The sequence below is a fragment of the Lepus europaeus genome, chromosome 19 (genome assembly GCF_033115175.1).
Source record: "Lepus europaeus isolate LE1 chromosome 19, mLepTim1.pri, whole genome shotgun sequence".
Classification (NCBI taxonomy): Eukaryota; Metazoa; Chordata; class Mammalia; order Lagomorpha; family Leporidae; genus Lepus; species Lepus europaeus.
In genome coordinates this window covers 1,271,579-1,332,526 of record NC_084845.1, presented here as the reverse complement: position 1 = coordinate 1,332,526, position 60,948 = coordinate 1,271,579, and the positions used below count along the sequence as shown (strand labels likewise).

General features: G+C 44.7%; 4 protein-coding genes and 1 non-coding gene across 11 annotated transcripts; 3 read left to right on the top strand and 2 right to left on the bottom strand.

The window, feature by feature from the left end:
• Positions 1-500: 500 nt before the first annotated feature.
• Positions 501-14,518, bottom strand: LOC133748517 (zinc finger protein 418-like). Of its 3 annotated transcripts, XM_062177362.1 has the most exons (4): positions 14,241-14,518; positions 13,382-13,420; positions 10,614-10,740; positions 501-4,966 (listed from the first exon to the last, which is right to left on the bottom strand). In XM_062177362.1, the coding sequence occupies exons 1-4, from the start codon at positions 14,271-14,273 to the stop codon at positions 3,054-3,056; spliced, it is 2,112 nt and encodes a 703-aa protein (XP_062033346.1). In that variant the 5' UTR covers positions 14,274-14,518; the 3' UTR covers positions 501-3,053. The 3 variants fall into 3 exon arrangements, with proteins under 3 accessions (XP_062033346.1, XP_062033347.1, XP_062033348.1); XM_062177363.1 differs by lacking the exon at positions 13,382-13,420; XM_062177364.1 differs by lacking the exons at positions 10,614-10,740; positions 13,382-13,420.
• Positions 14,519-20,027: 5,509 nt separating this feature from the next.
• On the bottom strand, positions 20,028-20,150 carry LOC133748920 (U6atac minor spliceosomal RNA). The gene has a single exon (XR_009864526.1). It is a non-coding gene; the product is annotated as a U6atac minor spliceosomal RNA (small nuclear RNA).
• Positions 20,151-27,258: 7,108 nt separating this feature from the next.
• LOC133748642 (vomeronasal type-1 receptor 1-like) lies at positions 27,259-32,985 on the top strand. The gene is made up of 4 exons (XM_062177574.1): positions 27,259-28,188; positions 31,325-31,430; positions 32,343-32,848; positions 32,893-32,985. Exons 1-4 carry the CDS (start codon positions 27,259-27,261, stop codon positions 32,983-32,985), a joined length of 1,635 nt encoding a protein of 544 aa, XP_062033558.1.
• ZNF416 (zinc finger protein 416) lies at positions 32,949-40,677 on the top strand. Of its 2 annotated transcripts, none has more exons than XM_062177384.1 (4): positions 32,949-33,134; positions 33,694-33,732; positions 36,546-36,672; positions 38,471-40,677. In XM_062177384.1, the coding sequence occupies exons 1-4, from the start codon at positions 33,036-33,038 to the stop codon at positions 40,051-40,053; spliced, it is 1,848 nt and encodes a 615-aa protein (XP_062033368.1). In that variant the 5' UTR covers positions 32,949-33,035; the 3' UTR covers positions 40,054-40,677. The 2 variants fall into 2 exon arrangements, with proteins under 2 accessions (XP_062033368.1, XP_062033369.1); XM_062177385.1 differs by lacking the exon at positions 32,949-33,134 and adding an exon at positions 33,483-33,537.
• A 4,773-nt stretch (positions 40,678-45,450) lies between these two features.
• ZIK1 (zinc finger protein interacting with K protein 1) lies at positions 45,451-53,815 on the top strand. 4 transcript variants are annotated; one of them, XM_062177387.1, is made up of 4 exons: positions 45,451-45,833; positions 46,414-46,452; positions 48,659-48,785; positions 50,925-53,815. In XM_062177387.1, the coding sequence occupies exons 1-4, from the start codon at positions 45,801-45,803 to the stop codon at positions 52,181-52,183; spliced, it is 1,458 nt and encodes a 485-aa protein (XP_062033371.1). In that variant the 5' UTR covers positions 45,451-45,800; the 3' UTR covers positions 52,184-53,815. The 4 variants fall into 4 exon arrangements, with proteins under 4 accessions (XP_062033371.1, XP_062033370.1, XP_062033372.1 ...); XM_062177386.1 differs by having other exon boundaries at positions 48,656-48,785; XM_062177388.1 differs by having other exon boundaries at positions 45,452-45,833; positions 48,701-48,785.
• Positions 53,816-60,948: the final 7,133 nt, after the last annotated feature.

The window sequence follows — 60,948 nt, the reverse complement described above, 5'->3', positions numbered from 1 at the left end:
CCCAACTTTATGTTCACTGAAATTATTTTGGCAACTTAGAAATGACCACAGTGGGAATGTTTACACCAGAGATGCTAACAAACACCAAAACCAAGGTGTGTTTATTTTTTGAATGGCTAAAGAACAGGATGTAGTATATGTTAGTGCAGACTAACCTTTACATAAAATTATAGGGTCTGGCCGGCGCTGTGGCTTAACAGGCTAATCCTCCGCCTTGTGGCGCCGGCACACCGGGTTCTAGTCCTGGTTGGGGCGCCGGATTCTATCCCGGTTGCCCCTCTTCCAGGCCAGCTCTCTGCTATGGCCCGGGAAGGCAATGGAGGATGGCCCAAGTCTTTGGGCCCTGCACCCGCATGGGAGACCAGGAGAAGCACCTGGCTCCTGGCTTCAGATCAGCGAGATGCGCCGGCTGCAGCGGCCATTGGAGGGTGAACCAACGGCAAAAAGGAAGACCTTTCTCTCTGTCTCTCTCTCACTATCCACTCTGCCTGTCAAAAAAAAAAAAAATTATAGGGTCTAGGCACTATGAATATCACAATAGTAAAGCAAATAACTCTTCTAGGATTCAATTATTCCATTTAGCAAGTAAGTGACTCACATGGTGGAAGAATATAGTTGCAACATGTGTTGTTGAACATATTTTTAATGAAAATATTAACCAATTAAAATAGACCAGTAGTAGTAGAAATGTTATGAAAATATTATAAAGGTAGCAAATAAACAGGTGAAAAATGCTCAATATAATGAAACATCAGAGAAACACAACCAAAACCACAGTGAGATGACATTACACATTCAACAGTTAAAATTAGAAAGTCAGACTACCAGGTACGGACACTGCCATTGAGACTTCAATGGACACAAGTTTAGATCAGAATTTTGCATTTCTTAAAAAGTGAGACATTCAACTAAAGTATCAGCCATGGAGAAATGAAATATGTTTCCATATAAAGAACTGTATGCCGATGTTCACTGCAGCTTTTTTTGTAACAGCACAATACTGGCAATTATGCAACTGTCTACTAATAGATGAATGGATAAACAGCTGCACATCCATTGAACAGAATACTACTTAGCAACGAAAAGAATGAAGTATTTACATATGCAACAATAAGCTTTAAATACCGGTCAGGCATGAATATATATCAGAAAAAAGTACACACATTTATGACTCAATTCATATAAAGTTCTAAAGAATGCAAAATGACACCTGCAGGCCTGAGGAAGGCAGAGTGACTGTAACATGTTCACTGAGATTATGATCAGTTCATGAGTTTATATGCATAAAACTTAAAATTGCATAACTTAAATGCATATACATTATTGCACATCAATTATATAAATTTTAAATGGTTTATTTATTTATTTCTTTGAAAGGCAGAATGAGAGATCTTCCATCCACTGGTTCAGTCCCTGAAACCAGGGGCCTGAAACTCCTTATGAGAATCCAACATGGTTGGCAGGAGTCCAAGTACTCGAGTTATATCATCCACTGCTTTCCCAGGTACATTAGCAGAACTGGCCTGGGAGTGGAGCAGCTGGGACTCAAACTGGAACTCTAATACGAGATTCTGGCATCACAAGTGGCTATTTAACAAGCTGCAGCACAACACTGGCTACGGACAATAAATTTTTTAAGGTGCAAAATAAAAATTCTAGATGCCCCACTTTGTGAAAACCAGGTCTGGCACCCATAGTCACAGTTACCTCCCCCCTCACACCTGGGAAAAGGCAATCCCAAAGCAGTGCAATACTGGGGAGCAATAAAGGCTGCTTTGATCAGAGACAACAGACACACCTGATGGACAAAAATAAGTCACTGAATCCCTATAGGAATCTCTTTATCTCATCTTTTTGCCTGTATAGCATTTAGACTTCAGATGTACATTCCAAAAGACAATGGGAATTCACCAAGCCTTAATATTTTCTGTCAATGAGCTCAACCATAGGACAAACACAGATTTGGGGGCGTGGTGACTGCTCACAGCCATGGTCACTGGGATTTAGTGTACACTGCTATAGGAAGCACACACCATTTGTTTGACCGCTAGCTCCTAAATTCTCTGTTCACTGCATCTTGTATTTTTCTTTCGATGGCACGCACCTGGCTCCATATTCTAAACACTGTTGCCAGCATCAGGGCATGTGGCTCTTTATAAAACCTGGTGAAAAGCTTCTCCTCAACAATGCTGGGCATTATGTGTGAATAATGGAACAAATCAGGTTATTTCAAGTAATACTGAACTGACCCCTCTTTAGGGTGGCCTAAAGTCTTAAAAAAGGAAAAAAAAAAAAAAAGAGGCATTGAGGACAAAAAAAATCAGACCATAAAGCCCTGCCCTGCTTCCCTGGGTAGTAATGTAAACAAATCACAACAGAACAGACTACTCTGTCATTAATGTGCCCCTACTAAGGCATACAACGTGGGGACCCCATAAAAGCTGCCCAACCTTTCATACAGAGCCCAGTTCTTAATTCCACCTATCCAAAGCTGGTAACAGAGCTCCCTGGTAGAAGATGAGGAGAAAAAAAGATTTTATTAGTACACAAATTAGAGCAACGCTACATAAGAAGTTACCATTCAGTGATTTGGGGTCTGTAAACATCACCTGACCACCTGGGCCCCTGAATCTCCATGAAGGCAAGCCTTCCCATGAGCCTCAACCTGAACTCACATAAGGCCCTCTCAGCCAGCATGCAGACCCGTGGCACCACTCCAAGGGCTCTGGCTACTCAAGATTTCCTCCAAGACATGGGAGAGAACAGACATCTGCCTTGCCTCAGCACATCAGGGTGACCGACACACGCTATGCAAGACACTACAGGGGAGATGGCTTCTGGTAAAGGCCCCAGTCAGCCTAGAGTGTGTGCAGAGTTGTTCCTGTAAGCCCCTGGGACTCAGGAGGAATTTCACCTTTCTGGATCCCTGCAAGTATGAGGTTCATCTTCAGGCCAACGGATTCCACATAAAGGCTCTCTCCATGTCATTACAGTAAACAGAGAACATGTTTCCTGTAGCTCTAAGGCCTTTCACAAGTGTGGACTTCCTGGTGCTAAATGACATTAGGCTTGGGGTTGAGGGATTTCCCACATCTCCTGCCTTCACGAGGCCTCCCCATGGTGTGACATTTTTGGTGCTGAAAAAAGCTGGAGCGTTGGCTAAAGGACTTCCCACACTTGCTGCATTCATAGGGCCTTTCTCCAGTGTGAACTACCTGATGTTGAATGAGGACAGACTTTTGCCGGAAGGATTTTCCACACTGGTCACACTCATACGGTCTTTCTCCAGTGTGAATTCTACAGTGCTGGATAAGGCTGGTGCTCCGACTAAAAGACTTCCCACATTCACCACAATTGTAAGGCTTTTCTCCAGTGTGAACTCTCTGGTGCTTTATGAAAGCAGCTCTTCGGCTAAAGGATTTCCCACACTGGTCACACTCAAAAGGCCTTGCTCTGGTGTGAATTCTCTGGTGTTCAACTAGGCTGTAGCTTTGCCTAAAGAATTTCCCACACTCACCACACTCATAAGGCCTTTCTCCTGTGTGAGTTCTCTGGTGTCGATCAAGTTTGGATTTGTAGCCAAAGGCTTTCCCACATTCTCCACACTCGTAAGGCCTTTCTCCAGTGTGAACCCTCTGGTGTCTAATGAGGGTGGCTCTTTGGCTGAAGGCTTTTCCACACTGGCCACATTCATAAATTTTTGTTGTAGTGTGAATTCTACGGTGTTCAATAAGGCTGAAGTTTTGTCTAAAGAATTTACCACATTCTGTACACTCATAAGGCCTTTCTCCAGTGTGAATTCTCTGGTGTCTAATGAGGGTGGCTCTTTGACTAAAGGCTTTGCCACATTCTGTGCACTCATAAGGCCTTTCTCCAGTGTGAATTCTGTAGTGTTCAATAAGGTTGGAGCTTTGACTAAAGGATTTTCCACATACCCCACACTTATATGGCCTTTCTCCAGTGTGAACTCTCTGGTGTATAATTAGAGTGGCTTTTTGACTGAAGGATTTCTCACACTGGCCACAGGCGTAAGGCCTTGCTGTAGTGTGAATTCTCTGGTGTTCAACGAGGCTGAAGCTCTGTCTAAAGAATTTCCCACACTCAACACATGCATAAGGCCTTTCTCCTGTGTGAGTTCTCTGGTGCCGAACAAGGTTGGATTTGCACCCAAAGGCCTTCCCACATTCCCTGCACTCATAAGGCCTTTCCCCACTGTGAGTTCTGCAGTGCTCAATAAGGTTGGAGCTTTGACTAAAAGACTTATCACATTTGTCACATTTATATGGCTTTTCTCCAGTATGAACTCTCCGGTGTATGATAAGGGTAGCTTTTTGGCTAAAAGATTTTCCACATTCACTGCACTCATAAGGTCTTCCTCCATTGCGGGCTCTCTGGAATGGAACAAGTGAGTATTTGTCACGGAAGGCAGTTCCACATTTGCTTGACTCATAAGTGCTTTCTCCAGAACATACTCTTGGACGCTGAACAGCAGTATGTCTCTGGTCGGAAGCTTTTCTGCACTCATCTGACTGGTGATGACTATCTCCACAGTGAAAGGTCTCCCTACAATCAGTGGTCTTGTTTGGCTTTTCCACTTTGGGAATGGCTTGGGAGTGAAGAAGGCCCCACTTGGTGAGGAAGTCCTTTCTAATCTTTCTACAAAAGGAGGGCTTCTCTGACAAATGGTATATGAAGTTCTTCAGAAGGGAGGCTCTATCCACATGTCTTCTGAGTGAATCCTTCGCACTACAATGCTTTTGGTCCTGGCGAAGGTGTGCATATATTCTAGAAGAGTTCGGTCTCTGCCCAGGTAGATCAGCTAGGTGCAAAACATCTTTCAGGATTGGGACACACATTTCACAAGGGTGAGGCTTCTGGGTAGACAGACTTTTCTTTAAAGTCCTAACTTGTGACATTCCTTTTGCAGAAATACTCTGTTCTTCATCCTCAGTTCCATGCCAACACACTGAAAGAAGAGAAATATTGATGAGAAGCATGCTATTTACGGTGGGAGAGTCTTGGCCATGTTTGAAAAATTCTTTGTACGGTATGATGTTTTGACACCTACAAAAGACGTGGCTGGGGGTGGGTGTTTGGAGATCAGCTAAAGACACCCCTTGGGGCACCTGCTTCCCATATTGGGGTACCTGGGTTTGGGTCCTAGCTTCACTCCTAATGCATGCACTAGGGGGGCGGCCATCAAGAGCCCATATTGCAAACCATGTCCTTGTTGCTTGTACCCTGCAGGCAGTATTCCTCTGCCCTAACCATCCTGTGGCTGGGTAAGGCCAGTCCCCCCTTCCCAAGGCCCACTGAAATTATTCTCACCAGCTAGTCCTGAGCTGTTTATCCAGCACTGCCTTTCCCACAGAAATCCCAATGAAAGGTGTAGCCCAGTGTTTTCCCCTTGCTCTTGTTTCTGCCCCTCATCTACCAGGTGCTTCTCTATGTTACCCTATGTGACATGGTGTGTCCCCTTCTCTTAGATGTGTAACTAATAAATTTTTCTTTCAGCGGCATTTAACTGTCAGTGGCTTTTGGGTATGTCTACAAATTACAGTCCCACAGATACTGCATAAAACTGATGCAATGAGCAGATTTACTCAGTGTTGCACAGCAGGAACATACTCTGGACTACTCTGTGCCTACCACTTGATTGCACCACCCAACACAGTCTCTGAGAAATTACTGCTAGGAGTAGGGGCTGGCTCATACCACTTTGGACTGGGTCCTTCTTTTCCTGCTTTGCTCTCTAACTTAAGTTGTAGATTGCCCGCAGGTCTTAGCACAGGGGAGGTACAATGTATGCCTGTTCTACTTCTGGGTAAGAGCTGTATGCCTCCAACCTGTCTCTAGGCCATGGTATTTCTGGGTACCTATGCTAAGAGTTGGACGGCTTTCTGGTGTTGATCCAGAAAGCTAGACTTTTACATGAAAATCTTCAAAAGAAATAGTGAAAATTTTCCCTCTCTAGAATTGAACTGACCATGGATGAGGCTTTTTTTTTTTTCTTAAAAAAGATATTTATTTATTTATTTGAAAGGCAGATAGACACAGAGGGAAATCTTCCATCTGTTGGCTCAACCCTCAATGGTCATAATAGCTGGTGCTGGAACAGGCTGCAGGCTGAAGCCAGGAACTCCAACTGGGTCTCTCATCTGGGTAGCAGGAACCCAAGTCTCTGAGCCATCATCCCGTGCATTCCCAGGCATACTCGCAGGGAGCTGTGTCAGCAGCCAAGCAGCCAGGTCACAAACTGGCATTCTGATATGGGATGCAGACATCCAAAGCAGTGGCTTAACTTGCTGCACCACAGCACCCACCCTGCAACAGTCTCCTTGCTCTCTGAATAGGCTGATGTCCTAGACTTCATGTAGCACACTTAAGATGGGTAGGCTCACAAAGCTTCCAATCAAGCTAGCCACCAGGGCTATTAACTTCCAGTCTCTTCATTTTTCAGTTCCCAGAATATATAACCAGGGCTAAAGAGAGAGAGAGAGAGACACTGCCCCAAATTCTCAGTTCAGGGATAGGTCTGATCCACTGAATAGTTGGCGCTCACTTGGCAAAGGGCACCATGGAGGGTTGTAGGCTGGACACTGAGCTCCAGGTAGCACATCCCATTGACTTTGCAACATTCTCTGACAGCCTGGGCAAATAAGGTCCTGAATTTATATCCAACCTAGAAACAAGACTGAATGCTTGGGACATTGTACTCCCAGGACAATCTGCTGGCTTGGTTCTAAATGAACCAGAGGCCAACCCCCATTTACTACCCACCAAGTGCAGGGCACCCTTCCCATGGAAAGTCATGTGACCCAATAAATACAAATGTTTCCAAGGTAAACCTCTTTGTTGCTGCTAGCCTTGGTTAATGCTTGTCTCCCACCTGGAAGCACATAAGGAATCCCATTCTTGGAAAATTGTGGCTCAATGTTTAATAAAGAAAAAGGAGAAAGGACATTTGTCCCAGCTCTTCCTAAGACACTGGAGAAAGGTCTTCAACTTATTAGACTTATTAGAGATCACCTGATTAATATATTTGGGGAAATTTAAGTGCTGCTGACATGCTAACAGTCTCCTTCTTCAAATCAAATTTTTCTCAAAACAGATAATTTAAAAACAAAGCTGAGACCACCGCTATTCTCTAGGATGTAGGCACAATCAGGATGATTAGGAAATCCTAGAAAAGAAGGCCTCCATTTACAACAGAGGTCATTCTTCATGACAAGGGACATATCAGGAAAACACCTCAGCTGAATACCCTCCCCCACAAAAAAGAAAAAAAGGAGGGAGTACCCATCTGTCCTAGCAGTTAAGACTCCCATGTACTATATGGCAGAACCTGGGCTTGATGCTGGGTTCCAGCTCCTAACTCCAGCTGCCTGCATGTGTAGATCCTGGGAGGCAGTGGTGGTGGCTCAAGAAACTGTGTTCCTGCCACCCACATGGGAGACCCGGGCAGTGCCTCACTTCAGACCAGTATAGTGTTGCAGGCATTGGCTAATGCCTAGACACAGAAAAACTGGTTAACAGCTGTCTTTTAAGGACTCTTTATATTTCTATCTGTGACACTTCTTCTTACTCTCATAATTAAAAGCTTTCTATTTAGGAAAACTTATGCTCTAATTCCTCAAATTTTCCACTATCACCACCCTATGGTTTCCTTAATATTGCACCAGAGCATCAGAGGACCGATTGCATTAATCATATTTTAGACTTTTTTTTAGGGGTGGGTAAATGGCACAGTGCTTCTTGGGATGCCTGAATTCATTCTCCAAGTGTCTAGATTTGAGTCCTGGTCCTCCCAACCCCAACTTTCTGCTGATGTGTACCCTCAGAGGCAGCAGGTGATAGCTCAAGTACTTGGGTTCCTGCCACACTTGATGGGGACTCAGACTGAGTTTTTGCTACTGGCTGTGGTTTGGTCCAGCCCTGGCTTTTGCAGATATTTGGGAAGTGACCCAGCAGGTAGAATATCTCTGTCAGTCTGTCTGTCTCTGCCTTTCTAAATAATAAATATTCTGTATGTTATTGACATCTGAAGAAACTTTGAGGAGAGGCTGCTGTTCCCAACTTTAGTCAATTCTTAGGAACAGCAAAGGGCTTGGCCAGGAGCGTGCTGGTAAGATGCTAACTAACCAATCTGAGTCCATACTCCAAATGACTATATACTATGTGACAGAATATTCTACTCCAGGAGGAAATATTCCTCTGCACTAACCATCCTGGGGCCAGAAATCCAGCAACTAAGCTCAGCTCCTATGCCTCAGAATGCACCAAATTATCCAATCTCATGGGGTTGACCCTACACCACTTTTCTGCAGAAACTCCCAATAACTGCCATGGCCTGACGCTTTTCCCCTCATTCCAGCTTCTGCCTCCTGACTGCTGGGCACTTCCCCACATGGCCCTATGTGGCATGTGTCTTCTCTCAGAAAAGTAAATAAAAAATTGTTCCTTCAATCTCATTAGCATCTTCTTACCATGTTGGCATTCAGTGGTCTCCATAAATTAAAGTATACCTGTGGGCATATTTTATTTATTTTCATCTACTTGATAGGCAAAGCAAGAGACATAGAGGCATACATACATACATACATATATATGTATGTGTGTATGTATATATATGTATATATGTATATATATACATATATATGTATGTGTGTATGTATATATGTGTGTATATACATACATATATATATATATATATATATATATATATATAGTGAGAGAGAGAGAGAGAAACGTAGACATACAAGACAGACATGGTGATTTTTCTCTCTACTGATTCATTTCCCAAATGCCTGCAACAGCAGGGACTGGGCCAGGCTGAGGTCAGGAGCCCAGAACTCCATCTGGGTCTCCCACATAGGAGGCAAGGGCCCAAACACTTGGGCCATCATCTACTGCCTTCCCAGGCGCATTAGCAGGAAACTGGATTGAAAGCAGAGGAGTGGGATCTCAAACTGGCATCCAGATATGGGATATGGGTACTCCAAGGGGCAGCTTAACCTACTATACACAAAGCCTTCCTTGTAGGGGTATATTTTAAAACACTGAAAAAGAAGTTCTATCGTACAGACAAGAGACCATATTTTGTTCTGAGGATAAGGGAACTGGAGGCAGCACCGGGTCTCTTAAGGCCACAGAGTGGGAGAGGCCTCACTGATGAAGGACACGAGGATGCAGCTTCCAGAGAGGAAAGGCAAGGTCTCAATTTATTCTGCAAACACTCTTCAGTGGGACCTTGACGGCTGGTGACATGTACATGCTGTGCGGAAGGTTGCTTCAGTACTGGCACAGGAAAATCCAGCTGGAATCGAGTAGGAGTTTCAGAACTGTTCAATGGTGACATGCAGTTGCTACATCAGTATGGGTCAGTGGTGGAGAACATCGCAGGGGGGCCCTTTGAGGCACAAGTGATGCATGCAGACCACAAAATCTAGGGGAGCCGGGAGCCAGACGTCACAGATAAAATGACAAATTGACTAAGTGCCAGGAATGCAAAGCCAAAGCCCTACTGCATACAAAGCCCTTGCACCAAAGCCCTATTGGATACACTGAAGGTTCCTGGTATGATCTGAACATAGCCCTTACTTCATGTCTCCCCCCAGCTTTCACACACCAGGGCCAGGCTTCTTCGGAGATCACTGTGCCATGTCTACCCTATGAAGTAACCAGGACTATCACCATAGCCCCAGTTGTTCAGCTACATGGGATCTGAATGATGCAAGTCCTAAGAAAATACAGGGCAGGTAAGTGGTAAGCAGTGGCTCAAAGCAGTTCAGTATATAATAGATCAAGAGAAAAAAAAATAGAATCAGAAAAAATTTGGAAGAATGGTCTGGAAAAACAGTCCATCCTCTCCATAAAAACCAAGCATGGCAATACTTGCAATTCCTAACAGGCAGCTATGTTGAAACGTTAGCAAGAAGAGAAAGAACTAGGGGCAAAAGATGTCATGGGCCTGGACATAGTCACCCAACCAGGGAGAGGACACAGAAGGTGAGAGCCAGTAGGCTGACTACAAGACACACGCCATTAAGAGCTTTCTCTGAATGCTTTAAAGAGCAGTAGATGTTATGCCTAATAACGGAGAGGGCTGCTCACAGCAGTAGACAGGTACCCACAGAACACATGTCAATAAAATAAGGATGCCGGCGCCGCAGCTCACTAGGCTAATCTTCTGCCTGTGGCACCGACACCCCAGGTTCTAGTCCCGGTCGGGGCACCAGATTCTGTCCCGGTTGTTCTTCTTCCAGTTCAGCTCTCTGCTCTGGCCCGGGAAGGCCGTGGAGGATGGCCCAAGTCCTTAAGCCCTGCACCCACATGGGAGACCAGGAGAAGCACCTAGCTCCTGGCTTTGGATTGGCGCAGTGCACTGGCCGTAGCGGCCATTTAGGGGGTGAACCAACAGAAGGAAGACCTTTCTCTCTGTCTCTCTGTCTCACTGTCTAACTCTGCCTGTCAAAAAATTAAAGATAAATAAATTAATTAATTAAATAAAATAGGGAAGTTCGTAGAGTCCGCGGTCTGGCTGTGGAAGTGGCAGAGCTGCCAAGGAAGAAAAGAGGACACACAAAAACCAAGAGTTGGTGTGAGGGCCTTACCCAGTGAGGTTAAAAGTGCAAAGTTCTCCAGCATCACATGCAGGTATAGGAGTCTCTGAGCCTCATCCAGGAGATCCCATTCCTCCTGGGAGAAGTAAATGGCCACGTCTTCAAAGGTCACACAGCCCTGTCATGATGGGGACAGATCATTCAAGGATTAACTTCCCTCCTGGGATTATAAATTCTTCCACTCACATACACTTCCCCTGTTCACTCTCTTTCCCATCTCGCCACCTCTGAAAAGATACCAGGCCACAGTCCCACTGATCACCATGGCTTCCCACAGCATCAACGGACAGCTGGACCCTCTTGTCAGATAATTATCTCCAGGTTCTCTTGGTTGTATCTCCCGGACACAATTAAACAGAGGCTTGCCTTTCATCCTTATGTCTTAAATGTCACTGACCTAGAGCCATAAGTTCATACTCCCTTTCTGTATATATATATATTTCTCTTTGGATTACATCTTCCTCACACAGCCTCACTCCTACAGCTACTTCCCCTCCCCTGCTCCACACTACAGGCATTCCTCTGGTCTCCCAGCAATACTTGGTACAGCACATCCAGAAAGAGCTTGGAAAAGAGAGACTGAATTGAACGCTAGCCAGACGTCTGATGGTTCCTACTAGCATCCTGCTCTAGAAGTCCTCCTTATCCGACTCTATTCCTTGCTTCAGCCTTAGCCATCGAGAACCATCCGAGTGGTCACAGACTCCCTCTCTCCAGCTATCACTCAACACCTAGCCCTAGAGGTCCTCCACTCCGGAACTGGCGACTCTCCCAAGTGAACACTTGTTCCCTTGAGCTAATCCACCAGCCTGAAACTCACCAGACACAACCAGGGTCACTTCTAGATCACAGTGAGTCAAAAGCCTGGTGAACAGGGACTACAACTGGCTGCAGTGTCATCTTGATTCGATTAATATGTTTCTGCATAACTCAGAAAACTTGGCCACCTACAAGATCATCCACTTTTTTTTTTTTTTTTTGACAGTGTGGATAGTGAGAGAGAGAGACAGAGAGAGAGGTCTTCCTTTATGCCGTTGGTTCACCCTCCAATGGCCACCGCAGCCAGTGCACTGCGGCCGGCGCATTGTGCTGATCCGAAGCCAGGAGCCAGGTGCTTCTCCTGGTCTCCCATGCGGGTGCAGGGACCAAGCACTTGGGCCATCCTCCACTGCACTCCCGGGCCATAGCAGAGAGCTGGCCTGGAAGGGGGGCAACCGGGACAGAATCCGGCGCCCCGACTGGGACTAGAACCCGGTGTGCTGGCGCCGCAGGTGGAGGATTAGCCTATTGAGCTGCGGCGCCAGCCATCATCCACTTTCTTTAAAAAAAAAAAAAAAAATTATTTGTTTATTTGAAAGGCAGAGTTAGAGAGAGGCAGAGGCAGAGAGTGTTCCATCTGCTGATTCACTCCCCAGATGGCCACAATAGCAGGAGCTGGGCCGATTCAAAGCCAGGAGCCAGGAACTTCTTCTGGGTCTCCCACGCAGGCACAGGAGCCCAAGGACTTAGACCATCTTCTACTGCTTTCCCAGGGCATAGCAGAGAGCTGGATCAGAAGTGGAGCAGCCAAGACCCGAACTGATGTCCACATGGGATGCCAGCACTGCAGTTAGGCCACAGTGCTGGCCCCACTTTCTCATACTATTCTGACAGCTACTTCACTCCCTTGGCTATGTTTGTGATATTCATAAACTCTACCCAGATGCCCAAGCATGAGACTCAGTTCTGTATCCCGACCTTACTTTTCTGGGATTCTAATAGCATTACAATAAGAGCAAGATTTCCCTTACTATGTGTGAATCAAGTTATACCCCAAGGCAGACATCATTCACCAACTTTTGGATGCCTTCATTTTCAATCCCTTTCCAGAGTTCCATATATTTGTGGCTAGCTACCAGATATCTCCACTACTGCTCTCTAAAACATCTTCAGAAAGTCTTCAGAAAGTCAAAAACAAAACTCCTTATATCCCCAATGAAAATGAATCCTACTACCAACTTTAACATCCCAGTTAATGGAGCTTCCATCCTGAGTGCTAAAAATAAAAAATGTTGAGGTCATCCAACTACTCTCTCACTCCCTCTCACTCTCAAATTGCAAAATCCTATGCACATCTAATGAATAATCAATCCAGAATCCAACCATTTGGCCACTGCCTGCTCTAGTCACATCAACCCTCATCAGGACTATGCCAGTAGCCTCCTTCCTTGACTTTTTTCCACATCCAGGAGGCTTTTACTTAAGGAACACAAACTTCGTACATTCCATAATTACAACTTGAGGAACATGCTGATTCTTCCCGCCCTCTCTTGGCTTCCCATCACCTCACTCACACCCATAAGCTGTTTTTGCTGCAGTCATAGGGTGTCTGATAAGATTTGTGTCAGATCACCTCATCTTTTGCTTCAACCTCCCGTTTCTCCCATCATCTCCAGAACAGACATTCAACATTCCAGGCCTGACTTCTGCCCTCTGCTCTAATTTTCCATGAGAAAGGAAACATAGGGTTCCTGAGTTAACTCCAAGCACCCACACATTTGGGGACTTACATATCTCTTATCCCACTGGTTGCCAAGAGTTGCACTAGAAACCACTCCACATAACCGATACACTTTATGGATTTACGCTCCATGACGTGCGGTTTCTGCAGGGTTCCCAGGCCCAAGGTGTCAAAGAATGGCAGACAAAGCGTACTAGGACACGGCTCCAGAGGAAAGAGTGGGGTCACACAGCGAGGCCCTGGAACATCATCCGCTCACCTGAGTGCAGTCCATAAGCGCCTTTGTAGTCATGGGAATCTGCAGAAAGAAAGTTGTGAGAAGCAGGTAACCATGGTGGCGGCTTTGTGGACTCAGGCATGCCTGCTCGCCTGCCCAGCCCTGGGGCTACACGACCTCGGATGCCCGAATGATCTTGTGCTGACTCTTTCTTGGGCGACACTGCAGTGTTATTATCCCCCTTTCCAGGCTGTTCTAATTGTACGTGGTAGCTTTGGGATCCGCATGGAGGGAAGGCCTATACTTCCGGGAATGGAAAGTTCCCACCTGTACTTCCGGGGAAGAAAAGTCCTTGTCAAGGTCCCTGCGGGTCCCCAATGAGGATCAGACCCGCCTCAACCTTTAACCCCCATGCCCTGAATCTATAAAAGGAGCCCTTCCAATCTCTGACGCGCGACTTCCCCGGCCCCCGCTCTGTTGGGACCGGAGAACTTCGCCCGGGAGCGGAATCCCAATAAAAGCCTGTGAATTAATTGATTCGTCTGCCTGGGAAGATTTGTTACGCGCCGGACACCTTGCAGAACGCAGCTGTGGAGAATCTTTGCCACGCCTAACTCAGAAGTTTCTCTCGTTCACAAGACTCTAGAGCGCCCAGTGCCCTAGGGATGAAGGTAAAACGCCCCACCTTGCCATCCCAGGTGTGGCTGCTCCCAGCTCCGTCTCCTAAACAAGACTCTACACACACCCACCCCTCTCCCTGTCAAATCCTCCCGCACAGGCTATCAGAAACAGGGACCCCGCCCTCGAGAACGTGACCGTTCTGGACCCCAGCGCCTGCGCCGCCGGGACCTGAGCAGGCACTCAGGGAGTCACAGTGAGGGCAGGTGAGGGCAAGGCTTACCTGAGCAAGGTCCCTCAGCGCGGCCGCCGCCATCAGACCCTGGGCGGAGAGGCACTGGAGGCTGAGGGAGACTTAGCGGGAGATGGGGGCAAGGAAGGCGGAGAGGGAAAGCCGCGGGAGAGGCGTGAGGACCGTTACCACAGCCGTTCCCGCCGCCGTGCGATGGCGACCGGTTTCCCTCGCGCCTTCCCACCCTCGTCACCTTGACCCGCCGTTCGCGCTCTGCAACACCTGACGGCGGAGACGCACTCCAGCGCAGCTACACTGACAGCCCCAGCCGCCGTGACGGCGCCTGCCCCGAGCTTCCGGTCCAAGCACGGAAACGACCCTTTCCCGAGCGCTCATTGGCTTAGCGTCTTGCCACTCGACTCGAGGCATTGTGGGTAGTGTGGTTTCCACGGCGATGGGCGCTCCACAGCCGGATCGCTGAGAACCAGAGGCTGCCGCTGGGGCTGCCTTGGCCGGCTGCATCCTGCCTGCGGGCCGGGTCCAGGCTGGTTGGCACGTGCGTGGGAGACGGGGCAGGGGACGATCCCCACCGGGGTCCGCGCACAGAGGGGCAGGCTGGCCCTCACCGGCGTCGTCGTGGTCAGTCGAGCTGGAGTCCAAAAGCGCAGCGGCGAAATGTCCCGAGCCCCCCTCCCGGTACCTCGCCCCGGGGCCGAAAGTCCAGCCTTCTCCTTCTGAGTCTCCTCCCTGGGCGGTGTCTGCACGGGCTTCGCCTCCCGGGAGGGGCGAGTCGGGGGCTCCCCTCCTGCCTGGAGAGCCCCGGGTGTCTCCGTTCCGACGCCGCTGAGGAGAGGCAGACCCGCTCCCGAGGGGTGTCCTCAGACTGGAGGTACAGGCGCGTTCTGTGGACCTGGCGCTCCACTGCCCCACCGCCCGAGCCAGCTTCAGACCTGGGCACTGTGAGGTCTGCAGTTCCCTCCAGGGTCTCTCTCCACCCCATTCCCCTTCGCGCCCAGCCGGTGCTGTCCCTTCCAAGTGCAACTTCAGAGCATACGTGGTCCCACTGAATGGGAGTGCTTTGGTGCGTGGAGGAAAATAGCTTACCAGAGTTGCCTTGGGAAGGCAGAAGCGACGAGAGTTCGGAGCACCTATGTTTCTTTACGCAGGAAAAAGATCATGGAGACACTGCCCCAGAACATGCATCTCAAATAGGAAATCGGTTGTGAAGAATAGGAATAAAACTAAAAGCTTTACAGATCTAACTGGATTGAGCAATGAACGCTGTCCATAATTTGTTTTCACACTAAAGTTTTTGCTATTCCTTGACAGGAACAAACATAATTACAAAGAAATGCAAGACGCAGAAAAAACACAGGCTAACACACTCGGGGATTTTATTTCAAGTTGCATTCACATAGAGAAAATGGTGCAAAGCTTAATGGCAAGGAAGCCACTCACTGAGGAGGCAGGGGAAATGGCCGCTCTGAAAATGGAAATTTGCATCATCCTCATCCAGGAAGTATTTTGACCTCCAAGCTGCCTCTGTGTGAGGGATCCCGTTGGAGAAAAGCTTCAAAGAGTTGGCTGAGACCAGTTGATTGACAGCAACATCTGTGAGTCTCATACTGTGTCCAGTTAGGAAGGTGAAGTTGTGAAGACAAAGGACAGCATTTTCAGGGATCTTACTCCCAGCTGAGTGAGGAAGAGAATCCCATTTCCAACTTGGCAAAAGCCATCATATCAATATCCACCAGAGCAAAGCAATTGATTAATTCCTTAGTCGATTGGAGTCAAAGGAATGGTAGTTTAACAAACAGAAATAGAAGTGACCATTACCAAGCTTAGTAACCTGCAATGCTAAATCTAACACATACTGCCTTAGTTTAAATGTACAGTAAGTATGTGTGCTCTTGAGGCTGTTCTTGAACGTTCTACTTGGAGACAGTTTACATATCTATCTTTGTGAACTGATGAGAGATTTATGATCCATATGCACAGCAAGTTTTCCAAATCTGTTAATAGAGTCAGAAGGTTGTCTACATACTAGTTAACAAGTTGATGAATTCTGAAGTGAAAAGCCAGGTATACAACTGTGTATAGGCTATGCTAATTTTTTCCAACTGTGGCAGAATAAAAATATAGGCATATAACATATACAGAATGGAGCAGAAGTCAAACTAGTCACTTAAGAAAAAAACTTATGTGGTTTTCTTATAGAAATGTTAGTATTTTATTTAACTGAGTCAAATTAAAATCAAGTGTATAAAAACACAAAATTCAAATGTTAAACCTGATAATATATCCTATTTAAATCCTCTATGTGGAAAGGATATATACACTTCAACTAAAATGAAACTACAAAATTTTGACTTTGTTTACACACACACACACACATGCATCCCCATGTGTATATATCAAGGTAAAACTACTTGCTAAGATCTTAAAATATATGTATTTATTGATCTATATGGTGTGCCATTTTTGAAGCAAATATATAAATATAAATGGAAAACAGTGTTTTGATGTAAGTAAAAATAAATGCAAATATAAAACTAAAGAGTGCCTAAAACTCTAAAACCTACAGTTGATGAGAATAACCATTTTGAATTCAATGAGTATTTCCTTTTAAAGCATACATGTATCTCCTTTCTCCATGTTGCAAAAAACCTAACAATTATGAAAATCATTGAACAATCTAATTCTAGCACCAAATTTATTGACTCTTAATATAGTTTCTCTCAGTATAATAATGTAGAGTGTCTTGAAGAAACACACACACACACTAAACAGCTGATTCCAGGTTAGGGAGGGGAACTTTCCAAGTGTGGCAATGGGCCAGTGCTCATGGAACTCACTGGTATTACAATGTAACCTACCATCCTAAAGCAGCTAGCCTGATAATGGTGATGGCTTTTTGAAAATGACACCAGGTAAGTAGTAATACATTCCAGGTCCTGGGCAAGGTTCTCAAGAAGACTGTGTATGCTGGTAATCAGCATATGACATATAACTTGGTCTTTCATAGCCAGGTTCTCAAATCCATTAAACAAAAAGTGGAAAGAGAGAGTGGCACCACTCAATATTATCCTAGTGGTCCACTAGCAACAGTTTCTCTGCTTGTTCCTGTGTCTTTATTATCTACTGTCACAGAGGTCTTAGATCCAGAGTATTTGTCATGAGTATTTCCTCCTTGTTTTGTCTTGAGTGTGTGTGTGTGTGATTATAGCAAATATCTTTGTTTCCCCCTTCTCTTATTCCGTTGCTATCTAGTAAGAAGAGGTATTGGCTTTATATCATAGTTATTTTAAGTATTATTAATTTTACAGTATAATACTTAGGTTATGGGACATCAAGAAGAGGACCCATCACTCAAGGATTTTACCTCTTTTTTAGGGGAGAAGTTCATGCATTTTTCCTTGTATCTTGTTAACTGCAATTTCTACCTTACTATTGTCCTTGTTTTGGTATAAGAATTGCTTAAGGAGATGAGTGTGGGTACTAATTTAGCAATGATTGGATTTGTGATGGTTAGCTTTATGTGTCAGCTGGTAAAATCGCTGCCTTCCATGTCAGCATCCCATATAGGCACCTGTATGAGTCCCAGCTGCTCCACTTTTGATCCAGCTCCCTGCTGATGGCCTAGAAAAAGCAGCAGAAGATGGCCCAAGCATTTGGGCCCCTGAAACCCACATGGGAGACCCAGATGAAGCTCCTGGATCCTAGTGTCAGCCTGGCCTAGCCCTGGTCGTTGCTGTCATTTGGGGAGTGAACTAGCAGATGGAAGATCGATCTCTCTTTCTTTCTCTCTCTGTAACTCTTTCAAATAAATAAATCTTAAAAAAAAAAAGAAAAATTCAGTCAAATATTTTGGGTGTCTTTGAGGGTGTTTCTGGATAACATTTGAATCAGTAGATAGTATAAAGCAGAATGCCCTCACTAATATTCAGTCAGTTGAAGACTTGAATAGAACAGAAAAGGCTGTTCCTCCCTTGAGAGACAGGACAACTTTGAACTAGCGCCTTGATTTCTACCTTCCTATGAACTCAAATTGAAACAACAGCTCTTTCTGGTTCTTGAGCCTACTGGCCTTTAGAATGGACCTTTTCCATTGGCCCACATGCCATCAGCAGTTCTTGAGACATGTTACCTTCCATAGTTGCATGAACGAATTCCTTATAAGAAATAAATAAGCATCTACATACACACGTACAAACACAAACACACTATTGATTTATTTCTTTGGGAATCCCTGCCTAATAAATACACTGGCTTTTTTTTTTCTTGACAGGCAGTTGGGGGGGAGGGGGAGAGGTCTTTTTTCCATTGGTTCACCCCCACAAATGGCCACTATGGCGGCACACTGTGCCGATCCAAAGCCAGGAGCCAGGTGCTTCCTCCCGGTCTCCCATGTAGGTGCAGGGCCCAAGCACTTGGGCCATCCTCCACTGCCTTCCCAGGCCAAAACAGAGAGCTGGACTGGAAGAAGAGCAACCGGGACTAGAACCAGGGGTGCCAGTGCCACAGGTGGAGGATTAGCCTTTACCATTATCTTTTCTCCCCAAAGTAAAACAGATTCTGGAACTATTAAATATTTTGAATGATCTGTGTGCATTTCTTAATGATATTTCCTAATGAGACAGGAAAATAGGAGCTTTAAAGTGTACAAACCCAGAAAATACCTGTTTGAACAATGAATTAAGATTAATAGCACTAGTAATAAGATGTCAACCTCATGCCTCCTTAAAGTGATACACTTGGAAGGTGACATCACTTCTGGACTATTCTTTCCAAATATGAATAACCACAAACAATTCATGAGCAAGTGTATGTCCCAGTTGCAGGGATATTCTACAAGTTACCTGAACAGTACTTTTCAAAAGCTTTAAAAACAATTTAAGGTTCATAAAAGTCAATGAAAAACAGAAACTGTCACAGATTTGAGAGACTACAGAGACATGAAAACTAAATCCAACGGCATTACTTGACTGGATTTTGAAATGGACAGAAAGAGACATTAGTGAAAACCTGGGACAATAGACTATGAGTGCCAAATAGAAAGACCAGAAATAGACCCATGCACATATATTCATGGACTTTTTGTAAAAGCCAAGTAATTTCTATGAAAACATGTTAAAATAATCCACATATGGAAAAAGGCTTTCTCTATAACAAAGTAGAAGAATTTTAGACTTAATGCAATAGTTAAAACTTTAAGACATCCCAAGAAAAAAATAGTAGAAATCTTTTTCTGTAATTTTGGTTAGGTAATTATTTTCTAAAACCTTCACTATAACATAAAATATAGCTATGCTAGATAGCATCAACAATTTAAAGTTTGATTGTGGGCACTATGACATAGTGGGTTAAACCACTGCCTGGGACACCCATATCCATATTGGAATCCCAGCTCTGGTTCCAGCTACTCTGCTTCCAATCTGGCTCATGAGAAACAGCAGATTATGGCTCATATTTCTGTCCCCATTTGGGAGACCTGACCCAGCTCCAGCTGTTGCAACTGTTTGGGGAGTGAACCAGTGGATGGAAGATAGATCTCTCTCTCTCTCTCTCTCTCTCTCTCTCTCTCTCTCTCATTCTTCCTTTCAAATAAAGAAATAAATGTTTTTTTTTTAAAAATTTAGTAGTTTGCTTTTCCAAAGAAATTCTTAATCAGAAACTAACCCAAGCCTGCAAAAAAAGAATTTTCCTATCTGATAGTCTAGTTTATCTAGACTATATAAAGAACATATGCACACATCAGGTAATTTAAAAATTGCAAAAGATTTGAAATGGTACTTCACAATAGAACGTATTCATATATATTATTTTTTCCTTTTTTTTTAAAAACAGTGGTTAGATGCCATAAAGTAGGTGGCAATGCGTTAATCATATGTGTGTTGTTAGGAATGAGGGCCTCGTCCATCCTCGTCAAGAGGATTGTTAACCTTCTCTTTCATACAACACATGAAATATATTCTTATATATTCAAATGGCACTAAGTACATGAATATATGCTCCACATACTTATTTTATTTAACACATGGCTTCAGATACTCTTTATAAAATTTCTTTATTCAAAAGGCAGAATTACAGAGAGAGGGGGGAGAGAGACAAAGAAAGAGCTCTTCCTTCCACTGGTTCACTCCACAAATGGCCACAATGGTCAGAGCTGGGATTGGTCCAAAGCCAAGAGCCAGGAGCTTCTTCCTGGTCTCCCACATGGGTGCGGGGTCCAAGCTCTTGGGCTGTCCTTTGCTACTTTCCCAGTCACGTTAGCAGGGAGCTGGATGGGAAATGGAGCAGCCAGGACTCGAACAGGTGCCCATATAAGATGCTGGCATTGCAGGCTATGCCACAATTATTAACCTGCTATGCCACAAAGCCAGCCTCCACATAATTATTCACTAGAAATAATACATTTTTGGGTGACAGGGGGCAAAAAGAGTTTTTTATTTTTTAAAGATTTATTTGAAAGGCGCAGTTAGAGAGAGAGAGAGAGAGAGAGAGAAACTTCAATCCACAATGGATCTGAAGCCAGGAATCTGGAACCTCTTCCTGCTCTCCCATGTGGGTGTAGGGACCAATCTCCACTGCTTTCGCAGGCGCATTAGCAGGGAGCTGGATCAGAAGTACTTGAACTGGCGGCCATATGAGATGCCGGCTTTACCCACTATGCCATAGTGCTGCCCTGACAATGTCTTTATGTAGGTACACTAGTTATAATAAATGCACCACTTTGGTGGCAGATGTTGATAGCAGGGAAATTGTGTGTGGCTGGAGGGAGGGGTATTTGTGAGATTTGTATCTTCTGCTCAATTTTGCTGTGAATCTAAAACTAAAATGTAAATAATAATTGACCAGCATTCTTCAAAACATTCAAAGATAGAACATCAAATAAAGGGAAGGTAGGTAAAGGAGATTGAGGAGAGGGAAGTACGAAGATATAATCCAGTTAAAGTACACCCTCCATTTTCTTTTCTTGCATCTTTTCTTAAAGTTTAAAATTGCATCAAGATGAGGTTGCAGTGCAACCCATATATTTCAGTACTTTAGCTGAAACACCACAAAAAATTTCCTACAGAGGTTTTAAAATATTTGAGTATAATTTCATCTCATCCTGAAGAAAAATGCTAGGAAAAGGAAGAATTGCCCAAAAGTAAATATTATCTACAAAAACCTATATGAGATCATATCCAGTAATCTAATACTACAATATTTTTCTTGTAAGAAGGGCAAAAGGCAGATTTGCATTCTTTTCACTACTATTTATCACTACCATTATCATGTAATGATAGATACAAGATATATCATGAGATGGGGATATTTCAAAAAGTTCATAGAAATGTAATTAATATATGTTTATTCTGGTGAAAAATAAGAAACACACATCACTTTTTTTAATATGTATATCCATGAACTTTTTGAATAACCCTTGTAATGCTAGGAAAAATATGAATATTGAAAGTTTTAATTGGAAAAATCAATCATACCTTCCATCTCAGATCTTTAAAATGTTTGCCTAAGTGTCATTTTCCCTATGACTCTTCTATATATCCTACTTAATGTTGCTAACTTTCCTCGTCTCATGAACTTGTCGACAATGATGTTTAACTTTTCTGGTACACCAAATAATTTAATAAGGTGGTTTTAATATATTTTTCTCTTTCCCTAGGAGTTAGGTTCCATGTTTTATACATCAGTGGTGTAATGTAGCTACCAAAGTGTCCCACCAACATAAGGACCTCCAAGAAATGTTTTGGAGAATACTTAATGAGAGTGACACCACAGATTTCTGTTCATTTGAGACACCCAAATGTTGTTGCTTACTGATCTCCCTTCAATTTCAATGCCCTCTGTGAACTCAGGGATAGAAAGGAATCCTATTTTAAGATGAATTTTAAAAGATTAATAATCCTGGATAAGAGTGTGCTCAGTCGTTATCCTCACTTGTTAGATCACAATGTTTTTCTTACTGGCTCAGTATTCCTCCGAAGTTTATTTTTTGATGTGTCTCGGGTAAGTTGTTCCCCTGCTGCTTCTGCAATTGGTAAAAAATTTATAATTCGTTATTAATTGATTTCAGTAATTTGCTTGATGTATAAGTGTTTTTCAAAGATAATCTCAACTCCCTAGGCAGATATTGTCACTTTACTTACAGGTGAAATGATAATCACTTTCCCAAAAGGACATGAGCTCATGGACTCACAAACTTATATCTCAGACTCGCATGCCCGCATTCCACTTCTATACCTACCACCCACTGTCCCCACCACAAGTGCCACTTGGTAAGTGTCCATTTATTTTCTGATACGTGTCAGATTTACAGAAGAATTATATAACTAATTATATGTAATATGTTATGAATAGGTTTTCTGAAACTCACTACAAACGTATTTCTGCATATAATGAGGAATGATTCTTTCTGAGAACAGCCGATACATACTAAATTCTTTCTGTGCTCTATGGCTGCCTCACTGCTCTACTCTCTCTTCAGAGCTATGGCTTCTAGCTTAACCTGCTACATCACAATGCCAGCTCCCAATTGTATTTTTTTTTTTACAGGCAGAGTTAGACAGTGGAGAGAGCGAGAGAGAAAGGTCTTCCTTCCGTTGGTTCACCCCACAAATGGCCGCTACTGCCGGCGTGCTGCGCCGATCTGAAGCCAGAAGCCAGGTGCTTCCTCCTGGTCTCCCATGCGGGTGTAGGGCCCAAGCACTTGGGTCATCCTCCACTGCCTTCCCGGGCCACAGCAGAGAGCTGGGCTGGAAGAGGAGCAACCGGGGCAGAACCGGCACCCCAACCGGGACTAGAACCCAGGGTGCTGGCGCTGCAGGTGGAGGATTAGCCAAGTGAGCCATGGCACCAGCTGATTGTATTGTTTTTACAAGGTTACATGAGCTTTCTGGAAAACAAGATTAGAAAAGATACACAAATTGTATATATTTGGCTCTCTAAAAATTTTTTTTTTTTTTGGACAGGCAGAGTGGATAGTGAGAGAGAGACAGAGAGAAAGGTCTTCCTTTTTGCCGTTGGCTCACCCTCCAGTGGCCACTGCAGCTGGCGCATTGTGCTGATCCGAAGCCAGGAGCCAGGCGCCTCTCCCGGTCTCCCATGTGGGTGTAGGGCCCAAGCACTTGGGTCATCCTCCACTGCCTTCCTGGGCCATAGCAGAGAGCTGGCCTGGAAGAGGGGCAACTGGGATAGAATCCGGTGCCCTGACCGGGACTAGAACCTGGTGTGCCGGCGCCGCAAGGCGGAGGATTAGCCTGTTAAGCCACGGCGCTGGCCTCTCTAAATTGTTTTAAAAAAACTATTAATTTGGGGCCGGCACTATGGCATAGCTGGTAAAGCCGCTGCCTGCAGTGCCAGAATCCAATATGGGCACTGGTTTGAGTCCCAGCTGCTCCACTTCTGGTCCAGCTCTCTGCTATGGCCTGGAAAAGCAGTGGAAGATGGCCCAAATCCTTGGGCCCCTGCACCCACGTGGGAGACCCAGAAGAAGTTCCTGGCTCCTGGCCTCAGGTTGACCAGCTCTGGCCATTGCAGCCATCTGGGGAGAGAACCAATAGATGGAAGATTCTCTCTCTCTCTCTCTCTCTCTCTCTCTCTCTGCCTCTCTGTAATTCTGCCTTTCAAATAATAAAATAAATAAATCTTTTAAAAGAAACTATTAAGTTGCAGGTGCTTTGTATTTTGTTTCACAGTCTGGTCATTCAGGTGCAGCCACAAGACAGCACACAGGTGGTGTCACAAGTTCATTATATCCAGTGGTCCTAGAGAGACAAAATGGCAATATCCCATAAGGAGATCACTGGGAAGGGAGCCAAAGTATCCAAAAGGGGGTTAAATCAAGCAGGTAGGAAGGAGCTGGGGGAGGAAAAAGACAAACACACAGAGAGGGAGAGACAGAGAGGTGGAAAGAGAAAGAAAGAGAGGGTGGGAAGAGAGAAAATTTTTAATTAAAAGTTTCATGAATACAAATAAACAAAAATGTTTTGAGACAATATTTTGAGGCCTCAGATTTGATACATACTTAGTAATACTTCACTCAGGCAAAATTATGAAAAATACCCTGCAGTATTTTTTTTTTATTTGAGAGGTAGAGTTACAGACAGTGAGAGGGAGAGACAGAGAGAAAGTTCTGTCTGTTGGTTCACTCCCCAATGGCCGCAACAGCCTGAGCTGTGATGATCTGAAGCCAGGAGCCAGGCACTTCTTCTGGGTCTCCCATGCGGGTGCAGGGGTCCAAGGACTTGGGCCATCTTCTACTGCATTTCCAGGCCATAGCAGAGATCTGGATAGGAAGTGGAGCAGCTGGGACTTGAAATGGCACCCATATGGGATGCCGGCACAGCAGGTGGAGGATTAACCTACTGTGCCACAGTGCTGGCCCCACCCTGCAGTATTTTTATGCAAGAAATTTGACATTCCTTATATTTACAACAAATGTTTATTTGCTTTTTTCTATGACTAAAGCTATAAATGTACCTCTGAAGTATTAACTAAATCTCCACATATTTTAACACTATATTAAATAAATCCTTTTTCTCAATTAATTTGTAATTCACAGCTACAATTTCTGATAAACTTTGATGCAAATATCTACAAAAATAGGTCATGTTCAAGCTCCTTGCCTTATTCCAATTTTTTTTAAAGATTTTATTTTATTTTATTTGAAAGGCAGAGTTACAAAGAGGCAGAGGCAGAGAGAGAGAGAGAGAGAGAGAGAGAGAAGGAGAGAGAGAGGGAGAGAGAAAGAAATTGAAAGAGGTCTTCTATTGTTGGTTTGCTCCCCAGATGGCCACAGTGGTTGGAGCTGCGCCGATCCAAAGCCAGGAGCCAGGAGCTTCTTCCTGGTCTCCCATGTTGGTGCAGGAGTCCAAGGTCTTAGGCCATCTTCAACTGCTTTCCCAGGCCACAGCAGAGAGCTGGATCGAAGTGGAACAGCTGGGACTCAAAGCAGCGTCCAGACAGGATGTCGGCAGTGGCTTTACCTGCTACACTGGTCCCTATCCATTTTTTTAAATAACAAATTGTAGTTATGATTATATTTTACAAAAGGTATGGTAAATTCTTTTCATTAAACTGGATTTTCAAGAAATATGTTAGTTTTGATATTAGAGGAACTTCAGGAATGTTAACATTTTCATTGGAATTTTATTCAATAATATATCTATCAGTTTGCATTGGATTGTTAATACTGGGATCTAGGACAACAGCTTTCTTTGCTATTATTTAAAATGAACCCCATTAGTTTCCTTTTATTACTTAATTGTAATGTTTCCCAAATTTCACTTGTTTTTCAGTAAATTACTTAAGCAGACTATTGTCTATATAAAGGAAAAACATGGCTATTTGTGACTATTCTAAATTACATTATTGATTCCAATAACATTTCCTGTGTTCTCCAGAGTGTTTCTCAAGTGAATTTCAGTTCTCAATCAGAGACATTGAAATCAATCTCACATCTTCATCCACCTTGTTGAAATGACCCTGCCAAGCAGTCGACGACTCAATAGGCTGCTCTCCGGTGCAAGTTTTGTTCTTTCCTAATTTGAAAACACCTTCGCAACCTTCATCACCCGATACCCAAATATCAGTGCATCTGAAACACAGAGTTGTTACCGTGAGGAGATTTCCTATGTCATTGGATTTGTTGTTTCATTATTTTATGTTGTATCTCGTATCCTTACTCAGGATAGACAATTGTTTTATGTGACTTTTCCAGGTTATCATCAAAACAGACCAGCTTCTGTGCTTGCACAGAGTTTCTTGCTGATAAATACAATCTGTACAGCCAGTGGTAGGAGAAATGTTTGGTGTTTTCCCTGTATCAGTTTTCATCTTGAGCTGTTTTCTAACATTAACTGTTCATCATTAACCTTAGTAGCTATTTTTTATCACTCCCTCACATACATTTGATTTATCTGTGTCAATCTTTTGGAATTATCATTGCACCAAAATTGGGCAAAGGTAATTTCTTCAGGTGGAATCCTGTGATCCCACAACTTCTGAAAGTCAACACAGCACTCCAACACTTTCCTTGCTTCCTTTATTTGATCAAATGTTTCCAAAGAATCTTGGAAATGTCCTGCTCCAGATCTGAAATAAGCTTTAAAAAAAAAGTCTCCCCCCAGCCCAGGGTAATCTACACTCTTATACTGAGAAACTGTCAAAAGAATAAAAAAATTGGGTATTAGAATTAGACATTCTTAAATGGTGGCCCATAGTTTTTAGTTTTTTAATATAAAGAGAAAGAAAAAATATATATGCACTTACAATTAAATACTATGAGTTGATATTGACTACTATTATCAAATAAATCTTTAGATTAGAATTATTTAGTTTTATATTTGCACTTAATTTCTATTAAATAACAAGTCTTATTATCCACTTACATGAATGCATTTGCTTCAAAAACACCACATCAATACTTTAGTAAAATACATAAGTGAAGTTTAAGATTTCTTTACAGAGTTTTCTTTTAATATATTCCACTAGGATTATAGTAAATAATAAAATTATTATTTTTGATTCAATTGAAGTATTTAATTTTCTTAGGAGACTACCACCTGGTATTTATCTTTGTAACTTTTGAGTTTTACACTTGTAAAATATTTAATTTGGTTTACTACTATTTAAGAATTACGCTAAATATTTACATTTGTAAAAATAAAACTACTATAACAAGATTTCATTCTAAAAGTCTATACTACATATATTCAGTTCATATATATTTTACTCTTCCATGTACTTAGAAAACTTCAGCATATTCTATACACAACCTGTAACTGGCTTTTCATGTCAGAAACGTCCAGCTGGTAACTGTGTATCAGTGTAGAGATCTTCCTCACTCAATTACAGGTACAGAAAACTATTTTGGGCATATAGACCGTAAGGCATTCTCCATGTTTCTGTAGATTCCTACCTGTAAAAACACATACTAAAGGTCTATGTAAACTGAAAAATTATATGTTAGGTTTAGTAATGGAAAGATATTCCTTTTTTTGTTTGCTGAACTACTAATTCTTTTGGCTCCAATTAAATTTAATATACCAAACGTATTCATGTGATGGCTTCTGCCAAGCTGCAAATAGGAATTATCTTCCTTACACAGATGGGAGTGGGAATCATTGGAAACTCCTCCCTCCTTTGTCTCTATACCTTCACTTTGCTCACTGGGCATAAGGTGAGACCTACAGACAGCATTCTCAACCACCTGGTCTTAGCCAATTCCTTTGTGCTTTTTGCTAGAGGGATCCCTCAGGCAATGGCAGCTTTTGGGCTGACTTATTTCCTAGAGGAGGCAGCATGTAAACTTCTCTTTTATTTACACAGGGTGGCTAGAGGGGTTTCCCTCAGCACTACCTGTCTCCTGGGTGGCTTCCAGGCCGCCAAGCTTTGCCCCAATTTCTCTAGGTGGCTAGAACTCAGAATGAGATCCCCAAAGTTCATTAGCTATTGTTGTTTCCTCTTCTGGATCCTTCATCTGTTGCTAAATATCTTTGTTCCTATCAAAATGATTGGTCCAATGAATAGCAAAAATTTAAGTGTAAAAATAAATTATGGATACTGTTCCTCCCTCAGCCCAGACAGATATCTAAAGTTTCTAGTTGTATTCCTGTTCCTCACAATTGACTTTCTGTGTTTAGGACTCATGGTATGGGCTAGTGGCTCTATGGTTATTGTCCTATACAGGCACAAGCAGCAAGTTCAATACATTCACAACAGCCTCTCCCCCAGACCCTCCCATGAGGCCAGAGCCACACGCACCATTTTGATCCTTGTGAGCTCCTTTTGTTCCTTTTATTCGCTCTCTTCTGTTTTGCACATGTGGATGACCGTATTCGTAATTCCAGGTCAGTGGCTGGTGGACACCTCCATGATTTTATCCTCATGCTTCCCTGCCTTCAGCCCCTTAGTGCTCTTTTGCAATGAGACTCGTTTCTCCGAGTTTCGCTTGGCCTGTCACGTAAGGAAAGGACGTTTTCCTAGTTTGGTGGTAACGATGTGACTCTGTTCTCTACAGATAATTCCACCATCTCTTGCATCATCTGTTAATGTTACTACACATTTCAGACTCTTGACAGGAATGTGTCATTCCTAGAACTGTCCTTCTAGGCCAGGTAGGGCCTACAATTCCGAAGTCCTAGAAGAGGCCTAATATGAGTATTATGCATGTAGTTATACAAAACTACTTTGTTTCAGCTTTAACAAAAAGGTTCATGAAATTTTAAAATACAATAGGGCAAGCATTTCGAGCTTGGGGATTAAGAGAAAAGTCTCCCACTTTTGATATTTTTGATATGTAGTGGTAAATTATATGTAACATAAAATTTGCTATTTTAAACATTTTCAAGTGTACAGTTCAGTACCGTTACATAAACTCATAATATTCTGTTTATCACAACTATCTATTCCTAGAACTTTTATTAACCCTAATAGAAATTGTGTACACATTAAACAGTAATTTCATATTCCCTCATCTCTCCAGTCCCTCATAACCTCTAACCTTCTCTGTGTTTCTATGAGTTTTCCTATTATAGATATTTAATAACAGTAAAGCACACAATATTTATCATTTTGCATATGGTTTATATAACTTTGTAGTTTTCCAGATTCATTCTTGCTTTGCATATATAATTACTTTTTCTTTTTATTTCTGGATAATATTCCAATGTATGAATGTATCACATTTTTATGACCACAAAGAGGTTACCTGTTTAAAATTGATAACTCAATCTATACATATATATAGTGTTGTACAAATTATAAGTGGATTAATAATTATATTAACACTACAAACTCACAAGGATTTACATAAACCTACTGCTGTAGCTTTTGATGTGTTTGTGACACAAACTTTAGTAAACAGAGCAAGCATGTAAGAATTCTGCTCCTTCAATTCATGACAACTGCTTAAAAAACCCATTTAAATATGTCATCTCATAGAATGCTTAATAAATTAAACCCAGAAAAATCAACAAACTCACTAAGGAATTATTTAAAAGAAACTGTGATTAAAAAAATCTGGTTAAAATATTATTTCATTTTAGTGATGGGGGGGCAGAAGTTTGGCCTAGCAGTTAAGATGCTAGTGAAGATGCCCAGTTCTAGCCCTAGATCCCAGCATTATGCTAATGTACACTCCGGGAAATAGTAGTGGTGGCTCAAGTATTTGGGTCTCTACCACTCACATGGTGTTCCCAGAACTCCCCTTTGTACTGGCTCAGCCCTAGCCATTGAAGTCATTTGAGAAGTGAACCAGTGGATAGGAGTTCTCTCTGTATCTCTCTGCCTTGCACACACACACACAGACACATATATGTACACACATATATTTTTATATATACACATATATTTATATATATTTAAATTTAGCAACTGGAGTTAGGAACAAGAAAGTGAATGTATATTAGGAATTTTAAGAAAAGATCCCTTTGTTCTACTTCACAACTACTACTACATTCCAAAAGAATAATTCTGGGTTGCTATAATGTCTTCCCTGCTAGTGTGTATCATTGTCTCAAAGTCTTAAGAATTAGGTGATAATTTATGTAAACAGTGTTTCAAAATAATATTCTCCCCACTCAAAATAAACCAATAAGATCTCCATAAAGTTACAAAGAAATTTTATGAAAATGTTAGCCAGATAAAGAAGCCGGATCACTATTCACCTTCGCTGACTGCCTGAGTGTGGAGCACGTGTCACCTACAAGGAAGGGTGTGTGTACGCGGGTAGAACCTGGCTCTCTCCTGGCTTGTAGAGTAGGGGTGGACTAAAGCCCTTCAGTTTCCCTTGGGTTTTCTCACGTCTGGAATTCAGGGAGCTAGGAGTATGGTTTTCAACTAAAAGCATTTAGGTCAGTTTGAGAGCCCCTTCTGGAGTAGATATTTGGGATAGCAAAAGAAATGCATTAAAAAACAGGTGGGGGCAGGTATTTGGCCTGGCAGTTAAGACACATGATATCCCACATGATACTGCCTGGGTTCAATTCCTTGCTCCAGCTCTGGACTCCAGCTTTCTTTCTTTCATATTTTTTTCTTTTATTTTTAAAAATATTTTATTTATTTGAGAGGCAGAATTACAGACAGAGAGAGGGAGAGACACTGAGAAAGGTCTTCCACCCACTGGTTCACTCCATAAATGGCTGCAACAGCCGAGCTGGGATCTGGGAGCTGGGCCAGAGCTAGGCTGAACCAAAGTCAGGAGGTCCTTCTGGGTCTCTGATGTGGGTGCAGGGGCCCAAGGACTTTGGCCATCCTCCATTGCTTTCCCAGGCCATAGCAGAGAGCTGGATCGGAAGAGGAGCAGCTGGGACTTGAACTGGCACCCATATGAGATGCCAGCACTGCAGGTGGTGGCTCTACCTGTTATGCCACAGCGCCGACCCCCTAGACTCTAGCTTTCTGTCAAGACAGTAGTAATGATTCAAGTTGTTGACTGGGACCCTGCTACCCACGAGAGCCCCAGATTGAGTTCCAGGCCCCTAGCTTCCTGAGGCCGGCCAATGGGGCTGGGAGTCTGCGGGCCCCTTCAGACATAGGTAGGATGTCCTTCACAAGCTGTCAGCTGTGGCTGGAAAGCCTGTCTCCAGACCAACTGGCATCTCCCCTAACAGCTTCTTGTGCTGCATGTGTGACCTTGCAGCTTAAATCACACCTTTGGGGCCGACGCTGCAGCATAACAGGTAAAGCCGCCGCCTGCAGTGCCAGCATCCCACATGGGAGCTTGTTCAAGTCTCAGCTGCTCCACTTCTGATCCAGCTCTCTGCTATGGCCCAGGAAAGCAGTGGAAGATGGCCCAAGTCCTTAGGCCCCTGCGTCCACGTGGGAGACCCGGAAGAAGTTCCTGGCTCCTGGCTTCGGATTGGCACAGCTCCAGCCATTGTGGCCATTGGGGAGTGAACCAGCAGACAGAGGACCTCTCTCTCTCTCTCTGCCTCTCCTCTCTCTGTGTAACTCTGACTTTCAAATAAATAAATCTTTTATAAAAAATAAATCACACCTTCCAGGTGTGTGTAATCTTTCACCCACAGCTGGCAGGGGAAGGGGCTGAGCCTCTGGGGGGAGCTGGACTGGCTCCAGGAGATCCAGGCTATCTTGTGTGACCTGCGGTTTTAAACCATGCCTTCAAGTTAGTTGCAATCTTCCATCCAGAGCTAGCACAGGAGGGGGCTGAGGCAGTCTCCAAGAGATCCCCCTATCTCCATGAGCCCCACGCCAATGGGCACCCCCAGTGGGGTAACCCAATGAACAGATACCGATGCCTTTAAAACCCGGGACACTTCCTCAATGCCAGTGTCCCACTCAGGCACTCTGCCTGGTCTCCTCTTAAACCAGACGCTTTCTCTGTGGCTTGCTAATTGAATAAAGTTTCTGCATCTTTGTAACTTGTTTCCCGGCTTTTTATTTCTATAATAAGCTGAGGAAAAGAACCCAGGATACTCGGTCCGACAACAGCCCTGCCCTCTGTGACTGGTAACACATCCATCCCAGCCCCTACACAGATGTCACAGGTAGCTGGGGAGTGAATCAGTGGATGGGAGCCCTCTCTAGCCCAACGTTGGGGGATCAAGAGCCCTGGCTGGGCTAGGAGAGACTTGGTCCCGGTCCTTTTCTTCCCGTATGTAAGACTACAACCTGGAGATGTAGGTAGAGGTGGACAGAGAGCAGGACTTATTCAAAGGCAAGCCATACACACTCAGACCAGAGTGAACACAGTGATGACTTTCTGAAAGTGTTAGCGTGTGTGCGTGTGCGTGTGTGCTTACAATGAGCACTCTGATTCCATCTCGAACAGCTCCTCCCTTCTCTTCAGATACTCCAGAGTTTAAGAAACACCATTATGGTGCCTGGTTCCAACACCAACTTTCACACCTGCCCTACTCAGGCTTATCTCTAGGAAGTTCTTTTATCTTCACTAAGGTGTTAGGGCGCCGGTGGCCAGGCTGGACTGCAGCTTCCTCTCGTTCACAGCTTGCACGATGGCCTAAACCACCCCCCTATCTCGGGCCAGTGTCCGGACGCCTCAGCCTCTCTCCGTGGACACGCCAGGCGCATGCACCTGCCACAGTGGTTAATCTCCACTCATCTGCACCTCCTCAGTGAACTTGACGGACGCCGCTCAGGGCTGGGTCCCCCTTTTCTCCTCAGGGGCCAAATGCCGACTCTCAGCCGCGGTGTCCAGAGGGGGAGCCCACGCAGGCAGCACGGAGCGGCGGGAGCCTCGAGCTCAGGGAGGGCTCTGCCGGGTGCTGAGGGTCCTCGGTCTCCTCAGCGACCCGCCGGCGCGCCAGAAGGGAAGACTCGGCGCCAGCCACCACCGAGCGCCCGCGGCGGCCTCTAGCGCCCCGACTCCGGTACGTGACGAGCCACAGATGCTGGCGACGCGCCCCTGGGGTCTCGTTTCCTCTGGGGTCCGTCTTTGCCCCGAGAGTTCGATAAGTCAGAAATGTTTCTCAAGTTACAGTCAACACCACGCGGATCAGCCTGGGGAGTTAAGCCCGCCCTCGCCCCCGGACGTCGACGACGCGTTTTCCCAGAGCCCCGCGCGGAGCCTCTTTGTTCCCAGGGAATCTCAGAGAGAGCGCGACCTGCGCGAGGGAGCCCTAAGAACTACGATACCCATAATGCAGCGCGTCAACTGGCCGGGAAGCCAAGTTAGTGGGCGCTCTGGATTGGGCGTTTCTGTCTTTTTCGTTAGGTCAGGGCGGGACTTCCGGAGTCGCTCCCGGGACAGTCATTTTGGTTGCTCGCTAGATGTGTCCCCCCTGTCGGTGTTGAGCCGCGCTCCTGAGCACAGTTCGTGCCCACTGAACAGCGGCGGAAGAGCCAGCAGTTGGGGTGATGGCTGTGTCAGGGCCCCTACCCTGCTTGCCAGCTCTTCCTGGACCCCTCCGTCCACTGAGCCCTACGGCTGCGGCCGCGCTGAGGGATCCGGCACAGGTAAGTACATTGCTTTCTCCAGACCCTCGCTGGTCGCCGTCCGAAAGCCCCGACTGAAGGGCGCCTAGAGTAGAAAGCACTGTGTGCAGAACCGGGGGTTGCGCGGGGGTGGGAGCCCCGTTTCCAAAGCTGGTGTCAAGGAGTGCGGGAGGGTGTGACAAGCAGGGGGACCAGTTTCTGTAAGTCATGTTGGAACGGTTGGGCCGGCTGCATTCACGCCTGGAATGGCAGGGCGAGAGGGGTTCATTCCGAGGATACTGAGAGCAATTAAAGATTGTGCACAGAAGAGCCTCATGGGCTGACTTGAGTTTTTCAGAGTTTTCCATAGCCGCTCGGAGATAACAGACTGGAAGGGAATGATTCTGAGGCCCAGGAAGGTTGGATCCTTGTACCAGTTTGCACGGTAAGGAACAGTTAGCACTGGAGACTGGGGAACTGGACAGTGGTAGGGTATGCAGGCAGAGGTTACCTGCATGGCTGGCCAGGGGCAGAAAAAGGTCCGAGCACACGGAGCCCACTGTAGTCCCCCCTGCCTCTAAAAACCTTCCTTTTCCTGCAGATTCCGGTGACTACCGAAACGCAGACGGACTTCGCACAGGTGAGTGGAGGGTGTTCCAGGGCCTCACAGGTGCATTGCCCTCCCTCTTTGTCCCTGGGGTAGTGTTCTGGGCTTCGGGCATTCTTCCAGTCCTTCGGCCTGAAGGTCCTGGACAGACACCAAGCCCGCAGTCACATATCTAGACTGGGACTATATAGAGCCTTTCCTGTTGCTGGAAGCCAGTGCAATGAGATATGGAAGGTTGTTCCAGCTTTAGGGTCCCAATGCCCAGATGCTTGAAGGTGAGGCTGATCTAGTATAGGGAAGTACAGATGTCCTTTCTCAGGAGGATTGAAAGCAAGGGTGCAGAAGTCAGACGTGAGTGGCTCTCTCAGGTGTTTGGTGTGTCTTCTAGAGTGAGGCAAGCCATGGGAATTTGGGGGCAGAAGAAAGCGGTGGTCAGACCCAGATCTCATTGGGCACCCCATGACTATAGCACCAGAACTAGACTGTAGGTGTGAAGGAGCAGCTAGAAAGAATGAGCAGAAGCCTCTGTAGTGGTTTGGGTGAGTGCGGATGGTGGCTGAGGTGGCTATGGATGTGGTAGAAATGCTGGAAGTATTGGATTCTAGATCAGTTTTTTAGAGAAGCCTGAATTTTCAAATATTGAGGATGAGCGATAAAAAAAAAAAGGAGACAGAGATGAAAACAAGCTGTTTAGGGGTAGCATCTGACAATATGGGAGCTCCAATAACTGAGATAAGATTGGTAATAGCAGGGGCTGGCACCATGGCTCACTTGGCTAATCGTCTGCCTGCGGCGCTGGCATCCCATATGGCACCAGGTTCTAGTCCCAGTTGCTCCTCTTCCAGTCCAGCTCTCCGCTGTGGCCCGGGAAGGCAGTGGAGGATGGCCCAAGTGCTTGGGCACCTGTACCCACATTGGAGACCATGAAGAGGTACCTGGCTCCTGGCTTTGGATTGGCATAGCTCTGGCCGCAGCGGCCATTTGGGGGTGAACCAACAGAAGGAAGACCTTTCTCTCTGTCTCTCTCTCTCTCTCACTGTCTAACTCCATCTGTCAAATAAATTTTTAAAGAATTAAAAAAAGATTGGTAATAGCAGTATTAGGGGGGATATCAGAACTTTTGTTATGGGACGTCTTTAGAATCAGAAATGTTTTTAAAAAACATTAGTTTAGATATCAAGTGGATAGTTGACCACATAGAACTACAACTATGGGAATCAGTTTAAAATGGAGACATCCAAAAGGTGGTGGGCCAGTGTTTGCCCTGGGGTATTGCTTGGATCACAATTAGGAAGGGGAAACCTGCTCATGCTGCTAATGCTATTGGTGGTGTGGAGGTGGGGGAGTGGAGGTATCAGTACGCAGTCTTTTGCTTGGATAATTGGGTCAACATGTGGGAATCACCCAGAAAGATGTGGGGGAGAAGAAGCCCTGGAGACAGTGTGAAAGATCTGGCAAGTAGACATGGCTCTGAGGGTTGAGTGGACACGAGTTCAGTGTGAAGACCTAGGAATACTTGAGAAACCAGAGCTACAACTAGTACTTATGTGACATGCTTTAGATGCATCCGGATTTTGTAGCCTTTGATGTATCTGGGGATTTTCCAGGTGCTTAAGTTTAGAGGCGCAGATGTGCCTCTGGTGGAGTCGTGGCCCCAGGAGGAGGGCCAGTGGAACATGAGCTTTGAATGATGGCTAGGTGGAGAGAAAGGCTGTGAGCAGTCAGGGAGTCTGCAGTGTAGCCCAAGCAGAAGAGAGCTATGGGTATCTGAGAGATGCAGGTTGTCCTGGGTGACTGAATCACCAGACAGAGAGGCTGCTATGGTTTGGATGTTGAGTGTCCCCAAACCTTCATGTGCTGAAACTTAATCCCCTGTGGGGTGTTAATGGGGTGGAAGCTTAATCTATGTTGTTTAGATGTGAGCCTTTGGGAAGTGGTTAGGGCTAGATAAAGTAATTAGGGTAGAACTCCCATGGTTGAATCTGGTGACTTTGTAAGAAGAGGGAGAGAGATCATGTCCACACTCTCGGTCTCCCCTTCCCTCCTCCCCTCCCTTCCCTGTCTCTTACTATGTGGTACTCTGTGTCACCTCAGGATTCTGCCAGCAAGAAAGCTATCATCAGATGAGGCCCCTAGACATCACATGTAGAGCCCTGAGCCAAAATAAACCTCTCTTCAGTACACAGTAGCCTGTCTCTGGTATTTTGTTATAGTAACACAAATTACACTAGTACCAGAGGCATTCAAAGCAGAATGGGGGTTGCCTCTTGCAGTGGGGACCACCAAAGGTTTGGGTAATAACTGAGTCCTTTTGCAGTTTTTAAGTACTCTCTTGATGTCATGTTCTGAGTAACATGTGGAGAGAGCAAGGAGATGCCTGTGGTGTGAGGCAGGGGGTGAGCAGGGGGTGGAGGTAGCCCTAGTAAGGCTGTGTAAGAGGTATGGTGCAAAAAATAAAATCCACCTGGAGGGGAAATGCTAGCTAAAGGACCCGTGGCTGTGGCACTGAAGATAGAGGCATGATGAGTGGACCCACATTTGGTTGTGTCCGGTGGAGTACCACCTTGGAAATCCCCAGAACATTGCCTGACAAGTGAGGATCCAGCCCTACTTGCTGGATCCAGAAGTTTGATGGCGTCTCCCAGCCCACCTGTCTGTCGGTGCTGTGGGAGGACCCAGGGATCAGCAGAACCAAGAGAAGAGCAAGAATCAGTGCCAGGTGCTGTCTTCTCAGACAAGGATAAGGGGAGAGGACAGGGACGCGAGGGATGCATAGAGGGGCGAACTTGGAGGGGGTGGGCCAAGGAGGAAATCTAATCATGGAAAGATCTACCCCATCATGGCAGGGCTGTGCGACCTTTGAGGACGTGGCCGTTTACTTCTCCCAGGACGAGTGGCGGCTCCTTGATGAGACTCAGAGGCTGCTGTATCTCAATGTGATGCTGGAGAACTTTGCACTTGTAACCTCACTGGGTAAGGCCTCTAGCTGTCCATCGTCTTGAGCTGATCTCTGTTCATCCACTTTTCCCATAGAGGTGGCTCTGTCCTTTCCAGAGCCTACCTTGGACTCTACGGCTTCACCACTGTGAACTGTGGTCATGTCAACTGTGTTGGCATGTGTGCTGTGGTCTCAGGGATGAGCTCTTTACATGGTGCTGAGCAGCCCCCACCCCTGCTTCCCCAAAGCATGCAGGGAAGGATCTGCCCATCTAGTGTGTTGACTCAACCTAATAGATCTCATTTTAAAAACTTACTCTTTGGGTTACTATGTCACGATCTACAGTATAAAAAGCAAGTTCTGCTTCCTTCTAGATAGCATTTCCTTGAGGCAGCCTGTGTTGGGTATTGTAGTCCTTTTCCTGATCATGGACCACGATTACATGGACTATGAGGTGTGCTTGCCAGAACCTCCTTTAAGAATCTGTAGTATTTTCTCTCCTGTGGTCTCTAAGTGTGCTGACTTACTTGGATAAGGGCTGACCACTTACCTATGGTGTCTTCCTTTTAGGACTTACTTCTAATACGTCCCATGGTACAGCTAGAGGTACTAGGAGAGCCCTGGTTACTTCACAGGATGCACGTGGAGGCATGGTCTCAGAGGATGCCTGGCCCTCATGAATAACCCAGGAGGACGTGGCATCTAGCCTGTTTTCTGATTAGACCATCAACCTGTCCTGTGTCCACCTGAGTTTCTGTGTGAATGCCATGGACTCACCACATTTCTGTCCTTAAATCATCATACTTGACAGTTTGCTGTTTCATCTGTGACTTATGACCTCACACCACTCCCATCTTCTGTCTTCCACTCATCACCTATTCCTCTCCACAAAGTTTTCCAACACTGACCCATGTGCCATGCGTTGTGAGGCATGCACATGTCATAAATACTCCAGTTGGAATCTCCTACTCAGTTCTAGTTGGATTTTCCTGTTCCTCAGCACAACACACATATGTCACCAGCTCGCAAGGCCGTGCTGAAGGCTGTTGACAGAGGAGCGAGCTGTAGACCGTGCCCCTTTTCTTTCTGCACCCTAACCTTGTATCCTTTGTTTCTCCCCCATTTTCTGATCTTTAGAGCCCCTTCCCTCTATTGCCAAACTGCCCCTTCCCTTCCCTGCTTCTAGTTCTGTAGTCTTCAGAACCATACTGTGGACTCATTCCTTGGTGTGTGTGTGATGGGGCTTCTTTTTTCCTGTTGTAAGATGCACCTGTAGCATTTTAGTTTATGGAGATGACTGATTGCCAACATGTGCAGTAACAGAAGAATCTGTTATTTTGAATGGCAAGTGAGCACTGTGCCACACAGGACAACATTAGGAAGCCTGATGGCTGGGGGACAGCAGCAAGAAAGAAGGGAAAATATTAAGTCCCAGAGCATTTGTTGGGCTTTACGCAGGAAAGGCATGGCATGGTAAACAGTGTAGGATTGGATAGTTTGAATAATTTTAGTGGGTTTGGGGGCAGAGGAGCTGGCTAGCCATTGTTGTCTGTGACTTGACCTTCAGGAATATTATCTCCTGAAGTGTCCCAAGTGACATAGATAACAGGGTTTGTAACATGGGCTCTGGATTGATGAATTTATATCTGAGTGATGTGCTCCCACCTAATCCCTTTGGCGTCTCTTAATTGGCCAACTCTGGGAGCAGCAATATTTCCTCAGCCAGCAAAGTTCTTTAAGATGTCAAAAAATTTCTACAGAATATGTAAAATACATGATTAATACATTTCATCATAGTCAACATGTATCTCATCACCGGTTCTCTCCTTGTAGTGTGCGGACATGGACTGGAAGGTGAAGAGACACCTCCTGAGAAGAGGGCTTTAGTAGCAGGAGTGTCACAGGCCAGGACGCCAAAGGTTGGTCCATCCACCCAGGAGACTCACCCCTGTGAACTGTGTGTCCCAGTCCTAAAAGACATTTTGCACCTGGCTGATCTGCCTGTGCAGAAAACGTGTTTGACTGGTGTGTGTGCAAACCTTCACCAGCACCAGAAGCATCGTAGTGCAGAGAAGCCCTTGAAGAGTGATGTGACAGAGGCATCGCTTATGAAGAGCTGCACATTCCATGCATCAGGGAAGCCTGTCACCTGTGAGGTGGTTGGAAAGGACTTCCCAGCCACGCTGGGCCTTTTCCAGCCCCAGGACATTCCCAACTATGAGAAGCCAAACAAAGTCACCGAGAGTAGGGAGGCCTTTCATATTGGAATAAGCCATTACAAGTGGGGGGAGTACAGGAAAGCTAGCCACAAACATGCTCTTTTTCACCACCCAAGAGTCCACACTGGAAAAAAGCGTCATGAATCTACAAAATGTGGAAAACTCTACCGCTGCAAGTACTCACTTACTCAGCTCCAGAAGGTCCATCCTGGAGAAAGGCCTTACGAATGCAGTGAATGTGGGAAATGTTTCAGCCAAACTTCGCACCTGAATGACCATCAGAGAATCCACACTGGAGAAAGGCCGTACGAGTGTGGGCAGTGTGGGAAATCATTTAGCCAAAGAGCCACCCTCATCAAACATCACAGAGTCCACACTGGAGAAAGGCCTTACGAATGTGGTGAGTGTGGGAAATCATTTAGCCAAAGTTCCAATCTCATTGAACACTGTAGAATTCACACTGGAGAGAGACCTTATGAGTGTGATGAATGTGGGAAAGCCTTTGGTTCCAAATCCACTCTTGTTCGGCACCAAAGAATTCACACAGGGGAAAAGCCTTATGAATGTGTTGAATGTGGAAAATTCTTTACACAAAGTCACAGTCTGCTTGAACACCGGATAATTCACACCGGAGCAAGGCCCTATGAGTGTGGCCAATGTGGGAAGTCCTTTAGTCTAAAATATGGCCTCATTCAACACCAGCTAATTCACAGTGGAGCCAGGCCTTTTGAGTGTGACCACTGTGGAAAGTCTTTTAGCCAAAGAGCCACCCTCAATAAGCACTACAAAGTTCACACTGCAGAAAGGCCTTACGAGTGTGAGGAGTGTGGGAAAGCTTTCATGTTCAAATCCAAACTTGTTCGACACCACAGAACTCACACTGGAGAAAGGCCTTTTGAGTGCAGTGAGTGTGGGAAATTTTTTAGGCAAAGCTATACCCTTGTTGAGCACCAGAAAATTCATACAGGATTAAGGCCTTATGAATGTGGCCAGTGTGGGAAATCCTTTATTCAGAAGTCTGGCCTTATTCAACACCAGGTAGTTCACACTGGAGAAAGGCCCTATGAGTGTGGGAAATGTGGGAAATCCTTTACACAACATTCTGGCCTCATTCTCCACCGAAAATCTCACAGCATGGAGAGGCCACGGGAAAGCAAATGTGGAAAAGCCTTCAGCCCAAGGTCTAGCATTGTTTAGCTCCTGAAAGTCCATCCTTGAGGAAAGCGTAGGCCTGCAGGATGTGTGCCATTTCTTTTTATTATTATTATTATGACACAAATAACCTTTCTGAGCTAGTCATCTGCCTGAAGTTGAACCTCGCACTTCCAAACATCCAAAAGGATATAATCAATTCTCCATTGATTTCAGGCATTTGGTGAGGCTTTTAGGAGCTGCTGTGCATATTCTAAACTGCCCAGAGTCCTTGCCAGAATTACCATTTCCAATTATCGCTGGTAGAAGCCATCTTCCCTGTCACCTTGCATAGTGTGCAAGAATCACCTGGCATGCTGAAGGAAGGCAGGCATTTGTGTGCTTTACCTGGAGGAAGTCTTGAGCAGTCTGAGCCTTTTGGAAGACTTGATTTCCTTTTCTGAAGGATTAAAGCCTATATCTGACCCAGTTTTGCTCAGGAGGAATCCATCTGCATTCTGCTGGAGGCGTCCATGAATGGCTTACCTTTTTCATGAAGATTATTGGTTTTACATGCCACTTGTGGTTGATTTTTTTCCCAGCCTTCCAGCCATTGATAACTGCCAACACTGCTGGTTTTTGCACTAATAAATGCTTTATTGTTGAATCCACCTGAAGTCTTGGGTCTTCATTTTGTAGTTTTGCAGGGGGTAGGGGGATAAACTTAGGCCCTGTATAAAGGAGTTGGAAATTCCTTCATGGTGTCCCCTTTGGAATTAGGACATAAATAGTTTTCATTCCTGGCCTAATTCGCCTTGCTGCCCAGGACTTCTCAGGAAACCCTGCGAGGCTTTATGTTTCTGATTTTGGCCTTCATGCTTCCATTTTTGGTGAAATGGAAGTTTATATCTGGCAGAGTCAGTTAAGACAGACTGTGTCTAGGCAGCGCAGTCAGTGTAGTCATTTCTCACAGACTATCACATAGTGCCCAGCAGTGTTGGAAGGAAGTCCTTCCCCAGTTTCTACAGAGGAGACATGTGTTGACATGTCCATAATTCTGTAAGTGGTGTCACTCGTAAGTCTGTGAAAGGCACGAGCTACAACTGGGACAGAAATACTGAGTGTGATTAATAGGGAGCAGAGGAGCCTGCAGCAAAACAAATGGAATGTGCCTGTTGTAGAAGTACTTCCACAAACATAGTCCCTCTTTCTGTCTTAACTTACTTCCACAACACAGTCAGTCTCCATGTAGATGGGACAGGGCAGTCATAGCCTGGCAACCCCACCATTCTGCAGGCATGATGGTGAGTTAATGCAGATCACAGCATGAAGCCAGGTGTGCACCTTGGCATGACCTGGAGGCTCACATAGGAAGGTTCAGTGGGAGTGCAGAAGGACATGTTGAGAGAGAAATCAGACCGTGTGGAGAGTAGAAGCCTGCCATCCATGTGCAAAACCTAGATGAGCTCCTGACTCCTGGCTTCAGCTTGAACCAGCTCCAGCTGTTTGAGCCATTTGGGGAGTGAACCAACACATTGAAAATCAATAACTTACTATCTATCTCTGTCACTGTCTTTCACATAAAAGAAATCTTTAATTTTTGTGTTAAGATATTTTATGTTTATATATTTAGAACAAGTTTCTAAATCAGTTGTTGAAAGAATTATCTCATAAATGGGTCTTTAGTTCTCACATATCTTTAGGCTTTTCTCCTTTTCTACCCAAACAATTATAGTGTTGGAATTTCTCTGCTCTCCAGTCAATTTCCCTTTATCTAAATTCATTTTGTTGGTGGTCTTACCCAGTGTTTTTTTTTTTTTTTTTTTAAGATTTATTTTATTCAGCCGGCACCGTGGCTTAGTAGGCTAATCCTCCGCCTTGCGGCGCCGGCACACCGGGTTCTAGTCCCAGTTGGGGCGCTGGATTCTATCCCGGTTGCTCCTCTTCCAGGCCAGCTCTCTGCTATGGCCCGGGAAGGCAGTGGAGGATGGCCCAAGTCCTTGGGCCCTGCACCCGCATAGGAGACCAGGAGAAGCACCTGGCTCCTGGCTTTGGATCAGCATGATGCGCCGGCCGCAGCGGCCATTGGAGGGTGAACCAACGTCAAAAAGGAAGATCTTTCTCTCTGTCTCTCTCTCACTATCCACTCTGCCTGTAAAAAAAAAAAAAAAAAAAAAGAAAGAAAAAGAAAAAAAAAAGATTTATTTATTTGAAAGAGTTACAGAGAGACGTAGAGACAGAGAGAGGTCTTCTGTCCGCTGGTTCATTCCTCAGATGGCCGCAACAGCCGGAGCCATGCCAATCTGAGGCCAGGAGCCAGGAGCTTCTTCCAGGTCTCCCACATGGGTGCAGGGGCCCAAGGGCTTGGGCCATCTTCTACTGCTTTCCCAGGCCATAGCAGAGAGCTGGATCAGAAGTGGAGCAGCCGGGTCTTGAACTGGTGCCCAAATGGGATGCCAGGGTGTTAACCCACTGCACCACAGACTGCCATAATTTTTTGGCCCCCCCAAATTATTCTAAATCAGTTCAACAATCTTTTTATGATGAATTTATTACATAATTGTTCTTGACATTAGGTCAATTTATTTCTCTTATTTTACTTCATCAATCTAATTTTACATTATTATTCTAATTACTCTATTTCTGTTCACATTTATATGATATACAAATTCATTACATTAATTGAGAAATTTTATTTATAAATTTTATACCTATCATGTTGCATAACCTCTTCTCTTCTGAATCCCTTATTCTATAGTGCTGACTGAAGGCATTTTGAATAATGAGTGTGGATTCTCCCAGAACGATTTTCAAACAAACTGTAAGACCTAACAACAAACTAGTCCTCTGTTTGATCTAACTGTGGAATTAATTTCTTCAAGCTCTCATGATTTGCTCAATATGACATAATGAAATGAAAAGCTTCTCTCAGCTATTACAATATGCTGTTCCCCATTGGGCATGTTGTAGTGAGCCTGACAAGGCTGTATTAGTATTAGTCGATATTTTAGAAATGTATTGGGGCTGGCGCCGTGGCACAGTAGGTTAATCCTCTGCCTGCTGTGCAGGCATCCCATATGGGCTCTGTTTCTAGTCCCGGCCGCTCCACTTCCAGCTCTCTGCTGTGGCCTGGGAAAGCAGTGGAGGATGGCCCAGGTCCTTGGGCCCCTGCACCCACGTGGCAGACCCGGAAGAAGATCCTGGCTCCTGGCTTCAGATTGGCACGGCTCCGGTTGTTGTGGCCAACTGAAGCGTGAACCAGCAAATGGAAGACCTCTCTCTCTCTCTCTCTCTGCCTCTGCTTCTCTTTGTAACTTCAAATTTCAAATAAATAAATAAATATTTTAAAAAATTATTAAATATGGTTAGGAACCCTTCAAATTCTCCCTTCATTAAAGGATACTGCTTCCCCTCCCCTTTTTGGGGAATCTTACTGTTGTTTTAATCAGACATGCACAGGGATGACACTTAAGGCTTTTCCAGGGATCACAACTGCCCATACAGTTTTGCTCACATTCTTGAAGATTTCTGGGGACAGATGATCCTTCTTCCATCTTTTGTTTCTGAGAGAGCACTGGGAAAGGAGGGTATGTTTAGGTTGTACGCTTTGTAGGTCGAGTTGCTATGGAGCTGAAGAGAAAGTTCTTTGAGAATTTAGTTTACAAAGAGAGTCCTTATCTATCAACAAAATGAGACAATCAGGTGTATACGGAAAGCTGTCAAATTTTGTTCCCTCAACTAGGACTCCAATGGCTGTGGTAATGACCTTTGTTGAGGTTGCCTGGTGACACAATGGCTACAGAATGATGACTTTCTTCAGTCATTTTGGAATTAAGTACTGAATGGGTAACTCTGGTGTCTAAACAAATGTCAATTAATTGATTCCTCACTGTCAGTTGTACCCAGGACTCCTATAGAGAAATTTATATAGATGCTTATATCATCAAGGGGTCCCCTAGATTATGTTACTCATCATCAGTCTTGAATCCAAGTGGCAATCTGCATCTGAGGTGGTTTTCTGTTTGTATTCACCTCTTGCAAATTTTGACAATTCTTTTCCAATGTCCCTTTTCTTTATGGCAAGCACACTGCTTTTCTCCCAGCGTCTTCCTCCCTTCCTTCCTATTTCTCCCGTTTTGAGGGATCGGAGCTGTAAATAGCACAGTGTGTCTTGTCTTCTTTTCTGTCTTGTATTAAGTACTTAATTTTTTTTAAAAAGATTTATTTATTTATTTGAAAGGCAAAGCTATAGAGAGGTAGAGGCAGAGAGAGAGGGAGGTCTTCTATCCACTGGTTCACTCTCCGGGTGGCCGCAACAACCAGAGCTGAGCCATCTGAAGCCAGGAGCCAGGAGCTTCTTCCGGTTCTCCCACATGAGTACAGGGGCCCAGGGTCTTTGGGCCATCTTCTACTGCTTTCCCAGGCCATAGCAGGGAGCTGAATTGGAAGTGGAGCAGTTGGGACCCGAACCAGCACCCATATGGGATGCTGGCACTGCAGGTGGTGGCTTTACTGGCTATGCCACAGCACCGGCCCCTATATTAAGTACTTTAAAGGTAATATCAACCAATTGGGAGGGGTTCATGCCAATGGCTTTCTCTACTTTTTGTAACTTTTTGCAATATCAGGGGTACTGGGTCCAAAGTAGGTCATGTTAACCAAATATGCCAAAATGTTTTGAGTCCTCAGTTTTGGTACATATTGTTATTTTTTAAAAATTTATTTATTTATTTGAAAGAGTTACACAGAGAGAGAAGGAGAGGGAGAGGGAGAGAGAGGTCTTCCATCCACTGGTCCACTCCCCACATGGTTGCAACGGCTGGAGCTGCGCTGATCTGAAGCCAGGAGCCAGGAGCTTCCTTTGGGTCTCCCATGTGGATGCACAGGCCCAAGGACTTGGGCCATCTTCTACTGCTTTACCAGGCACTTTAGCAGGGAGCTGGATGGGAAGTGGAGCAGCCAGGAATTGAACCAACATTCGTATGGGATGAATATGGGATGACACAGCAGAGGGCGGCTTTGCCAGCTATCCCACAGCGGTGGCCCCATAATCCAAAATATTAAATAAGCCTTTTCTTCCAACTAACAGTTCACATTAATGTATATGTCCTACAAACGTATTCTTTGTGAATACTTTAAATACAGATAATTTTTAGCTTCCTTATTCTGTTTCACTTTTGGTTTCAAAACGCTGGTAGAAACGTTTATTTATTATACTTTATATATAGTTTGGCAATATCTTTTCATTTAATTGCTCTTGTTTTTAATGGGAGAAAATCCTGCTTCCTGTCATGAAGTGGCTTTAAGAAGTTTGCTCATTTCCTTGTTTTACAAGAACTGCACAATTCTGTGAATTCTGAGAAAGGCCCTCCCTCGCCTTGCAGGTTGGACACACTTTTTCTCTGAGCCCTACGGGGAACTTCTAGGCCTTTGTTCTCAGAGACGCTGGAGCCCAGCTCTCTTCCCGCCGTTAAGGAACTGTGGGAACTACATTACCCGGAATGCTCCTTCCTTAACGGAAAGACACGGAACCAATCATAGCTCATAACAGGGTCGCTTCCGTGTTTGGACCTAAGAGTTGGGTGGGACTTCCGGCATCGCTCTTGTGGCGGTCAGTTTACCAGCTCGGGGCTCTGTCCACACTGTCCGAGCTCTGGGAACTCTTGGATGGGCAGTGGATGATGGTGTAAGGCGCGACAGGCGTGTCGTCACCACTGCACATCGGTTGTACGGAGGGGAGGCGGCGGCGACCGTTTTTCCTGGGTCTCCGCCCTGGTTCCTAGCGCTCCGGGTCTCTCTCCTCCCAGAATCTGATGGCGGCGGCCGAGCCAAGGGACCAGGGTCAGGTAAAACCTGCGTCCTCTGGGTCCTCATCAACACCCCCTCGACCCAGCGATAGCACGTGCTTAGGTTGCTTCCATCCAGATCCCTGTGCCCAGCACAGAGCGCACTTGTCAGTGGGGTGCCTAACTCCAGAACTAGTGTGATGAAGTGTGTGGCAGAATGTGATAGGGGGTGGCACTTGTGTGTATAAAGTTTTGTTTAGGTGACGGATCCGGGAGCACCCAGGCCTGGAATGGCAAATGGAGGAATTTTACCCTCATCCGCAGGACGCTGGGAGCCAGGGAGAGTTGTGCAGAGAAGAGGCATGTGGGCTGAGGTTGCCTTTTCAAAGATTTTTCCAAAGGCTGCTCATTCTGATAAAGACAGGTGGGAAGGGCGATGACACTGAGACACAAGGAGGCCGAGGCCTTCCTTGTCCAAGGCCCTCGGCTGGTCAGAGCACTGAACACTGGGACTGTAAGGCTAAGAAATGTAGGCCCCCCCCCAGGTAGTTGACTCCAGGCTGCATAGGGTACATGGACGCCCGATGCTGTGGAGCCCTCCTGTAGTCATGTGCCTCTCATGACCTTCTTTTTCCCATAGGTCCCCATGTCTACAGAAGTGCGTATGGACCTCATGCAGGTGAGTGGAACAGCCCTCACTGGTACTCACCTCATCCTGGGTCTCTTCTCTTACCACTCATCCAGTCCTTGGGCCAGAGGACTGCACAAACCCCAAGCCTGGGACTCTACTGTTGGTTGGGAGTTACTTGGAGTAGTCCCTATTGCTGGTGACAGTGAACTGAGATGTGAAAGGCTGTCTTGGTCTTTCCTAACAATGTGTAGATGTCTGGTGAGACTGAGAAGGTTCATGGGACCCCAGGTCTCCTTTTTCTCTCATGGGAACTGAGAGCAGCAGGGCAAGGATGGCCTTGAGAAATTGTCTATTCTAGAGGTGATGGGACAATGGGAGGTTTAGAGAAAAGGAAGGTGGTGATTCCACACTGGGATCTTCAGGCTTCTTGTTACCACAGCACAGATGTGCTTATGAGGGAATCACTAGAAAGACCAGGTAGCAAGCACTGCATTATTCAAAGTGAATGTTGATAGTGGCTAGACTTGTGGTGGCTGTGAAAGTGAAAGGTACGCTTGGATTCTGGATTTTTAAATTAGGGTTGCCAGGATTTCCACATTTTGACAGTGAGAGATGGGAAGGTGTTGGGCAAACATTATTCCAGGCTTTCTGGGGTTAGCATCTCCATCACTTGGTCTGTAGAGTGGATGGTATGGTTAATTTTAGTTTGGTTTATCAGTTTTGTTTTTTGCTATCCTCATAGTCTGAGATATCTGGAAGAATAATTAGTGGAAACATCAAGTAGGTAGCTAGTCACATAGCTCTGGAATTCTGGGGAGTGGTTGAAGAAGGAGACATCAAGAAGTGATCTAGGGAAGGGAATCTTGGTTATGGTGATGGTAATGCTGTTAGTAGCACAGGAAAGGCAAAGTGGAGGCTGTGACTTGTTGTGTGGGAAAGACAGGGCACGGGAACAAGAGTGAACTGGTAGGTAGCCAGCACTTCTAAGGCAAAAGGGAAATAAGACACACTCAGAGACATAGGAATAATTAATAGAAGAAAGCTCTCATGCCAGGCACAATGAACCAAATTTATATCTCCCTAAGAATTTATATATTGAAACCCTAATCCCAGTGTGTTGGGATTTAGAGGTAGAACCTTCAAGAGGTCCTGTGAGGTGGAATCCTCATGAATACTGTCAGTGAGTGTTCTTATAAAGAGAGGCCAGAGAGCTAGGTAGTGCTGTTTTTACCAGGTGATGATACTAGGGAGAGACGATGGTCTACATCCTGGAAGAATGTTCTCACCAAACCTGACATGATTGTGCCCTAATCTCAAACTTGTGCCCTCCACCTCTCTGAGAGAAAATTGTAATTGCTGATAAGCGACCCTGTTTATAGTGTTATAGCAGCCTGAACTATGACACCAGGACTAGAACTTACCATGCTGCAGACACATTAGGATTTTACTGTGACCTGGAGGTTGTCAGGTGAATGGATAAATTCAGGGGCACAAATGTTCATCTGTGAGAGTAGTGGGGTCTGGAGTGGAGAAGCTTTGATGCTTTGGGCCACTGAGGCCACTGAATTTGAATGAACGTTCAGAGGAGAGAAGACTGTGATTGGTGAGGGGACATCAAGACCAGCAGAAGTCGAAGACTACAGGTATCTGAGATCTGAGAGGTTGAAGTTGAAGCAAGCAAGACTCAGACAAGGCTGGCTTCCGAGCAGGATCCTGGGCCATCTCCAGCAGTGAGGATCGTTGGAGTCTGGGGTAGTTCCGGCTCCTGTTTGCATTTACAGTCTACTCTGAATGCCGTGTGCTGAATAACAAGCAGGGAAGACAGAAATACTCCTACAGCAGTATGAGTAGTATTTAGGAGTGTTGTGCACATGGAGAGGGCGTGTGAACTGAAAGACCTGAGCCCTAGCATTGAGGACATAAGGGGAAAGGCTGGACCCACATTTGTCTGTATTTTGGAGGCGTCATACAGAGGGCTAGCCTGACAAGAGGATCTGTAGCCATATGGGCCAGGCCCAGAGTTTAGATAGCATCTTCTTGCCCAGCTGTCTAGTAGCATTGTGGGAGAGCACAGTGACAATTGGACCATGATAAGAGAGTGGGCATCAGTGTCTCCAGACCACTGTGTTTACTCTGAGGTGGGAATGCGGGGAAGTGGGAGAGCACGTGACAGAGGAGTGGGTGGACGAACCTGGGAGCCTATGGGAGAAGTTGACTGTGGAGTGATGTGAGTGACCTGTCCCCGTCATAGCAGGGCTCTTTGACCTTTGAGGACGTGGCCATTTGCTTCTCGCAGGAAGAGTGGGGACTTGTTGATGAGGCTCAGAGACTCCTGTACTTCGGTGTGATGCTGGAGAACTTTGCACTGACAGCCTCCCTGGGTAAGGCCCTCACAACAACCCGTGTCTTGGTCTCCGTCATCCTTCTCCTCAGAGGCAGTTTTACTTTTTGCATTTCCAGAGGTTGGGCTTTGTTATCATTCCTCATTAGCGTATGTGCTGTGGGTGCCAGCACTGAGCGGTGTGCATTTTCTGAGCAGTGCACTTCCTGAGCGGTACTGACACCTGCTGCTCAAGTGCTCTGGGAGTCAGGTGTCTTGCAGTCAGCATGATGGATCTTGTTTTGCTTACTCCGTCCCTGGCCATGTCCAGAATCATGACATCTTGTGGTACGAGTCCCTCCTTCTAGTCTACATTTCTGCGGCTGCCTGTGGCATGATTGCTGGCATTGTTGTGGTCCACACTTAAGGGAAAGATAGGCTGTTTTTATTTTAAGCCCTCCTTGTGGATTTTTAAAATATTATTAATTTTCTTTCCTGTGGTCTGTTGTTTGTTAAGATGCTCTGTGTCAGTGGTAACCACTCGCCTGTCTCCCCTGTATGACTTACTTCATTCAGGCCCCATGTAGTTACTACTTGAGTTGTGGGAAGAAACCTGGCTCCTTAGAAGGCCTTAGAGAAGGCCTCGTTCTAGTCATTGGCAAGTAGAAGGCATGACATGAGGGCTGTTTTCAAATCATAAACACAGACTTGGGGCCAGTGCTGTGACATAATAGGCTCTGCCTCTGCCTGCAGTGCTGATATCCCATATGGGCGCCGGTTTGTGTCCTGGCTGCTCCTCTTTAATCCAGCTCTCTGCTTGTGGCCTGGGAAAGCAGTAGAGGATGGCCCAGCTGCTTGGGCCCCTGTACCTGCATGGGAGACCCAGAAGCTTCTGGCTCCTGGCTTTGGATTGGCTCAGCTCTGGCCATTGCAGTCTTTTGGGGAGTGAACCAGTAATGGAAGTCCTTTCTCTCTGTTTCTCCCTCTCTATGTAGCTCTGTGTCTCAAATGAATAAATAAATCTTAAAAAAAAAAAAAAGTCTGTCCTGTGTCTAGCACTGTTTTAGTACAGATGCCTCTCACCAAACCTCACTCCTACATATTTTTCCCCATATATAACTCTGTTCTGACAGCTGGTTTCATCTGTGACTTGTAGCACTTGGCCTCCCCCATCTCTCTAAGCTCCATATATCACCTGTTCTTCTGTATTATTCCCTCTGCAGTGTTTCCAGCGTTGACTCATACCCAGTGTCTGGTGAAGTATGCATATAAAATTACATACATCTGAATATTAACTACTCAGTTTCTTTTTTTCTTTTTTAAAATATTTATTTATTTATTTGAAGGTCAGAGTTATACACAGAGAGAGGAGAGGCAGAGAGAGAGAGGTCTTCCATCCGACAGTTCACTGCCCAATTGGCCACAATGGCTGGAGCTGCGCCAATCTGAAGCCAGGAGCCAGGAGCTTCTTCCGGGTATCTCATGTGGGTTCAGGGGCCCAAGGAATTGGGCCATCTTCTACTGCTTTCCCAGGACATAGCAGAGAGTTGGATCTCTCATCTACTGGTTTACTACTCAAATGGCTGCACTAGCCAGGGCAGGGCCAGACTGAAGCCAGGAGCCGGGAGCCTGCTCTGGGTCCCCCACTAGGTACAGGGGCCCAAGGACTTGGGCCATCCTTCGCTGCCCTCTCAGGCACATCAACAGGGAGCTGGTTCAGAAGTGGAGCAGCCAGGACTCCAACCTGTGCTCATATGGGATGCAGGCATCACAGGCAGCAGCCCCACCCACCATGCCACAACACTGGCCCTACAGCTCATCTCTTATACCACATACACTTGTCAGTAGCAGATGAAGTAGTGCTAAAGTCCGTACAGTAAGCCATAAGGATTTTGGGATTACTCCAGGATAACTTAATTATCCTGAAGTTTCAATAGCTTAAGGCTATTGGCAGAGGAATAAGTTGGAGACACTGCCTCTCTGTGCACCCCATCCTATCCTTGAGTCCCTCATCTGTAGAGGCCTTCTCTATTCTGTGATCTTTAGAGGTTCAGCATTACCAAGCTTCCCCTTCCTCAACCTGTCCTCAGTTCCTTTATCCTCAGAACAAACGTGGAATCACTCTGTGGTGTCTGTGTGATGAGGCTTCCCACCCTCACCATAGTCAGCATGTATTTCATCAGCAATTCTCTGCTTTCAGGTTGCAAGCATAGGACAGAGTATGAAAAGATACCTCCTGAGAAAAGTATAGGAATGCCACAGGTCAGGACTTCTAAGGCAGGTCCATCTGCACAGAAGATTCATCCCTGTGAGATGTGTGTCCCAGTCCTGCAAGACATTTTGCACCTAGCCGATCTACCTGAACAGAAACCATACTTGGATGGAGAGTGTGCAAACCTTCAGCACCAAAAGCATCACAGTGCAAAGAAACCATTGAAAAAGGACTTTGACAGGGCTTCACACGTGAAGCGCTGCCTTTTCCGCTTGTCAGAGAAGGCGTTCCAAAGCTGGGAGGTTGAGGAGGACCTTCCAGTTGTGTTGGACCTTGTGAAGTCCCTGGCCTTTTCCAACAAGAAGAAGCCTAACGAAATCACCAAAGGTGGAGAGGACAGTCAAAAAACTCCTACTAAGTTGGATGAATGCGGGAACGCTTCCAGCCGTAAGCACACTCCTGTTCACCGCCCGAGAATCCCCACTGGAAAAAAGCTTTATGAGTGTAGCAAATGTGGGAAAGCCTTTCGTGGCAAGTACTCGCTTGTTCAGCACCAGAGAGTCCACACTGGAGAAAGGCCGTGGGAGTGCAGTGACTGTGGGAAATTCTTTAGCCAAACCTCCCACCTGAACGATCACCGGAGAATCCACACTGGAGAAAGGCCATATGAGTGCAGTGAATGTGGAAAATTATTTCGACAAAACTCCAGCCTTGTTGACCACCAGAAGATTCACACTGGAGCAAGGCCTTATGAATGTGGCCAGTGTGGGAAGTCCTTTAGCCAAAAAGCCACTCTTGTTAAACACCAGAGAGTTCACACTGGAGAAAGACCTTATAAGTGCAGTGAATGCGGGAATTCCTTCAGTCAAAGTGCTATTCTTAACCAACACCGAAGAATTCACACTGGTGCAAAGCCTTATAAGTGTGCCCAGTGTGGGAAATCATTTAGCCAAAAAGCTACCCTCATTAAACATCAGAGAGTTCACACTGGAGAAAGGCCTTATAAGTGTGGTGAATGTGGGAAATCTTTTAGTCAAAGCTCCATCCTTATTCAACACCGGAGAATTCATACTGGGGCAAGGCCCTATGAGTGTGGCCAGTGTGGAAAATCCTTTAGCCAAAAGTCTGGCCTTGTTCAACACCAAGTAGTTCATACTGGAGAAAAACCTTATGAGTGTGACACGTGTGGGAATTCATTTAGTCAGTGTTCTAGCCTCATTCACCACCAAAAATGTCACAGTGTGTAGAGGGCTCATGAAAACAGCACACGTGAAAAAGCCTTCAGCCTAAGATCCAATATTGTTTATCCCTGACAGTCTACGCTTGAGAAAGGTTTTAGACCTACAGGGAATGTACTTTGTTTTTCAGTGTTATGACACTAGAGAGCCTTTGTGAAGGGAGCCATACTTCCAAACATCCAGGGAGGTGAAATTCTCTCATGAGTTTTAAATACAGATGAGGGAAGCTGCACCACGTGTTCTGAACCATTGAGGGCCCTTGACAGAATTACATTACTGCCACTTTGTTAGAAGTTCTCTTCCTTCAGCCACTTTGCATAATGTGCAGAAGTCACCCCGACATGCTGAGGCAAGGCCGGCATCTGTGCTCATTCTTTGAAGGAAGTCTTAGGTAACGTGAGCCTTTAGGGAGAATTCATTCCCTTTTCTGACTGAAGTCCACATATGGTCAAGAGAACCCCATCTGTGTTTTGCTAGAGGCTTCAGGAATGACTTGTAGTTTTCATGGAAGGATTGTTTTTGTTGGTCTCATACAACATTGGCAGTTAATATTTCCAGCTTCCAAATATCAGTGAATAGCTGTCAATAAATACCTTGCTTTGTGCACTAATAAAGGCCTTATTAAATCTACCTTTAGCATTTTAGAGCTTGGTTTACTTTATGGGAAGCCTGGAAAACAGATTTAAGCCTTGTTTGTATGAAAGGCTGAACAGCTTTTTTGGGGGGCCTGAATTTGTCTGCCTCTATTGGAACAGTAAAAAGATGGAGTAGTTATTCTTGTTTTAGCCAAATTTGCATTGCTGTCCAAGACTTCCTAGGAAACAGGGCAGGGATTTTGTTGTCCTAATTTGTGACTTGGGAGCTTAGCCTCTCTGAGACAAAAGGTCATCCTGAGAAAGGGACAGCTGTCACTCCGTGTTCTTGTGCTTATGGGAATAGGTTGGATTTGTTCCATTGGTCCCAGAGGGTGTCACATGTAATGCCTGACATTGTTGAGAAGCTCACTGTAAGGTTCAACTCAGGGCCTTGTGCACTAATATCAATCAGACCATCAGCTGTGTCAGTCATATGACAGTGGGAGCTGGGTGTGAGCCGTCCTTGGTACAGAAATACTGAACATGGAGGAGCTTGCCACGAGGCAGATGGAATGTGCCTTTCGTAAAAGTGCATCCACAAATCTTTTGAGACTGAGTAATCATGGCACCTAGAGATCTCTTGTGTATCTGGTCATGTTATTGTCAGAGAGCGCAGACTTTGTTTTTTTCCTCTGTTTTTCACCTGAAGTCTGTTGCTGTAGAGGCAGGCATCTGAAGATCAAGCAGCTCTGTTGTGTAGTGATGTATCACTTGTGATGCAGCCAGTATTTCTGTTGTCTCAGGTCACTGCACCACTGCCCTTCCTTCACCGTGAAGATACGAGATACTGGAATCAATACGGGGCTGAAAGATCTGGTTTTCAAAAACTGGGAGTTAGATTTTTTTAAACTACTTTCTACAAAATTTACTGATGTACAAGTTACATGTAACTATGTGTTTGTGTATAATTTGAAGAGTTTTGTCTTTTAACTATGTGAAATCATATTGTCACAAATATCTGATTTACCTCATACCCTGTTGGAATATTTCCCTGCATTTCTTGTGTCTAATTTACCTTCATTCATAAGAGTATAGTTTGTGAATATAATAATAAAATATTTATGCTTTTATGACATTTTGTATACTGCATAATTATTTTGCAATTCATCAGTGTTGCTTATGTTAATATTTCTGAGTAGCATTCAGTTCTATGGGTATGTCACTATTAATTTCTTATTGAGTAGTTAGGTTGTTTACTGTTTGAGGCTGTTAAAATAAAAGCTACTATGAACATGGACATAAAATTCTTAATGAGCATATTTGTTATATTTCTGTCTGTATTAATAATAAAGTATGTGAAAGTTTCACTTATAAAGCTGCCAAACTGATCTAGACTATATCCCTTTGTATTCTGACCAACACTGTATGAAAATTCTTATCCTCCATGTTCTTGTCAATATTTGTTATAGTCTTTTTAATTTTAGCTCTTTTATTAGATGTATAATACTTTCTCAGTGGGATTAATTGCACTTTCCTCATGTTTCATAATAGTGAGCATTTTTACGTGTGTTGTTATCCTCTGAAAAAAGTTATTAATGTCTTTTACTTATTTTTAAAGAGATATTGGTGATGTTTTCCTTTTTTAATAAATAGAAATACATGTATAACAAAGACATTGAAACTTCAATTCTTTAGTAATGTGGTGGGCCTCTTTGATAAATGAAAAAATGTTTTTGAGCACTGAAATATATATATATATAACTTTATATGTTCATATACATATTATATATTTGTTTGAGAAGCAGAGACAGAGCATCCCTTTCTATTGATTCTTTCCTCAAATGTCTGCAATGGCCAGGATTAGGCTGGATTGAAGCTGGGAACCAGGAACTCAATCAGGCCTCCCATGTGGGTGGTGGGATCCAACCATGTGAACCATTACATGCTGCCTTCCAGGATTTACATTCACAGGAAGCTGTGAGACAGGAGACAGGAATTGAATGCAGGCACTGTGATGTTTGATGTGTGAGTGTCTTAACCAGTGTTTCCATCACCAAGCCAAACATGTCTGGATAAATCAAAATATTTTGGTCTGTTTACAGTGTAACACTCACAGACACTGTATGCTTTAAAGCACTGTCTGCATTATTAACAATCTCTGGCTCTTAAACCTAGCCATATAACACAAGAAAGCCTTAGTTTTTGGTATTTTGGTCTGTCTAGTGTTTAGTCAATTACTTTGGTAAAATACTCCTATATGACCAATAACAAGGTGCTAAGATGATGTGGAGTTAGGGAGAGATGTGTAGTACAAACTACTACTTTCTATTTCACCATACTGTTACAGTAGCCACATAGAATCTCAAGATCATATATATATAGATAGATAGATATAAAATACATATTAATACGTGTATTAATATATATTATATATAATAATATAAGTGTATATATAATAAAATGGTAAGAAAATCACGACTTTGAATATTTTGCTTTTTTTTTTTAAAGATTGTATTTATTTGGAAGGCAGAGTCACAGAGCGGGAGATATTCTTTGCTGGTTCACTCCTCAAATGGCCACAATGACTGGCGCTAAAGCTAGGAGCCAGGAGCTTCTTCTGGGTCTCCCACACGGGTACAGGGGCCCAAGCACTTGGGCCATCTCCCACTGCTTCCACAGGCCATAAGCAGAGAGCTGGATAGGAAGAGGAACAGACAGGACACAAACTGGTACCCATATGGGATGCTGGTGCTGTAGGTGGAGGCTTAGTTAGGCCTTTTTTGCTTTTTAAAATGGCTTTAATCAGGTGCAATTATTTATTTTTTTTAAAGATTTATTTATTTGAAAGCCATTGTTACAGAGAGGCAGAGGCAGAGAGAGGAAGAGAGAGAGAGAGAGAGAGAGAGAGAGAGAGAGAGAGAGAGAGAGAGAGAGAGAGAAAAGAGGTCTTCCATCTACTCATTCACTCCCAAATGGCTGCAATGGCTGGAGCTGGGCCAATCCAAAGCCAGGAGCCAAGAGCTTCCTCCAGGTCTCTCACGCGGGTGCAGGGGCCCAAGGACTTGGGCCATCCTCCACTGCTTTCTCAGGCCATAACAGAGAGCTAGATCGGAAATGGAGCCGCTGGAACTTGAACTGGTGCCCATAGGGGGTGCCAGCACTGCAGGCAGCAGTTTTACACTGTACTCCACAGCACCGGCCCCAAATTGTGCATATTTAAATTGTATGATTTCTTTTTTGATGTACACTTAAAGTCCTGAAACCAAAACCTTCCCTTTGTTCTTTTGAATACATCCTTAATAAGTCCAAGGATATGGTCTACCCATCTACTGGATGTTTTCCAGTATATACACAAACGGAAAAGACTGTGTGAGGAAGTCCTGTGAACCCATTCCTTCCCCAGTCTTTCATTATTATGTTGTCAGATGAGCACAAAGAATATCACCTGATGTGCTATGTAAGCCAGACTCATAGACACCAGTCTTTTACCAAAGGAGGGAGTTTATTTGCATGTATAGGCAAAGGAGGTAAGAGCTCTCACTCCAAATAGCCTGCCTATCTAGCTCAGAGAAATACGAGCACTAGATAGAGAAGCAGAAACTGGGGAAATGGGGCAGGTGGCTTGGATTTTAATTAATGTTCTTGCATGCATTTGTCCTGTTTACATGCAGTTGGTCTGCTCTTGTGATTGCCATAGTATGTATATGTCAATAATATATCCTTCCATCGGCTGACTTGGTGTTGTCTGTATTGTCCTAAGTGGTGAACTGCTTTTTGAAAAACAGGATTTTTTTTTCTATAAACAAAAACAAAACAAATCTTGCAGGTAACAGGAATAGAAACTTCACAGGAGAAGGGAAAGAAAAATAACTCAAGGAAAAAAATAACTTACAAATGGTCAGTGATGAAAATAGAGCTAAAAAGTTTGTTTTTCTATTGCTAGCAGAGGAAGGGAAAGGATACCTTCAAGGTGGAGCTGGGTCTCTAAAAGTTTTTTATGTATTTGAGAGGCAAAGACAGAGAGAGCTCCCAACCACTAGTGCACCCTTGGTTACTTGAAATGACAGGGTGTGGGCTTCCAGTCTCCCATGTGACTGATAGGAATGTAATGACTTGAACCATCCTGCTGCCTCCCTGGATCTACATTGGCAGGAGGCTGGAGTGAGAGCCAGTTATTGATCCAGGGACTTTGATATGGGACATAGGTGTCCATGTCTTACACAGTAGACTAAAAGCCCACCCTTGTCCTAGACCTTTTTAATTTGAGGGACTCATTACAGTTATTTATCGTTCCATACTTTTTCTTTGTTGAACTGTCACCTCACACATTACTGAACTGGTTTACTTATAATCCTCATAGATTTTTCAATGCCACAGTTAGAGTTCTTTCATAATCTGTATACCTTTATCAAACTACATATATATTTATATAATTAAACCATATGTATATGTAACTATAAAATATGTCAGTGCTTAGTTTTCTCAACTGTGTCCAGAAGAGTAAAAAAAAAAAAACTCCTAAATTATTGATTTTTAAAGACAGATTCATTGTAATAAAATCTAAGAGTCATGTATAATTTTTGTTTGGTACATGTATATTATTCCATAAATATGACTTAACTTTTTATTATTGTTTGTTGGTTGAATTTGTTGAGTAATTTGTCCATCAGCATTTATTACATTCTGGATTTCATTTTTTGCATCTTTCTGCCATTTAACATGCTAACCTTTTTTCTATGTAACTGTTCACTAGATATTAATGAAATAGTTGATTGAAGTCTGATTCTGTGTGTAGGTGTATGAGAGTGACACACCTATGTGGTTTGATTTTGTTTTTTCTTTTGACCCATTCATAGGGTAATAGCTATAAACACAACACACTTTAAGTGTTATCCACACACAACTTGACTGTAATTTGTTGGCACGCCACAGCCCAGTCTAGAAACACAAAAAGATTTATGGCACTGTATTTTATAGACATGCCAAATGGAATGGGAGTGTATGTTTCTGGTAGTTTCAGAAAACCACAACATAGAGACACATATCTCCAGAACCTTGTGTGATGTGGTATGAAATTGACACACCTTAGCACAACCTGGATACACCCATGTACTATATGCACAACCAAAAACTTGAGACACAGCTAGCATATGTAAAGCATATGCAAATCAGGCTACTTGTGAGATATAATGGTCAGGACTTTGAATAACTGCCTGATTTCCTAAATTTTTCCTGCAAATCAATTGTAGAAAACCAAATATGCTCCCATAACCAATCATACCAGCTTTGTTATGCCAATGGCTGCCAATTAAGACACCCCTGAAGTAGGTTAATCCTCTGACTGCGGTGCTGGCATCCCATATGGGTGCCGGTTCTAGTCCTGGCTGCTTCTTTTCCAATCCAGCTCTCTGCTATGGCCTGGGAAAGCAGTGGAGGATGGCCCAAGGGCTTGGGCCCCTGCATCCACATGGGAGACATGGAAGAGGCTTCTGGCTCCTGGCTTTGGATCGGCGCAGCTCCAGCCATTCCGGCCATTTGGGAAGTGAACTAGCAGATGGAAGACCTTTCTCTCTGTCTCTCCCTCTCACTGTCTGTAACTTAACCTCTCAAATAAATAAATCAAATCTTAAAAAAAGGAAAAGGTCCCTCCTAAAGCCTTCCCTTGGCTTCAATTATAAAGTTTTATCCCTCCTCACCTACCTTTGCTTCTCAGACAAATGCAAGTGATGGTGATTAACTCCTTTTCTTTAGTAATCTGTGAAAACACAGGCTTTGCTTATTCTCACTTGAGTGGTCTCCACTTATTTCCCATCAATGAACACCTACACAATCTAATGAATCATGTTTTTTTGTTTTCTGTATCTTACAATATGATGCTCCCCTCATAGAAGTCATGGTATGGTAGAGGCTTTCATGTGGCTTCAATGGCAAATGTCTTTGTTGGTTCTTGCCCAGCCATTGTCATGACCTATCCCAACATCCATGGCATATGACGGATCCCATCCTTGGAGTCTGGAGGCTTAATGCTTCATAGAAAAGCAAGCAGAAGCAGCACGTGGTGCTTGTTCTCTTTGAGGGAAGAAGTAGATTTCTCAACCTAATTGAAATTTGCAACAATGCCAAGCTATTACCAAAAAATGCTAAAACCATTACCATAGACCCAGTAATACTGCCTCTTGGTTTTATTCAAATAAATTGAAAACTTATGCCAACACAGAAATCTGGACAGGAGTACTTAAAGAACCTTTGTTCATCATTGCCAAAATTTAGAAGCAATAACAATGTCTTTCAGTGAGTAAAGGGATAAATAAATGTTACACATTTAAACAATGGAATATTACTCAGTATAAACAAGCAATGGGCTATCAAGACATTAAAAGACGTGGAGGAAACTTAAATGCATATTACTAAATGAAGAAACCAATTTGAAAAAGCTACATACTGTATGGTCCCAACCATAGGACTTTCTGGAAAAGCTGTGGAGACAGTAAGACAATAGTAAGACAATAGTGGCTGTGAGTTGAAGGGTGGCAAAGGGAAAGGATAAATAGTGCACAGAGAATGCTTACAGCAGCAAAACTGTTCTACTCAATTTTCAAGGTCATAGAGCTGGTGAAAGTCAATGACAAGGCCAGTGCCATGGCTCAATAGGCTAATAGGTTCTAGTCCCCATTGGGGTGCCGGAAATGTCCCAGTTGCCTTCTCTTCCAGTCCAGCTCTCTGCTCTGGCCCGGAAGTGCAGTGGAGGATGGCCCAAGTGCTTGGGCCCTGCACCCACATGGGAGACCAGGAGAAGCACCTGGCTCCTGGTTTTGGATCAGCGCGGTGCACTGGCTGCAACATGCCGGCTGCAGCAGCCACTGGGGGATGAACCAAAGGAAAAGAAAGACCTTTCTCTCTCTCTCTCTCACTGTCAACTCTGCCTGTCAAAAAAAAAAAAGTCAATGACAAAGAGTGAGACCCAGAGTTACAGCCATGACCCCAGGTTACCCGACTCCACTGCTTGGTCAGAGCAGCCAGGAGCCCCTGGGTCCCCTGGAGCACCACCATGGTTGCCTGTCCCTCAGAACTTCCCAGCTTTGTCACTGGTACTGAGGCACTTACAGACACTACAAAGTGAATGAAGTGTGTCCCAGACCTTACTGGTCTTCCCATCTGTGTGATCTCTGTGACTGCTGTACCAAAAATCTTTTCTTGCCACTCTTGCAAGCATTGGGCCTGAAGACCCTGAATGGATCCTAGGCCCAGGATTCTGAATCCAACTTGGGGGTTCCATGGAGTGGTCCCTGATATTAGCAAACAATGGAATGGATTGTAGAAGTTTGTTCCTGGAATAGGAACATGTGTATGCAGGTGGTTCCAGGTGAGGCTGTGTTGCTTCAGGGAACTTTAAGTCTCCTTTCTTAACAGAACAGAGGGCAGAAGGATGAAAATCAGGTCTATAGTGGCTTAATGAGGAATTCGATGTCTATTTTGGAGATGATGGAGGCAAAGGGACGTTTGGCGCAGAGAAGGGAGGTGGCCTGACTCGGGTCTCATAGGCTCTTTACACCTGAGTGTGGAGAACAACCTTTGTGAGTGAAGAGACAGCAAGATGAGGGAGGAGGCTACTGCAGTAGTCCAGATGAGTTTTTTTTAAATTTATTTGAGAGATAGAGTTACAGACAGTGAGAGAGAGAGAAAGACAGAAAGTTCTTCCTTCCATTGGTTCACTCCCCAAATGGCCACCACGGCCAGAGCTGCGCCGATCCGAAGCCAGGAGCCAGGTGCTTCTTCCCAGTCTCCCACGTGGGTGCAGGGCCCAAGCACTTGGGCCATTCTCCACTGCCTTCCCGGGCCACAGCAGATAGCTGGACTTGAAGAGGAGCAGCTGGGTCTAGAACCCAGCAGCCATATGGGATGCCGGCGCCGCAGGCGGAGGATTAACCAAGTGAGCCGTGGCGCCAGCTCCCAGATGATCTTGATGGTGTGAACCATTATAGTAGCTGTGGAAGTGGTAGAAATGGTTGCATTCTGGCTCACAATTTTGTATAGGTCTGCTCTGATTTTCTACTTTTGAGAATGAGAGAGAAAAAGGGGATGACTGAAAGATTTTTGCATTCATTAGTTGAAGTATAGAAGCTCCATCTCCTGGGATGAGAAAGTAACTAATAGGAATAATTTTCACTGAGAACATCATAAGTTTATTTTGGCCATATT

Bases quoted from the DNA above. Each gene is read 5' to 3' on its own strand.
- LOC133748642 (XM_062177574.1), top strand. From the start codon at position 27,259: ATGGCTTCTGCCAAGCTGCAAATAGGAATTATCTTCCTTACACAGATG. The intron at 28,189-31,324 runs GTAACGATGTGA...CATGCCTTCAAG, and splicing joins GACGTTTTCCTAGTTTGGTG to TTAGTTGCAATCTTCCATCC. The intron at 32,849-32,892 runs GTTAGTGGGCGC...CTTTTTCGTTAG, and splicing joins TCAACTGGCCGGGAAGCCAA to GTCAGGGCGGGACTTCCGGA.
- ZIK1 (XM_062177386.1), top strand. From the start codon at position 45,801: ATGGCGGCGGCCGAGCCAAGGGACCAGGGTCAG. The intron at 45,834-46,413 runs GTAAAACCTGCG...TTTTTCCCATAG, and splicing joins AGCCAAGGGACCAGGGTCAG to GTCCCCATGTCTACAGAAGT. The intron at 46,453-48,655 runs GTGAGTGGAACA...TCCCCGTCATAG, and splicing joins TGCGTATGGACCTCATGCAG to CAGGGCTCTTTGACCTTTGA.
- LOC133748517 (XM_062177362.1), bottom strand. From the start codon at position 14,273: ATGGCGGCGGCCGCGCTGAGGGACCTTGCTCAG. The intron at 10,741-13,381 runs GTGAGCGGATGA...CCATCATGACAG, and splicing joins CGCTTATGGACTGCACTCAG to GGCTGTGTGACCTTTGAAGA. The intron at 4,967-10,613 runs GTAAGGCCCTCA...CTCTTCTTTCAG, and splicing joins TGCACTTTTAACCTCACTGG to TGTGTTGGCATGGAACTGAG.
- ZNF416 (XM_062177384.1), top strand. From the start codon at position 33,036: ATGGCTGTGTCAGGGCCCCTACCCTGCTTGCCAGCTCTTCCTGGACCC. The intron at 33,135-33,693 runs GTAAGTACATTG...CTTTTCCTGCAG, and splicing joins CGCTGAGGGATCCGGCACAG to ATTCCGGTGACTACCGAAAC. The intron at 33,733-36,545 runs GTGAGTGGAGGG...CCATCATGGCAG, and splicing joins CGCAGACGGACTTCGCACAG to GGCTGTGCGACCTTTGAGGA.